The sequence below is a fragment of the Cibotium barometz genome, chromosome 58, assembly GCF_041138505.1.
Source record: "Cibotium barometz isolate CiBa-2024 chromosome 58, ASM4113850v1, whole genome shotgun sequence".
NCBI classification, from domain to species: Eukaryota; Viridiplantae; Streptophyta; class Polypodiopsida; order Cyatheales; family Cibotiaceae; genus Cibotium; species Cibotium barometz.
The window spans coordinates 21,473,440-21,545,528 of NC_141103.1; the positions used below are offsets into that span (position 1 = coordinate 21,473,440).

At 40.3% G+C, this 72,089-nt stretch overlaps 1 protein-coding gene, 1 long non-coding RNA gene and 3 pseudogenes across 2 annotated transcripts; 1 reads left to right on the forward strand and 4 right to left on the reverse strand.

Annotated features, from left to right (window-relative positions):
• Positions 1–6,109: 6,109 nt before the first annotated feature.
• Positions 6,110–6,670, reverse strand: LOC147606021 (uncharacterized). Its single transcript, XR_015265024.1, has 2 exons — positions 6,484–6,670; positions 6,110–6,368 (listed from the first exon to the last, which is right to left on the reverse strand). It is a non-coding gene; the product is annotated as an uncharacterized LOC147606021 (long non-coding RNA).
• Positions 6,671–6,680: 10 nt separating this feature from the next.
• On the reverse strand, positions 6,681–7,913 carry LOC147606022 (short-chain dehydrogenase TIC 32, chloroplastic-like; annotated as a pseudogene).
• Positions 7,914–28,017: 20,104 nt separating this feature from the next.
• Positions 28,018–30,763, reverse strand: LOC147606023 (uncharacterized). The gene is made up of 6 exons (XM_086792888.1): positions 30,052–30,763; positions 29,630–29,908; positions 29,180–29,477; positions 28,651–28,720; positions 28,483–28,560; positions 28,018–28,374 (listed from the first exon to the last, which is right to left on the reverse strand). The coding sequence occupies exons 1-6, from the start codon at positions 30,761–30,763 to the stop codon at positions 28,018–28,020; spliced, it is 1,794 nt and encodes a 597-aa protein (XP_086649014.1).
• Positions 30,764–32,384: 1,621 nt separating this feature from the next.
• LOC147606024 (uncharacterized) lies at positions 32,385–33,362 on the reverse strand (annotated as a pseudogene).
• Positions 33,363–42,947: 9,585 nt separating this feature from the next.
• On the forward strand, positions 42,948–47,405 carry LOC147606025 (short-chain dehydrogenase TIC 32, chloroplastic-like; annotated as a pseudogene).
• The last annotated feature ends 24,684 nt before the right edge of the window (positions 47,406–72,089 follow it).

Genomic DNA, 72,089 nt, shown 5'->3' on the forward strand with positions numbered 1-72,089 from the left:
TGCTACATTACCACTTAAAATCTACTACTAAACTAAGGTTTCAACCATTCTTTTAGTGAGAGTTCACATGGTTGAAATATATCACATATGTTACAATATTACTCTTGTTTGTAAATGGATTTTATTTCCTTATATTTTGGAGTGTGGCCTTAAATATGGTTTCACCTAGACTGGCTTGACACAACAATCGTGCTTCAAACAACAAGACAAAGCATCTATATACGCACACACAGAAGCGTTTACTCAACTAAAAAAAAACTTACGGGCGCATCTATTTCCACGTCTATTAGCACGTCTCTAGACTTGCGTCTAAAGGCGCGTTTAAAAGGTAGCAAACAGCCACGCCTTTATATGCGCTTATATATGCGCATATAGACATGCATATAGACGCGCAAATAGACGGTCAGGGAGAAATTTAAAAAACAGACACATGCGCTTTTAGACGTGCTTGTATAGGCGCATATAGACGCTTATTTAGACGTGCAAATAGACGGTCGGGAGGGATTTAAAAAACATACAGACACATGTATAGATGCATTTATACACGCAAACTAGATGCAGAGTAGACGCGTTTATAGATGCTCAAATAGACGCATCTTGAATAGACAAACGCGTATATAGACGCGTTACAGAATGTTTTTTAAATTTTGTGTGCTTTAACAGAATGCTGTGTATGTTGTGTATGCTATGTAGTTACAGGAATCCCATTTCCACATTGTGTAATTTAATTCTTACAGCTAATCGCATTTTACTCTTGCAACAAGCATGTCTATAGCCGACATTAATTACAATTCCAAATAAAACATTACAACTCCGAAATGTTTAGTTACAAGGCATTAATTGATAGCTCAAAAAGTGCTTGTATGTACATATAGCACGAAGCTAAGCCACGTCCTGTGGCTTCAAGTACCAAAAATAGGAGGAGTGTATATACAAGAAGCACGAAGCCAAGCCAGTGGCTAAGTACAAAAAAGAGTAGCTAGCACTACTCCTCGCTCCCTTCTGTGCTCCCTTCTCTGCCTCCTTCTTCCTCGTCTTCTTCCTCATCTTCTTGTGCAGGGTCCTGTAAACAAGGGACAACATATATCAATGTATGAAAAATCAAATCTTTATTTATAATATAGATATTATTTAATTACTTTCAAATACCTCAAGAGACTCTCCAGTAGCCCGGATATACTGCTCCTCAGTAATCAACCCGTGATTATAGAAGTGCCTCCATGTATCTCCTCTGCGATGGTAGCGGTGGTAGGCTGTCTCGACAGGAGTAGGGTACCTGCCCACGCTATCAAGCTACAAGATGACACAATTTGCGGAGGGGTCAGCACAAAGAAATAACCTCCTTATAAATTACATAAACAATATAATTTGAGATGGATACTTACAAACTGGGCCTCCCATGATTCAACACCCCCTGCTCCAAAATGCACGCTTCCATATCGCTACATTTGGATCCTTTGTGCCTCCACGTGCTTTAGACTGGGCTCCTCCTTCGCTGACTTCATTGCTTTCTTCCACTCATGCTTGTGAGCGGTGTGGGGTGGGCCCCTTGGTGGTTGACCTCCTTGGAGCCTGGCAAGCTCCGCTAGTGCATGCCTCTTAAGTGAAGATCTTTTATTGCTAAGTATCGAAACAATCTTTGACTTGGCCCATTTATTTGTGAACTGAACATTGGGGGGGGTTTGGATACCTAGCCATGAAGAACATAAAACTATCCTAGCTCATCTAGGCTTGGAAAGATGAAGGCCAGCTCACAATGAGGAGGTAAGACAAATGGGTCAACTCTCACCCAAGAATTTGGAGGTATCAACCATGTAAAAACCATTAGGTCTCCTTTTAATTGTCACATTGTGGCCATCATACTACATTTGGTACCATTTAGTCTTTAGGTGTACCGGATTAAAGGACCTATAACCAACTTGAATAAAATCTTCCAAGACACCCACATAGCTGATTTTTCCATCAAGAGGATTCATATCCAAAGATCTTGATTGACTTTTTTGTTAAAATGATGTAACAATTCTTGAATCCATGGTACGTGGCCATACGCTACTATGATATCTCGCCTATTAGAAAATGTTGTTAGTTAGATTATGAGAACAATACTCACAAAGACAATACAATGCAATGTAAGAAATAGCTTGAATAATGATCTACCAGGTAATCACATACACAAGCTATCTCAAACTCATCACAAGAAATCAGTTGCCCCTCATAGTAGATAGTAAATGTTATGGAATCCACTCAAGTACGGATGGCATGCTAGTTGCTTGAGTTATATGCAAGATGTCCAAGGATAAAGGATCCACATCATTCCACATATTCAAACAATGCTTAGATGTGAATCCATTGCATATTTAATGACTTAGAATCGGAACACTAGATTCATAAATGATGTTTTGCGGGTGCCACCGATCCTCCAACACCACGTAGGCATATTGAAGAGAAGTGGTTGGGCTTTGGGGAGGAATAGCCTCATCACATTCACCTTAGACTAGCAATGGATGGAGTGAATCCATTTCTCTTATGAAGTTCATCATGAGTACATAGCACATTTGCCTAGTCAACTATAACCTTCCACCATGGTTAGGGATAAAGAAGGGGCACCTTTTACTTTCCTAATAGTTCCAGGGAAGTACAAGGGGAAGAACATGTACCTCGAGTTGGCTCCACTAGTTGATGACCTATGTATGTTATGGGAAGATGTCCAGGTTCATGATTCATCCAAGAAGTTTGGAGCTCACCCTGAGGGTAGTATCACAATGGGATGGCTTGTTCAAGAATCTTTTATATACATAATAGCATATCTTAGTACGTCCGACCCAAATATGCTAGGACTATGGACATAGGAAAAGGATGATCGACTCGTTGAGCCTCAAGGTCAAGGCCTTAAAAGAATAATGGATATGGCATTACAAGAGAAGATCCATAAATTCTGCATCTTAAACTCTCGTGTTATATGTAGAAATGGATCGAGACATATAAACTAGCAAAGAGAAAAAGAGACTCGGATTGTTTAAATTTTAGAAAGAGTCAAACAACCCGATTATTGCCATGCCCAAAGTCGCTTGCTCAACTTCTAGAATTTTATTCTAGTAGATGGCTTAAGTAAACCATATGACAAGAAAAACACAGTGGTGAGGTTATAAGCAAAGATGGTAAGGAGCTTACATATGGTTGTGATTACCATGTAAGTGAGTTCTTACATATACACAAGAAACCATAAGACATAGTCTTGTATAAGTTTTCCTTTTTCATACAATTTCGTGATCTTCTTTTACTTACAATATTGCAAATTTGGTGCACTTTGGTCATGGAGTCGTCACTTTTGAGTGGACCGAATAGATAAGAAGAGAAAAAAATTTTATTGTGATGTAAGGCTAGTTTCATGCGAGAAAATAGTTCAAGTGCAAATGAAGAAAATAGTTCAAGTGCAAGTGACCTGAAGAGTGAAGTTCGCATGCTTGATTACTCTGGAACAATATAAGCCATCATCAAGGTTGGGTTCAAAGATTTTCTTGGTTCATTTTTTATGCGAAGAAACTGTGCACAGACATAAGAGTGGATTTGTTCAAGTAGACATCATAAAGATATGGACATACCAAAGGCACACATTTGTACTACTAGAGAATTGTGAGTAGGTTATCTTTAAGGTAGACCTTAGAGATCATAGGTGGTTGTTCGTAATACAAATTGATTATCAATAAATAAATATTTGAAGATATGTCTTTAAGGTAGACCCTAGAGATCATAGGTGGTTGTTTGTAATACAAATTGATTAGCAATAAACAAATATTTGAAGATATGAAAATACCTGATTAAGTACAGGTTGAGGAACCCACTCAAGAAGCACAAGAAACATATAATAATCCAGTTGAACAACTAGAAGAAGGGTCAAATCAAGGTATAGTAATTGAACAACTAAAACTTTAACCAGAAGTAAACATAATGGGTAATCTAGAATTCAAAGAAGAAATAGAAGAACAACTTTCAATACAACCATCTCCAATGGCCAAACAGAGAAGAGAACGATACAGATAAACTACCTTCTATTCCTACAACAAACGAGGCTCCACTCATTGATGAAGATGTAGATGGAGAGGTATTTATAGAAATAGATGTATTTGGAGCCATGGATTTAGCTGAGGATAAGAGAGTCGATGATGAGCTATAACATCATATTTCTTTTTTATTTGACAAGTAATATATATTTTTGTCACAGTTTTCTTGTTTGGGACCATTAATGCAAGCTTTGGCAGACACTTGTCATAATTTCTTGTAAATATTACTACATATGTCCTTGTATTTGGCACTATTAGTGTAAGATTTTGCAAACAAATATTGAAATGTACCCTTAATCTGTTCCATGATACATGCACAAAATTTCTCAAATTTACAGAAATATTACATCACACTTCAGAGAAAGAAGAGATTTTCAATAAACCATAATCGTTTTTTTTTCTAATTCTTACAATCCAAAATCACATAATAATCACCAATACATATACTAAAAATCAGAGAGGATATCACCAACAAAAAGATCTAGCCAATCTAGGGCTTTTCTCCGATGCCCATCCAACCAACCTCCATGCTGGATATCGCAGCTATCCCAGGTATGCCTCTTTCAAGATCTTGTCCTCTCTGGGTTCTACCACATGGCTCCTAGAGGGCATAAATCTTATTCTTCGTCTAGCGTTCCGTGTCTAATGATGGCCGATCCAAATCTCAAAATCTCTCTCTCTCTCTCTCTCTCTCTCTCTCTCTAGCTCGCACAGAAATCACCTCAAGGCTCTGGAATAACAACCCAAAAAAAAGCCCACGAGAATTAGTAGATTATCATGCATAAAAACGATAAAGATAGAAATACTGCTAAAAACATGATCTTTAACCAAAATAGAGATGATCTGGAAAGTGGTGTCGGATTCGTTTTGTTGCGAATACCGACCAAACTATGTGGAATCTCCGAATGGTTTGAACACGGAATTTGTTCCTCTTGTGATGATCTAACTTTCTTTAAAACTTCTCTCTAGAAAATAAAGGTATATAGACCCTCATGCAAAACCGTTACTAAAAATTAAGGGTGAATTTGGTGTGCGGGCCTTGTTTCAGGCGCTCGTTGCGGCTATATTTACTATGTAAACCCCCATATGAGTTTCCTTCAGTCTAAACTACTCACTATGAACCTCTTATACATTGTCTAGCATGGTTAAGTATAGAATAGAAATCACTTACAAATAACATCACAAATCAGGCATAAAAAGCCCCAAAATTGACCAAAATTCGACATCTCTAAAATTACTCAATTTGTGACCAAAATCAATCTTTTATGTCATCTAAGTATTTTCCACTTTTCAACATTAAATGTAGATTCTGAAAATCACCAAGTCAAAAGGGCCCAAAAAAATACGTACACATGAGTACGCTACAGATATTGTCATATTAATTTCTTATAGATATTGCTGTATATATCTTTGCATTTGTTTGAAAAGTAACTAAAAACAATTGATTAAGACTATGAGAACTAAAAACACTTGAATTTTTTTCAATCTTTGCATTTGTTTGAAAAGTAAGTAAAAACAATTGATTAAGATTATGAGAACTTAAAACACTTGAATTTTTTTCAAAAATCACACCAAACAAAAAAGAAAAAAGAAAAAAATATGCTTTTCAACCGCATCTTTATCTTCATGTATACAGACGTTATCATTGAGGCGAATTTCGATGCTCTTTTTTATCATCCACAATGGTCTACATAAAGTTTTGTTTGAGTGACATGGAATTAATCTAGTAGTGATCCTCTCCACACGAGACCGAAGACTCATGCTTGGGCTGTATATACTTCTTGAGACAATTTTATCGTTTGCAATTGCTCCCTCTTTTATACTCATCTACCATTTCCATCGAAGATTTCAATATGTACTCAACATTTTCTCCTAGACGCTTTGCAGACTGTCAATTGTCGTCAAAATAGAGTACCTATAAGTATTTTGTAGGTTTAAAAAAAAGTATGTAGATCTAGATTGATTCATTACACTATAAATGATCACAAGGTATTGACATACTTATTGCAATTCATTACGTGGAAATCGGGGCAACATACACTACTATAAGGTGTTAAAAATGTAATGCATAGTATTTATTCTTAAGAGGAAACAAACTAATGATGAGACATGGCAAATATATGTTGGTCGAAATCTCTAGCACACTTCCAATGATGTAACCTTCACACTGAAGTCCCAAAGGTCCTTGGCAAGTTTTGAATCATTTGAGATCTTGCTTGGCTCGGCCTCTTGACAGTTGTCAAAGTACTTTCCAGTTTTAGTGTTGATAGAAGGATGAAGAGCAAGAAGGCATTGAGTAGTAGCACCCTGTGTGAGAAAGCCGCACACCAAATGATCATCATTACTCTCTGACGCCTCTCTTTTTTTCTCACGCACACAAGCACAACTTCTTTCACTCAAGTCAAGATTGATTTTTACTAACCTGGGAGATAGATTTCCTAAATATGGGTGTGCTTTTCTCAATATCCTTAATGATTTGTTGCACTGCACATTCAAGTCCAGAAGTATCAATGAGCTGCAATTGAAACTGGCTTAAGGATCCATAATTAGAAAAGGTAAGTAAGGAAAGTGTATAGGTAGTGACATGTTTCTTGGGGGACGTAGGTGGTGAGGTTTGTACTAAGAATGGCTCGCGTTAGCGACCACATTGACTCCCTCTTCCTGTAGCATCCAAGAGCGTTTATTATAACCATGTATAAGAGATATTGGTGCTCACTGCTGGGCATAAAAAGTGTGAAGGTAATAGAAACCTGGAATCTCCTGGCGAGTTCCTTTGCATGGAGAATGTTGGCGAGCTTGGATTGTCCGTAAGCACACCAAGGATCGTAGCTGTGTTGTGGCATGGAAAGAGATCATAATAAGATAGATGGGATGGCAGCTTAGCGGCTACCCATCAGTCTATACAGATTTATAATTGATACATTTACCTTGACCTGTTGGTAAGCTGATCGAAGCGGATGCCGCCGGGATAGGAGAATACAGCGTGGCCCACGGATGACACGTTCACGACCCTGCCTTGAATGCCAGTGCCGCTGGCCGCCCTCCTCAGATCGTCCAGCAGAAGGCTCGTCAAGAGGAAAGGGCCTGTTTCCAAAAATTTATTTAGCTTTGGGTTATTGCTACTAGTGGCCTGTTTTAGTTGATCAGCTTATAACTAACCCGCTTACCAATGTGATTAGTGGCGAACTGCATCTCGAAGCCATCTGCTGAGAGCTTGAAAGGGCAAGCCATGATGCCGGCATTGTTGCTGTTAATTATACATCGCGTGTTGATTAATTATTAGCATTAAGTGATCGAACCAGATCAGCTATGATTGCTGCAGTCACAGAAAAGGTAATATTATTACATGAGGATGTTGAGGGGTAGCTTCAAAGCCTTGAAGTTTTGGCAGAAGGTGCGGACGGAGGCTATGGAGCTGAGTTTAAGTTGCAGCACGTGCAGCCGCGCGTGTGGAATCTCCTGCAGGATGACCTCCTTCACCCGCTCTCCCGTGCCGACATTTCTCACGGTGAGCACCACACATGAGCCCCACGAAGCGCCAGTACCCGCGCCGTCTCTGCCCCAATTCCGCTCGATGCACCTGTAAGAAACTAAGCATAGAGTCAATGAATCGTTTTCCGGCTTACTTCATTGTAAGAACTTGTATAACCTGTGACAATGGCCGTCCTGTCGGACGCGTTGATTTCGTCGGTAATCGCCTCTGCCGTGGAGAAGCAGCTGAAGGCTGTGGCGTCGTTAGTGATCGGCACTGCCATGCCAGCAACTAGTACTCTTGTTGTAGTATATTAAACACACAGAGCGAGGAGGAAGGGAGAGAGAGAGAGAGAGAGAGGGGAGGGTTGCAGTTATCGACAGTAGCTGCGATTCGTGAGTCGCTGGCCGACCTTCCTCGTTTTTGTAAGTCCTCTCCTCGATGTCATGCATGGCATTGTTGTCGATGCTCATGCATGACATGGCAACACTCAAGAATGTATGCATGTAAATTGGGCTAATGAAGAATGTTGTGATGTGAGTATTGTGCTTGAGGATGATATGTGGGAAGTTGCTAGCCTTGATGAATAGGAGCCAGAGATAGACATAGATGCAAATATGGTTGAGAGTGTAACTAAGGCCTATTTACGTGTTGCTGGAATGCTAAAGGCAAAGTCCATGGATGACAAGGATTCTAAACCAGTTGAGTTGCATGGGCATATGTGCCATGCTTTAAGAAATACCTTTTCTCCATATCATTTGCTCCACAACCCACCACTCTTTTCTAAAAGCATGAAAACCAACCTTAAATACTTATGTACATGAAATGCACATTATGGCAATAAAAGAGAATGAGTAATATTAATACCATTAATTCTACCAAAGAACAATGAGATACCTTTTGATCGTGCATGAGAAAGATCAATATTGCACTCCTTATGGATAGATTACAACACACACCATACTTGTTTTAGAGAAAGAAGAGATTTTCAATAAACCATAATCGTTTTTTTTTCTAATTTTGACAATCCAAAATCACATATTAATCACTAATACATATACTCAAAATCAGAGAGAGAATCACCAACAAAAAGATCTAGCCAATCTAGGGCTTTTCTCCGACACCCATCCATCCAACCTCCACGGTGGATGTCGCGGTCGACTATCCCACGTATGCCTCTTTCTAGATCTTGTCCTCTCTCAGTTCTACCACATGGCTCCCAGAGGGCAAAAATCTTATTCTCCATATCATGTTTGGTACATATTTCACATGGTTAGTCCCACACATGCTTGAGTGCAAGGTCTTGATGGAGGTTTTGCCTACGAAAAATTGCTTGTGTGCCAAAACCAAATGAGGGTATGAAGTGAAGGCAGGGCGAAAAAAATGCAAGCCACGCATATGCTCATGCATCAAAACATAGTGGAAGGGCGGAAAAAAAATGCAACAGTGGCATCCTGCGAGGAAAGCTAGCTGGCTAGTGTGAACCCAGAATCTCCAGTTAGATAGTGCCTTCTCCATTGGGCTATAGGATCATGAGCAAATGGCTAGGATCTATAGTGAGAAAGGTAACATCTGACAAGTGAATCAATCGACGGGTCATGGATAGAATGAGAGAAGCAAAAGTGGAAGGATGGGATGACTTGAAAACCCGACTTGAAAACCCTTAGAAGACTACCCAACTCCTTAACTCCCAAACACTTAAGGTCTTGCACTATTTCCCAAGGATCAATGTCAAAGGAATGGGTATCTACCAAGGCACAATCAAAATTTTGGGTAAAGGAACCAGAAAGGGCCATCAAAGCTAGGAAATCTGCAACACGATTTTCATGTGACCAAGCAAAAAGGTCAAGGAAAAAGAGGTGAAATGGGTGAAGAGGTCATGGGCTAAAAGACTATAGTAGTGCATCAAAGGGTGAAGGGTGCGGGCTTGGCCATGAAACTGGTGGACCACGAGTTGTGAATCTCCAAAGATATGAACATGAGATGCTCTCAAAAGAAGTAGTGCTCTCAAACCAATCAAAAGTGCTTGATATTCAGCAATGTTGTTGCTCAAATGATCTCCCAAAGAAAGAACTCCCAAAAGAATAGCATTCCCTTCAAGTGGATATATGACAATGCCACAACTACCAAGTTTGTCCTTGCCCCTACATGCTCCATCAAAGTATAGACTCCAGAAAGGAGTGGTAGATTCAACATCAAAGTATAGACTCCAGACAGGCGTGGTAGATTCAACATCATCTGCAACTCATAACAGAAAAGTCAATGCAATCACATCCAATAGGGCTTAATTTTATCAGAATTGGTTTTGGTAGAGAACCATGTCCCATCCATTTCTACAAGCTGGACTTTATTGCGAGGATAAACCTCAACAATGCAATAAGGACCCGACCATAAATGGCTTAACTTCCCAGGGAAAAGCTCATGACATGCATCATAGAGAAGAACCAATTGCCCTTTCTCAAAAGAATAGGTTTTAGCTTTCTTATCATGTTGCTTAGTTTGACTTTTCTTAGCAACCTCTTGATGTAGATAGGCTCTCAATCTCCACTCATCTAGGGGTTGTTGCAAGATCAGGGTGTCCAGTTTTATCCAGTTTATGCTGGACTGGGACAATGCTTGGAGAGCAAATTTTGGGGGGCAAGGTACTTAAAATGAGATCAAGCAAATAATAGACAATACGCTTGCCCTTAAATTAACCCAATATAGCTTAAATTAATATAAATTAGTCTAATTAATTAAAATTAATCAAAAATATGATGAAATGATAAACAAATGATCTTTCCATACTTAGAGTGATCCAATTTATTTTTCCATAGATGCACCATTACAAGTACACTAGTCTCTATAGGTTTTAGATGATTCACATCAAAAATGTAATTTTACTAATTAGATTATTAATATTTACAGGCCTTCTGATAGTCTGGAAGAATTTTGAAAGAGAGATTATTAAAAATCCAACCATTGGATTTGTAATTTTTACTAACCACCACATTCTACTAATGTCTCAGTATCTACCCACTCTTTTGATCTACAAGATTGAGGATCTTAAGTGGTAGCTATTGTGGGTACAAAAAGTGGCGTATATTATAACACTTAAAAGACCTTGAAATATTTAAAGAAAATAAGCAAATATCTTAAAATTTTCTCAAAAAATCAAGTTAAGCTCCATATTATGTGAAGATCTAAGGTACAAAGTGAGAATCTCATATGAGTTTATATGTAAAAGATATTATCATTTTATGGAATCAATTCAAATTTGGGACAGGGTGTATACATTGACTTTGTACCTAAGAAAATGACTTTTGACTATCTAATGCTTAATCAAATTATGCAATTATATTTCCAACTTTGAATATGATGTTCCAACAAAAGAACTTGAAACGAAATTCCTTCATTTACTAGGAGAGATTAGCCATTAAAGGTAAACAAATGCCTGTTTTTTTACTGTTTACAAGGTGCCTGAGTGGACAAAACTGGGCACCCTGATCTTGCAACCACCCCTAGATGCTCCAAAGTGCCCAATCTCTCTTGCAAACTCACCTCCAAAGGTAGTGTGTGCTCTTGCAAAAACCTCAAACTTGCCAACTCATGCTCAATAGGTAACACACATTCTTGCCCATAAACTAAAGAGAAAGGAGTGAACCCCGTGGCTTCCTTGAAAGTAGTGTTATAAGCCCAAATAGCTGCTGGCAACTTCTCATCCCAATCCCTTTTATGAGTGTCCACAATTTTTCTAAGGATAGTGACCAAAGTTTTGTTTGTGCTCTCAACTTGCCCATTAGTAGAAGGTTTGTAGGGGGTGGTTTTATCATGACGAATATTGAAATAAGTAGTGAGTTCCTCAATGACATCATTAAGAAAATGGGTTCCCCTATCAGAAACTAACTCAGCAGGTGCCCCAAAACGACAAATGATATGCTCAGTCAAAAATGTAGCAGAAGTGCGTGCATCATCTTTCCTCATAGCTCTAGCCTCACTCCACTTAAGTAATCCATAGCAACAATGATATAAGATTTCCCATGCCTGGAAGTTGGTGTAATAGGGCCCACATAGTCAATCCCCCACTTCTCGAAAGGAAGGGCAACTAGAATAGGATTATTAGGGCGCAAACGATTCTCAAGGCGGGTGGCTCTCTGGCAAACATCACATCTTTTACACCACTCAAATGAATCTTTAAAAACAGATGGCCACCAATACCCAGCCCTCAAAATTTTCAATGCAGTGAGTTTCCCAGTGAAATGACCTCCACATGCACTATCATGACACTCTTTCAAATCTCTTCTTCGCGGCTTTGCTCATGTCAGAAGGAAACTCAAGTGTGGACAAATAATGAGCAATTTGGTCATACCACTCATGTGCATACTCAATGCGAAACAACTCAGGGGCAGGTGCAATAGGCTCATCTTTGCATGGGATTACATCAGCTAAGCAATCCACTAATTTTTGCAATGCAGGAGGTTTAGATTTAAGCTCAAAGGCCTGCAACTCAACAATCCATCGTATAATACGCTCAGCGCTCTAACTTATTCAATAAAAGGTGCAATGAATCTTTAGAGACATAGATGATGGTGTGTTGGGTAGCCATATATGTGCAAAACTTCCTAGCACTCTCAGCAATAGCTAGACAAGCTCTCTCAACCCATGTGTAGCGTGTTTCAGCATCTTTAAGCTTGCGGCTATAATATGCAATAGGGTGCATTTTTTTATCATAAAGTTGTGCAATGCAAGCGGATATTACCAAATGAGAACAAGAAGAAAATAAATGAAAAGGATTGGATGCATCAGGTGGTTTGAGGATAGGGGCGGTAGTGAATGCACTTTTAAGAGAAGAGAAAGAATTATGTTGAGGTTCTCCCCAAATGAACTTGTGCTCAACTCGCAGAAGTGTATTCAATGGTAAAATAAGATGTGCCATTTCTTTAATGAAGCGGCTATAGTGTTTAGCGGCTCCAAGAAAACCCCTTACTTGATGCACGGTAGTGGGTGGCAAAAATGCAATAATAGCCTCAACTTTTTGGGGATCCATAGAAATGCCATGCTTGCTAATGAGGTGACCCAACAAAATGCCATAAGTGACCCCAAACACACACTTTTTGCATTCAAAGCTATTGATTTTTCACGGCACTTGTGAAAGTCATACCTAAGGGCTGCACAACAAGTTTATCATGCGTGGTCCCAATCCCCAAATCATCCATGAAGATCTTTAAGAAATCGTTCAAATCATCACGAAAGGATTCATGCTTATAGCGCTGATATGACGCACCCGTGTTGCAAAGCCCAAACGGCATGACATAATATGCATATGTGCCAAATATAGTGGTGAAAGTGGTTTTGAGCTTATCCTCATCAGCGATAGCCATTTGATTGTACCCAGAAAAGAAATCCAAGAAAGCATATATCTCCCTCCCCGCCAAAGAGTCAAGGATTTGGTCAATAAAAGGCAAAGGGTAGTAGTCCTTAATGGTAGCTTTGTTAAGCTGCTTATAATCAACACATATGCAAAGCTGCTTAATCTTTTTAGGGACTACAACAATAGGAGACACCCATTCAGTGTTATTGACAAGAAAAATCAAAACAGCTTCTAAAAGCTCTTTAATTTCCATGTAAACCCCCTCTCTATAATGCTCAGGCAATTTGCGTTGACGTTGGCATACAGGTGTAGTGTCCGGTTTAAGAGGAATGCGGTGCACAACAAGCTCGGGTGGTGGAAAACCTCTCAACTCGATGTAATCCCATGCAAAGATGTCCTGATACTCCTGACATAAAGCAATAATCTCCTCCCTCAATGGTGGATCTAAAGAAGTTCCCAAAAGCACAACTTTCTCATCCCTCTTTATAGGAACTCTCACAGTATCCTCCTCTCTGGCCAAAGGTGGAGTCTCCTCATCCTCATCAAAGGTAATCTCAATAGAATCAGGGTAAATGCAATAGGAACTCGGTGTACATGAAGAAATAGAATTTCGGTCATCATCCCCATCACTCTCAACATCAGTAGTAACCCCAGGGCTCACGATAGAAGAAGGGTAAGCAGGAAGAACCACTCGGGAAGATCCTCTACCAAAAAGCAACCGCCCTCTAGGAATGTCAATAACACAATCAGTCTTCCATATCCAAGGTCACCCTAAAAGAAGCTAGAACTGGCCAGGTCCTGGACTAAGCTGCAAAACATAACAATCAATTTCCACCATACGCCCACAGTGACAGTGATGACTGGCAAACCCTGGATGAAACCCTCAGCTCTTAGTGGTCGATGATCACCCATACGCAAACTAGTAGCAGGAACTCCATTGAAAGATAACCCCAGTTTAGAAAAGGTAGAATAACTCAAAACATTGACGCCTGATCCTCCATCAACAATAGCATGTGGAATCACTAACTGGTGGATCATGCACTCGACTCGAGGACACTCACGCTCAGCAAGAAGGGAATCCACTTTCTAAACAAAAGGAAGATTAGGACCCACTCCCTGGGAAGAACTCAAAGCTCTGTAGTACCTCCTCAAAAGGGCTCGACTAGAAGGAGAAGTGAGAAGGTATTGTGGAAGGGACATGGTGATCTCTACTCGATTAAGAGCAGAAACAAGGTCAAAAGAAAGAATGGGGGAAAACAACTTACTTGGAGTAGGGCGTGGACGAGTGTGGTGAAGTCGAGGTAAAGGGTTGGCAACAAGAACGGCGACATGGTGAGCTCTACTCGATTAAGAGCAGAAACAAGGTCAAAAGAAAGAATGGGGGAAAACAACTTACTTGGAGTAGGGCGTGGACGAGTGTGGTGAAGTCGAGGTAAAGGGTTGGCAACAGGAACAGCGACATGGGTGGGTGGGTGGGTAGCAACAACAGGTTCGGGATCTCCCTCCTTATCAACAACCTTCTCTTTTCCCTTTCGTGTGATGGCTCGCACAGGTGATGAATCTAACTCAATCATATTAATCGAAGGGTTCTCAGTGGTGGTAGGTGGTGCACTAGACAAAGCAACTGCTGGAGAACTAGGAGACCCCCTCTGAAGAAGTGACCGACTAGGGCCTGGGGGTTTCTCGGCACCAATTCGATGATTAATGGGGTCGGGGGGTGGCAAAGTGGTGCTCCTATTCATCAAATGGTGCATCTTAGTGTAACACATATCCTCTGTGTGCCCCCTACCCAAACATTTCTCATGTGTAAATAACAGTGGGGCAATCTTTGGAAAGATGGCGGATACATGACAAGCTCGACACACCACGTTGGTGGGATTAGGCTCAGGGTGACGTGCAGATAACAAGTTTTGTTGGCACTTTAGAAAATTCACATCAAGAGTTATAGCCTTCACATTTTCATTAAGTTGGTTCATGTAATTTGTCATCATGTTTTTCGAATCCCCAATACTAGATGCGGTGCTTTCATACCCATCCCCAATACTTGATGCGGTGCTTGCAAAGTGCCAAAGATTGGCAAGATAGCTTGAGAGAGAGTGACCGAGCTAAGAGATACCATAAAAGGGAGAAAGCCAAGCAACACCTACTTCATTCTAGCCCCACTAGCACTTTTCCATTACAAAGTTCACCTCCTTCGCCATCATCAGGGGGGAGTTCACCTGGAATCGTAATTTCTATACCAGTTCCAATGATGGCTCAACCATCACTTCCTCCTCCATTCGCCATTCAATCATCTTTGGTTTTGCCACCAAATTTGGCCCGTTCCTGATGCACCCCTCATTCCATTCCCCACATTCTATGGGACGCCGTTGGAGGATCTCACCACTCATCTAAACAATTTCAAAATTGCTTGTTTGACCTCACACATCATTGAGGAAGGGCATGTGATGAATTACTTTAGCACTACACTCAAAGGTGAGGCCTCAAATTGGTTTGCCAAGCAACAACCAAACTCCATCCCAAACTTTGCCGATTTTGAGCAAAAATTCTTGGGCCGCAAACCTCCAAACTTCTTTGCATTTTTTGAGCAATTATGCTCATTCAAGCAAAATCACCCGCATGAGATCGTGGAACAAGCAGCCACGAGGTTTAGGAACTTTGTTGGTCATTACACTCCCGTTTTTAACATCGACCCGCTCACCATCATGGACTTGTTTCTACGAGGCATACACCCTAGCATCCGAATTTTGGTTAGAGCTCAAGCCCCAAATGACTTGAATACGGCCATCACTTTTGCCATTAATGTGGAGAGCTCTTATCGATGTGTTTATGAGCCACAACACGCCACGACTCCATCTCCCTCGTATTATCCATGGCTAGCACCACATACTCCCGTTTTGCCCTCCCCGCAACAACCTTGGCCAACCTCATCGTATGTGCCTCAACTTCAACCAACTCAACCATTCCAATTCCCACCCATTGTACCACCCCACCTTCAAATGACCTCACCACCTCTTTTGCCTTTAGCACCCCCACCTTCTTCTAGTGTTGTGGCTCCCCTAACCTCTTCACAAAATCATGTTCCTGCCCCTCATGCTCCATCACTGTATGTGACACCCTGATTCTACTTCTATCACTCCACCACCAGCACATCACACGGGGGGGATGGGTATGCTACACGTCCAGAGCATGCTGACAATTCTGCTTCCGCCTCACGTACCCACTCCATATCAAAAGACTCTCCATGTTGGATACAAATGTTGTGTAGCACAAGACAAGCCGCAACAAGATCTGGGACATGACGTAGACTCATGTCATATCTTTTTAGCAAGATGCGAAACCTTGCCTTGAGCATACCAAACGCTCTCTCAACATGCATCCTTGTGCTCGATTGAATGAAATTCCAATGGTACTTTAGACGTGTCAACCCTTCCTTGCATTCTTTGAAAGGCACTAACATGTATGGCCGTGCGGGGTAAGCACAGTCGCCAACCAAACAATAGTTACCCAGCTCGCCCCTTGCACATGCTTGACCTATATCACTTCTGGAGAAGTTCAAGGAGTCATGCGCTGATCCGGCCCAACCGACATCATAATTCCATACTGAGCAATTGGCGGCTACTGTTAGTTGTAGCAAAATAGAGTGGAACCCTTTCCGATTGAAGTAGTCAACATGGTTGTCTCGGGGTGCAATGATGGGGATGTGAGAACCATCTATCGCACCAACGACGCAGGGAATTCCCCTAAGTGCCTCAAACTCTCGTGCTAAAGTTGCAAGCCGAGATCTTGAAGGCCATCTTATGTACATATTCCGGAGACCCGATTTCACAATTGCCTTGGAAAATACAAGGATTATTTCACAACATGTGCTCTTAGCGCAACCATAGGTGTCACCAAGGCCCAAGAGTCCATCTCCTGTAGCAAGTCTGCTTAGAGAAATGGCTACCCTATCTTGAATAGACACAGGCACACGGAAGTTTGTGGTTTTCTTTTGCATGAATGGTGCTAGACTCCCACAAAGGTAATGAAAGGTTTCTTTGCTAACCCTAAGACGTCGCTTGAACATGCTAGCACTATAAGCACTTAGGAGATAGCATTTTACAAAGCCTTGAGGCCGTGGATATGCCCACGCTTGTCTGTGTTCATGACCCCTCCTACGGTTCGCAATCTTCCTCAACCTCACAGATCGTGCCATGCATTCGGTAACATGCAACCAAGTCTGTACTATGCACTCATCATTGTGCATGCTTGGTTCTTTAAGCAATTCATAGATCGCTATAGAACACAACCACGCACAATAGAGTGCAATGTCTTTGGACATGCCCATTGTCACCTGCAAATCCAAAACAAGTTGATACATATTCAATTCTCAGCTTATATGGCTTCTTAGGAGCTTAGAAACATTCATAAATCCATACAACGCATAGGAACAAAGCAACGTCGAGATCCCAAACTTTATAAACTCATACAAGAATAATAACAAGAATTTCCTCCGCCAAGGCTACTTGTTGCCCCCCCTTCCTTCCTTAAGGAATTCACTCATTGTGGCATGCAATCCTGCCAATATCTTCATTCGCTCCCTCTCCAAGGCAACATTTTGGCTAGAGGTCTCCTTGAGATGGTCCAATAGATGTTTCCCAGTATCGGCCATTGTGGCCAAAGATTCCTCATATTTGGGAGTCACTCGACGACTTGAGGACATGGGTGCTTGTAGCTTCTCGTCATCTAGTGCTATAGTTACTTCATCCTTGTCACCGCCGAGGAAAGTAGCATCATCCATTGTTGATGAAGAAGCATGGCTAAGAGGAGTGACCGTGGCTCTATCGTGGTAATACTCATCCACCACATCGAACCATTTACATGTGTGTCTCCTGTCATTGCCAGATACCGAGTTGTGAGCTTTGTCCACTCTATATTTTGCTAGCACCGCTTGCCACTTCTTGCGACAACTTTCACTATCCTTATCGAAATCAGGGTATTGTGGCCACCTTTGCCCACAAGTTGACCCCTTGTTTCCCAGGATTGTTGAACTCCTCACTCATGCCCCCCCTGACATGAATGAGTTGGTCAACCCAAAAGTCTTGCCACTTGCTTTTCTTATTGTTGTTGTCGTCATCTTCCCCCAAGTCCACCACCACCTTCTTTTTGGAGTTCCTGGGTTTCTTTGGCGCAGGTTGGGTCTCTGGCAAAATCTCCTCATCGCTAGGCTCCTTCCTCATGCCACGAACTTGCTTTGGTTGAGAAGATAAAGGGGGGTTATTGAGCGAGTTGGGTGATGGTTGGCTTCCTCGGGAATTGGGAATGGAACCCATGTTTGGGATACCTAGGGGGGATGATCGATTAGGAGGTTGCGCTACCATAGGTGAATGGGGGGGGCGAAACATGAAGGGAGAGTTTGGAGAAAAGGAAGGACAATTGAGCATGGCTTGGAAGCCATGAGGTGGCACATGAAAAGGAGGATGGGGAAATGAATAGAAATTAGAGTGCGGGAGAGAAGTTTGGGAGAAAATAGGATCATCGTCGCCTCTTTGTTGTGATGAATCAAAATCATGGCTCGTGTTGGAATCCATAGTACCTACATCAAACACAAAGAGAATATTAGCACCACATAAATTAAAAACACATAGATAAGTCATGATAATGGAAATGCGGTTTGTGAGGGGTCACCTTATGCGCTCGCTTCACGTTGCCTCCCGCGCTTTTCGCACACCCCTAAAAGAAAACCATAAGCACACAATGTCAAAGGCATGGCAAGTGTACCACAAAAACATTAAAAGAAAGGTAAATGGGTGGATAAAAAGAAAGCATGATTGAAGTGCATGCAAAAGCACCTTGGAGAATGGAACTTGTGAAGCTTATGTTTGTTCTCTGTTCTCTGGAAATTCTAGAGGGTACAAAATCTCACCCTAAACCCTTTAATTTATAGGAAATTGAAGGGTGTGAGGGGGGGGAGGGGGGGGTTTGTACGTTGGAAATTGGAACGTTGGGAATTGGGACGTTAGAAATTTGGATGTTGGGAATTGGGACGTTGGGAAAGGTGGGCTCCTCCTGCAAAAAAATCGAGGTGGAGGGTGGAACATGGTTTGGGCGAGGGGGGGGTCGGCACAACATCAGCAGCGTTCTTCCTCTACGTGGCAAGGGGGGGGTGGATTTCCACCGCCCAATATGAACCAGAGGTGCCATGGGGCACTCAATGATTGGAGCGCAGGCTGGCGGCAGCTTGGCTGCCGCCTTATCTGAACACGACCTAATTCTTATAAGGCACTGTCGTGGATGATGTCATGCATGAAATCATCACCCATAAACCCGTTACTGTACAGCGCTAGAATTTGAAAGTTACAATACTCTTCCAAAGGGGTCAAAACCTTCACAAGAAGGGTGAAAACACAATTACCCTTCAAAAGAAAGGAAGGGTGAAAACATAATTTCTATTCGAAAGAAAGGAAGGGTTTTGAGAAATTTAGTTATATGCCTTTCCAATCTCTTCATAAAGAAAAACTAGTTTAAAAAAAGTCCTTCAAATAAAAAATAGGGGTGCCTTTCAAATACTAGGCATGAGCCCATAACCCGTTTCAAAACTTCTAGGCCTTGGTCATGCATGACATCATCCCATGGACCACAAAAATTCGGCAAAAATTTGAATAACACTTGTGTACTCTACAGTTATAGATTTTGGGTGGTTATCGTCAAATTTTTTAAAACTACCTTTGATATTTGGAGGTGGAGGTTTTTCACCATTTGGTTGAGAACTTTTTTTTTGGTGGTTTTACTCCTAGACGTGCGATTGCCTGTGAAGTATATTGGTGGCATTTCTTGGTCAAAGGTACAATAGTACTGCTAGCCGCCGCGATACTTCACCGTAAGAATGCCTTTTTTTCTAGTCAACATAAGAGTCTGCGTTTGATGACTAAAGAGCTTGTACTATTTTTAGAGAAGTTACTATTCTTTCTAAACACAACTGTAAAGTCTTGCAGTTCAGAGTCTCCTAGGAGTTGTTTGTGTTTGTGACAACTACAAGGTAGTCCTTGGGTTCAAATTTTGTAGCCATTATATCGTGCCTTGGGGGGTTCATGTGCCTATTATGTGCTTCATGATGTAAGAGGGTGTGAGGATATTGCTACATCTACACATCAAGTATTTTTGACAACAGGTCTTGTCTACCTCATTCTAGGATAATGAATTGGTAACAACAATGCACAATTTGTCTCCTTAAAGCTATGTCACTCCGGATTGAAGGACTTGAATTGCTGACGTATATTCAAAGCATGGCCTCCCTTTGCATGGTTTTGGTATCTCACACTGGATCGGAGGACTTGGACTGATGTATCTTCAAAGCATGGTCTCCCCAACATAGCGACTCTAATGGAAAGGCAAGAGGCAACCACATAAATGCTAGGTAGCACTTAAGAAGATGATGTCATGCATGAAATCATCGCCCATAAGCCCGTAACCCATTTGAAAACTTTTAGGCCTTGGTCATGCATGACATCATCCTATGGACCACAAAAATCCGGCAAAAATTTGAACAATACTTGCATACTCTACAGTTATAGATTTTGGGTGGTTATGGTTAAATTTTCTAAAACTACCTTTGATATTTGGAGGTGGAGGTTTTTCACCATTTGGTAGAGAACTTTTTTTGGATGGTTTTTCTCCTAGACGTGCGATTGCTTGCTGTGAAGTATATTATATTAGGTGGCATTTCTTGGTCAAAGGTATAGTAGTACTGCTAGCTGCGTTTCTTCACCATAAGAATGCCTTTTTGCCTAGTCAACATAAGAGTCTGCATTTGATGACTAAAGAGCTTGTACTCTTTTTAGAGAAGTTACTATTTTTTCTAACCACAACCGTAAAGTCTTGCAGTTCACAATCTCCTAGGAGTGGTTTGTGTTTGTGACAACTAAAAGGTAGGCCTTGGGTTCAAATTTTAGAGCCATTATATCGTGCCTTGGGGGGTTCATCTGCCTATTATGCGCTTCATGATGTAAGAGGGTGTGAGGATATTGCTACATCCACACATCAAGTATTTTTTATGACATGTCTTGTCTACCTTGTTCTAGGATAATGAATTGGTAACAATAATTCACAATTTGGCTCCTCAAAGCTATGTCACTCCAGATTGAAGGACTTGGACTGCTGACGTATCTTCAAAGCATGGCCTCCCTTTGCATGGTTATGGTATTTCACACTTGGTCAGAGGACTTGGACTGATGTATCTTCAATGCATGGTCTCCCCGACATAGCGACGCTAATGGAAAGGCCAAACCTGGACGCACTCACAAGCACAAAGTTACCCAAGAGAAGAGAGCTCATCTTTCACATGTCATTCAGAACTTGGTTGCTTATCTACCTTCTCGTAGAAGAGGCAACCACATAAATGCTAGCTAGCACTTGAGAGATCCCCCCCAATGTTACCACAAGAGTTGTCTATGTAGAGCTTGGTACTCCCTCCCTCGCTGTTGCAAGACCATGCTTCCCATTGTGCAAAAACAATAGCCCTCTCTCTCTCTGTGTCTCTCTCTCTTGCTCACACACTCTCACTAGCAAGTCATGGCAAGACCAAGAGGGCAAGAGGGCTAAGTGGACAAAACGATGGGGTTGAGAGCTTAAAAAGCACAAGGAGTAAGAGCACACAGGCAATCAGCACTCAAGTGAATGCACCTTTCTCATTAGAGATATTCACTTATATACAAGGGAGTTATAAATTTGGGCAACTACACCTAATAAGTAATAGGGCACCCACTTATTATCTAACCTTATCTAGGCTACTCTAAGCACACATTGGGTGAATGGCAGCTCTTTTAATTGGCTCAGTTATCCCTAGAGTACGTCATTAAGCATAATTATCCGAAATGCAATTATTGGGATTAGTTATTAATTCCCACGTGGGTGGACAACACATAAGTGAGGGGGTAGACAAGGATCTTTGAGATGGTGCCTATGGTGTGCGTTCATCCTTTAGTGACCTTCCATTTCTTTTGCATGCTCTTGGTTCCTTGTTGTAAATGGCTCGTCTTTACTCATGACTAGTGTACACATTCTTTGCATGTGTGTACATTGATGCATGTCGGTTATCCGTGTTAATATTGAGAAAACATTCCCCCCTCCCGATTCTAGATGCATCCTCTCGAGCCTAAGTAATGGATTTTTGTTTGGCAAGGCTTGAGTGGAAATTGGTTTGAGAGGCTTTTGATGGTAAAGTTATGAAACGTCTGTGTTGGGGAAAGGCAAGGCAATGATGTGTGTATGGATAGTCCAAGTTGAGGGTAGAGATGATGCCAGTGTTAATGCATGTGCATAGCTGAAAATAAGCAAAGGTGCTTAATGCATGTTCTTAAATTGTGCAAGCACCTACTGTGTTGTCGAGGTTGGCTTTGTATATCACATGGGCAAGTAGCCATGGGTTCACTTTTGGCTAGCCCATACACATGCTTTTCTTAGCCTACATAGCGCTTTGAGAGTCTCCAACAAAGACATGCTAACTACATGCTCTTTATACAAATCTACTGCTTATATGGCTTGACTTCTACATGCATTTATAAAAATAATTTTTCCAAGTGGATAAAAGAACTGACACATGTAGACTCTATATGTCTATGGAGACTGACCTACATAGCTCTTGTCTCTCATGTGTCGGATTGGGACTCATAATGGGGCCACATCATAGGTGGAATCTCCTGCAAGATGACCTCCTTCGCCCGCTCTCCCGCGCCGACATTTCTCACGGCAAGCACCACCTGAGCCCCACGAAGCGCCAGTACCCGTGCCGTGTCTGCCCCAATTCCGCTCGATGCACGTGCACCATATTAAGCATCTAGAAACTAAGCATAGAGACAATGAATCATTTTCCGGCTTACTTCATTGTAAGAACTTATATAACCTGTGACAATGGCCGTCCTGTCGGACGCGTCGATTCCATCGGTAACCGCCTCTGTCGTGGAGAAGCAGCTGAAGGCTGTGGCGTTGTTAGTGATCGGCGCTGCCATGCCAGCAACTAGTACTCTTGTGGTAGTATATCAGAAACACAGAGAGAGGAGAAAGGGAGAGAGAGAGAGAGGGAGGGGAGGGTTGCAGTTATCGACAGTAGCTGCGATTCGTGAGTCGCTGGCCGCGACCTTCCTCGTTTTTGTAAGTCCTCTCCTTGATGTCATGCATGACATCATAATGCGTTGTTGTTGATGCTCATGCATGACATCACATGAGAATCCTAGTCTCTAGACAAGCAACTTAGGAGAGGAAAGAAAAAAGAAATCCTGGATTTCTAAAAAATAAGAGAAAGAAGATAGACTTTGGGGGTTTCTTTCCCACACACCTAGATGCATTGGGGCTCACAATTAATTGCCATTACCAAGTCATTTGCTCATTGACTGAGTTCTATATATATATATATATATATATAATTCATTAGAAATCAAATTGCCTACCCCTTCACATACACACACATATTATCTTAAGAGATTCGATTTTTGAATTTCAACTAGTGGAGGGGAGGTGATGAGTGCCTTGGGGAGAAAGAACATTGAAAGCACCTCTTTTCAATCACAAGGCCTTTTGTCAATTTGAATTTTGAATTTGAAGAAGTGGAAAAAGAGAATGTTTGTTTGGGGAAGATGATTAGATTACATGGCTAAATTTGGTAGAGGTAACTTTTTTATTTATTTTACTTATATATATATATTTATATAAAAACCACACATAATAGATATGCAGACACTATACATACACACATACATATCTATAATATACATGCGCACACACATACATATATATATACACACACACACACACACACACACACATATGTGCACACACACAAATACACACATACACGTGCACAAATACACACACACACTACCCTAGGGGCATGGAGACACACACACACAAGCACTACCCTAGGGACAAGGGCACACACACACACACAAATACACACATGCATCACATAGTATGTGAGGGGTGGGGGTGCACGCACACACACTAATACACACACATGCGCACACACACACAAACACATAGACACACACACAAATATGAACATATACACACACACGCACATGTACACATGCACATGCACACACGTACACACATAGACACTAATACACACACACATATACGTGCACACACACAAATACATGCACGCACACATACACACACACACACACACAAGCACTACCCTAGGGACAGGGGGCACACACACACACACACACAAGTACTACCCTAGGGGCAAGGGACACACACACACACAAATACACACATGTGTACACATGCACACACCTTGCTCGAGGGGCGGTGTGCCTACACACACACAAACACATTCATATATAGACAGACACAAGCACTACCCTAGGGGCAGTGGAACACACACAAAAATACACACATGTACACAGAGTACTCGAGGGGCGAGGCTACACACACACACATATACACACACACACACACACATACACATGCACACGCACACGTACACACACTAATATACACACAAACACACACACACACAAATTCACACACACACACACGCACAAGCACTACCTTAGGGATAGGGCACACACACACACACACAAATACACACATGTACACAAAGTACCCGAGGGGCATACGCACACACACACATGCACTCACAAACACTAATATACTCACACACACACACACACACACAATACACACATGCACACACAGTACCCGAGGGGCGAGGATGCACACACACACACACATGCATGTGCACACACACAAATATGCACATACACTCACACACGCACACACACTATCCTAGGGGCAAGGGGGCACACACATACACAAATAGGCACACACACACACACACACACACACACACACACACAAATATGCACACGCACATACACATGCCAACATATTACACACAAACACACACGCAACCCTAGGGGTAGGGGGACAAGAGCAACACACACATCCACATGCACACACATTACCCTAGGGGAAAGAGAGAGGGGTTTTGTGGTTGGGGGGGGGAGATCTGGGAGGGAGGGAAGCACAAGGTTGGGAAGAGAGTGGGGAAGCGGGGGGCATACATACATACATATATACACACATACATACATACATACACACACACACACATACATATATACATACACTCACACACACATACATATATACATACACTCACACACACCCACGTACACATACATATATATACAGAGACATATATACATATATGTATATGTACATGTCTTTATATATATATATATATATATAAAGACATGTGTACATATATATATATATATATATGTACATGTCTTTATATATATATATATATATACATACATATGTATATGTACATGTGTTTATATATATATATATATATATATATACATACATATGTATATGTATATGTATATCTATTAGATATTATCCATGTGGACAACTTTTTGCAACATGGCACAAGGAGAGGAGAGAAAAGAGAAATCTTGGATTTCTAAAAAATAAGAGAAAAAAGGAGAAAGGAGAAAGGAGAAGAGAAGATAGTCTTTGGGGGGTTTCTTTCCCACATGCCTAGATGCATTAGGGTTCAAAATTAACCGTCACCATCAAGTCATTTTCTCATTAAATGAGTTATGTGTGTGTGTGTGTGTGTGTAGTACATTGAAAAATAAAATTTCCACCCCTCAACACACACACACACACAAAATTTCCACCCCTCAACACACACACACACATAAAATTTCCACCCCTCAACACACACACACACATATTATCTTAAGAGATTCAAAGTTTGAATTTCAATGAGTGGAGGGGAGGTGATGAGTGCCTTGGGGAGAGAGAACATTTAAAGCACCTCTTTTCAATCACAAGGCCTTTTGTGAATTTAAATTTTGAATTTGAAGAAGTGAAAAAAGAGAATGCATTCAAATGCTTTGTTTGGGGAAGATGATTAGATTACATGCGTAGATTTTGGCTAAAGGTAAATTTTATATTTATTTTACTTATATATATATATATTTATATAAAAACCACACATAATAGATATGCACACACTATACATATGGATATATTTAGGTTAAAGGTAACTTTTATATTTATTTTACTTATATATATATATTTATATAAAAACCACACATAATAGATATGCACACACTATACATACACACACACACACATACATTGTGAGGTTGCTGGGTGATGGCCTTTATAACACCACCAACAAACACACAAGCAGAAAACGTAAAGGGATCAAAACTAGGGGACACTAAGATCCCAGCTCCAAGGCACCAATCGATTTTGCACGTGTCCTCAGCTCTCCAACCCACACCTTTAGACATCTATACACACTCCAATCAGACTCAATTGACTCCTCTAGATGTCTTTACAGGTTAACACTAACCTTCTATACCTCTATTTTTCCACCTTTATAGCCTAGGTCACCTCCTCTGACAAACAAATAACCAGAATCTTCCCCAGCTGACACATAGCTAACTTTAAACCGAATCAGATGGTTGATGCTGACCCTAGTCCAAAATGAGTCCTCCAAGATCTCCTATTATCCTCCAATATCACCGTTAACAAGATAAAGTAAGGGCTACAATCATTTATCTATCTTATCCCATTCTATTACATTTTATTCATGGACAACTTTTTTGCAACGTGGTACAAGGAGAGGAGAGAAAAGAGAAATCGTGGATTTCTAAAAAAGAAGAAAAGGATAAGAGAAGATAGACTTTGGGGGTTTCTTTCCCACATGCCTAGATGCATTGGGGCTCACAATTAATAAGTCATTTTCTCATTGAATGAGTTATATATATATATATATATATATATATATATATATATATTTCATTAGAAATCAAATTGCCTAACCCTTTACATACACACACATATTATGTTAAGAGATTCGTTGTTTGAATTTCAACTGGTGGAGGGGAGGTGATGAGTGCCTTGGGAGAGAGAACATTGAAAGCACCTCTTTTCAATCACAAGGCCTTTTGTCAATTTGAATTTTTTATTTGAAGAAGTGGAAAAAAAGAATGCTTTGTTTGGGGAAGATGATTAGATTACATGGCTAAATTTGGCATAGAGGTAACTTTTGTATTTATTTTACATATATATATATATATATATATATATATATATATATAAACCACACATAATAGATATGCACACACTATACATACACACACATACATATCTATAATATACATGCGCACACACATACACACACACACACACACATACACACACACTTACATACACACACACACACATACATACACACACACACACACACACATATGTGCACACACACAAATACACACATACACATGCACAAATACACACACACTACCCTTGGGGCATGGGGCACACACACACACACAAGCACTGTCCTAGGGACAAGGGCACACACACATACACACATGCATCACATAGTACGTGAGGGGCGGGGGTTATGCACACACACAAACACATAGACACACACACAAATATGAACATATATACACACACGCAAACACATAGACACACACACAAATATGAACATATATACACACACGCACATGTACACATGCACATGCACACACGTACACATAGACACTAATACACACACACATACGTTGAGAGAAAGAAAACGAGAGAGTATCTACTGCCTCTATAGTATATTTCTCCTCACACACCTTGAGTTGTATACACACACCCAGATAGAAAAAACTTATGATTACCTTCTTGGAACATACAACAAAAGTCCTCCTAGATGACAACCACATCGCAATCATCCCAAGCCGACACCTTCCTTGCAAAGCTCATCTCGAGTAGATGTCCGTAGAACTCTCATATGCATAAAACGGAGTTCGGTAGGGGAAGATACGAGCCATTGAAGGTAGGTAGGTTTTCTAAAATGCCCAGCTCTCGAACATGATATAGCCCCCTTATGAACATAGGTAACCACAAACGTATGTACATAGGCAAACCATAAGCCATACGTACAAGGCCACAAAACTGGCGCTTATTCCAGCCACAACAACACCCATATGTACAGTGGCAAAAATAGCATCTAGTAAAAACAAAGGCCTGTTGGGGGGTGGCTAGCTGAACCATATAAAAATCCACACATATTTGCCCCCCCAACTAGCATGGAACACTTTCAAGTGTTCCATGCATGCACTGTAGTATCACATAATCCTCGTGACATAAGGCTTGAGTCTAATACCATTGACTCGAGCCTTATGTAACTTTCCATCAAGATCCATCAATTGATAATAACTGCCATTGTCAAACACCTCTTGAATAACATACGGACCCTCCCATCTCACTTTGAACTTGGTTTGAAAAGTTGAATCCAAAGCACTGTTATACCTCATAACCAACATACCTTTCTGCAGCCCTTTCTCCTTAATCTTTTCATTAAACATGTGAGGTCTTCTCTGACCCAACCGCTCATAGAAGCCAATAGCACTTTCTCTATCCAATAACAAGGTGTGCATAGAAATGAATCTTTCCTTGACACGTTCATCCTCAGCTATACCATGCTACAAAACAAATTCCAAAGATGGTAGCATTACATTGACTGGGAGCACACACTCTTCACCATATACCAAATGGAAAGGAGTATAACTTATAGTAGATTTTTGGGTCACCCTGCATGCCCATAATGCCCTGTCCAAATACGTATCCCAGTCTTTGGGACGCTCTTCCACAAGCTTGAATAACATTTTCTGCAACACCCCATTAAAAGCTTCCACTAGGCCATTACATTGGGGGTGGTAGGGAGTAGAGAACCTGTGTTTGATCTCCAATTTTTTGACCAGATCTTTCATTAGATCATTTCTCAACTCCCTGCCCTGATCACTTACAAGCTCTAGAGGCACTCCAAACCTGCAACATAAGTGATTAAATACAAAATCCCCAATATCCTTTGAAGAAGCACCCTGACTAGCTTTTGCTTTTGACCACCTGGTCATATAATCAACCGCACTAAATATGTAATGTTTCCCATTCCCTGTACCTGGTAGGGGTCCTATTACATCTAAACCCCACTTTTCAAAGGGTCCATAACTCACTATGTGCCTCATTGGTTCTGGCATCAATGTTTTTTTCTAAAACAATTGACACTCATGGCAGCTTCTACACCAATGCACAATATCTCTATTCATGTTGGGCCACATAAGCTGCGCATTTAAAACTTTTCTTCTCGTAATTTCGACCCCAAAATGTCCACCACATCCTTCTTCATGACATGCTTTCAAACAAGTAGCAATCTCATCAAAATGAAGAACTCTCCGAATAACGCCATCCACCCCTTTGTGAAACAAATGCTCACCAATCAACACATACCGCAAAGCCCTCTTAGTGATTGCATGCCTTTGCCTGGAATTCAACTCCCTTCTTGCAGAGCTAGTTTGCAATACATGTTCCTCCTCATGAAGGGATTCCCTCCCAAAATACTTCGGCTCTAGCACTTGCAAAGCATGCAAATCCCTCATAAAAACACCCTCTTCTAGTTCATGGGCTCTCACATTTTTGTCTCTAGGTACATGCCAAATCTGAAAGGCTATAAACGACTTCAATAGCTTCCGCACCTTGAAGAACCAACCTTTCATACCTTCTTTGTTTACCTTCCATGTACCCTGACCTGCCTTATGATCAACATTGCATCACCTTTAATCAATAGCTTCTTAACCTGTCTTCTCACACATTCTTCCAAGCCCAAATATAAACTAGCATATTCTGCCTCATTATTAGACTTTACATTCACTTCTTGGCTGCCAAACCAAGTTTCCACACCTTCTTTGTTCACAAAAACAAAACCAATTGCTGCTTTACCAATTCTTCTCTTAAAAGCCCCATCAAAGTACAAAGTGCCTTCCACATCCTGTAATTCCTCATGCATAGCAGAAGTAGGCACAATCTTTCTTTCCAACTCTTTCTTTGTGCTATTTTTGACATTGATTTCTTTAAAAGTAAGCATGTCAGCCATGTTGGCACGCACATTTTCTTCCTTAACAAAATTAATGTCAAACTGCTGCAACTCAAGTATCCACTTCTGAAGCTTGGGGCTATCACCTGGATATTTTAGAGCATGAGGCAATAAAGAACATGATGTTAATGTTGGAACTATATATAGATGTGCTCTATATATAGTTCCAACACTATATATAGAGCACATCTATATATAGTTCCAACAGTTAAGACCACAAAAGGTTTACTAATAAGGTAGGACTTCAGTCTCTTTGTTGCATAGACCAAGGTCCATACTAACTGTTCTACTTCATGCCAAGTCTGCCCAACAGTTGACATTGTCTTACTTACATAGTAAACCGGTCTCATATAAGATTGCTTCTTGCCCTTTTGCATCAATACTACCCTAATAGCATGCTTTCCAACACTCAAACTCAAATAGAAGGTTTCATCCCAGCATGGAGGCATCATTGTGGGCAAAATAGAGAGTTTTTCCTTCACATTTTCAAAGGCTTCCTGTTCTTTTTCTGTCCACACCAAAGGGTCTTTTTGCATTGCCTTTTGTAAAGGGTGCACATACTCTGCCAGCATACAAAAAGACCTTGATAAGTACCTGAGCTTTTGCACAAAACTCATAAGTTCCTTAGTGTTCTTGGGACTCTCCATCATGAGAAGGCATTTAACTTTAGCTGGATCTGGAGAAATTCCATTTTCACTGATTTCATGCCCCAAGAGGACCACTCTAGCCCTTGCAATCTTACATTTTGTCAGATTTAGTTGACCCCCATCTTCATCAATCTTTTTAAAAACCTTGTTAAGCTTTTCTACATGTAACAACCTGTCACTATGCACACAGAAGTCGTCCATGAAAACCTTTACAAAGCTTCCTAGATAAGGTCCCAAGGTTGTATCCATCCAGCCTTCAAAGCTTGCATAAGCATTCACTAAGCCAAAGGGCATGACCCTGAGAAGCAATATATACCCCATGGGGTAATGAAGGCAGTCTTCTTTTGATCTTGTTCAGCTATCATAATTTGGTAATAACCACTGAAACCGTCACAAACTCAAAATCTTTCATCACCTGCAACCTTATCTAGAATCTTATCCTGGAATGGAAGCGGGTAATGGTGTCTCTTAGTGGCAACATTCAAAGGTTTATAATCAACGCACACCCTCCATTTATTACCCTTTTTGGGCACAATAACCACTGGTGATATCCATTCCGCATCATCGACCCGATATATAAAACTTGCTTTTAAGAGCTTATTGACTTCTGTTTCCAACACCTGTTTTTGAATCACGCTAAGTCTCCTCATCTTTTGAACCACTGGTTTGGCACCTTCCTTGAGTTTTATGAATGACCCTGTTTGTCCCTCTCATCTGAGTGTGTTCTTTGGCAAACAATTTTGGATACCTGTTAAACAAGGCTTCATAAGCATCTCTTTCCTGATCAGTTAAATCACTAGCCAACATTGCCATCAACTCTTCTTTAGGCACATTTGGCACATCATCAACCATATAAGGGTCACCTGTCTGCTTTTTCTTCATCATCCAAAGATATTTGCATAGCACACACATCCACATCAAGGTCAAGAAGACTTTGATCGTAAATGTTATCATCATCATAGGAAGAAGAACTACTGGAATCATCATCATAGGTATCCTGTGAAGAAGATGGCAATTTAAGTTCCATGTCTGGCTTCTCATCAATCTCGAGTACCTTACCGTTCCTCATATCATACCTGATCCGTTTATTCTTGGGCCTATCCACAAAAAGATCGATACATCCCCTGTACCAATCCTGTCGAGATCTCATGGCAATCAACCAAGGCCTCCCCAAAATGATAGGATATGCTCCAAGCTTCGCAGGCATAATATGAATATCCATAGTGGCTCGCTGCCCCAACACATTTAATTCCAAATCATGTATAACACCCAGACATTTAACCCGACTACTATTTGCCATCCTCACACTGAAAAGAGACCTGCCAGTGAGTTCTAGCCCCAACAAATGCATAGTCTCCTCAGTCATCACACACACCTGTGCTCCACCATCCATATAGGCCTTGCCTACTCTTCTTCCATGCACCCAAGCATCTATAACAGGTAACACATCAGTGACTTTGTGAAGCTGCACTACATGTGCTTCTGGCTTCTTCACCTTGACTTGCTTCAGGCTAGCAAGTTTGTGCCAATGTCTTCTCACACTTGGACTCAAGTTTAAGAGCTGGCCATAGGTAATATCTGCTTTCTTCTTCTTTAGGTCTTCTAAAAGGCTATAAGCAGGTTTCCCTTCTCCTAGCTGGAAGTTGTCCATGGTGACCTTCCTTCTTCTCCTCTTTGCTTTAGCTTCACCTTGTTTACTCGACTCTCCTATTTCCATCGGTGCTTTCCCTTTATCCATGTCTTTTCTAGTCTTCATTCTTGACTTTTCTTCCCTACAGGCCTCTTCAGTTTCTGACTTTTGTGCTCTTTTCCTTTTGTATGCCAACACATCGGCCTCATCCTCCTCATCACCTTTTTCAACAGCTTCCAATATCCCAACAGCAAACTGTGGTGGTGCCTGGGCTTGATTTTGGCCCTACTGCTGCTGCTGCTGTGCTTGCCCTTGAGGTACCTGTACATTGACATTGCCCTCTCTCACATTACTTCTTTGCCTCGGGGCTATGGGATATATACCACCTGGCTCTCTTCTTGGTAAGGGACATTGGGGAGAATAATGACCCCTCTCTCCACAATTGTAACATTGGACATTTTCATTACGAGGTGTTGGGGCTCGCTCTCCTTGAGGACGCCTCACCTGCTGCTGTTGTTGAATTGCTTGCATAGCAATATTAAGGCTTCCAATTTGGTCTGTTAACCTCTGTATTTCCTGTTGAAGGGTCTCTTGACCTTGAGTAGGATCAGCTACTTTTGGAGCTTCCACATGAAGCTCTCTTTCACGATGCACATCCATAGGTAGAGGCTTTACTAATTCTCCAAAGGGCACAAGAGATCCGCCATAATGGAAAGAAACATCCCTTTCTTTACTCAGCATTTCTTGCTTCCTTATCTTCTTTCTCCACTGCTCCTTGGCTATCCTCACAGCCTCTTCATACGTTCCTGGATCCTTGAGCTCTACCTTGTCTTTAATGCTCTTATGTAAAAGACACACAAACCTGTCCTTCTTCAAGAAACCAAGAGGTACTTGATTCTCTTCTAGGCCTCTTAAGATTCTCCTCTAGCAAGCTTCAAACCTGTTTATGTGTTCATTGATATCTCGGTCTTCTCCTTGCTGCAATCTACTTAATTCCTTCCATAGTTCCTCGGGAGCATCAGCTTTTTCAAATCTTCCTCTTAATGCTTCGCAGAGTTGAGCCTAATTACCTTTTTGCGCCTCGGTGAGCGTATCTTCGTACCATACTCGAGCCTCACCCTCCATTAGCAAGCTCACAAGACGTAATTTGAATCCATCATCATCTCTATTACTCTTTAGAGCGGTCAACTCGACATGTCGTATGAATTTGTCCACATCTTCGCCTTTTCCGCCCTTGAAAACCTCAAACGCCTCGCCAGCCATAGGCCTTGAGTTGATCTACAAGCGATTATCACCCTGTAGACCTCTTAGTTGAAGCTACCTTCCAATCCTCGGTGGGGGCACCAAAAAGGATGAGAGAAAGAAAACGGGAGAGTATCTACTGCCTCTATAGTATATTTCTCCTCACACACCTTGAGATGTATACACACACCCAGACAGAAAAAACTTATGATTACCCCCTTGGAACATCCAACAAAAGTCCTCTTAGATGACAACCACATCGCAATCATCCCAAGCCGACACCTTCCTTGCGAAGCTCATCTTGAGTAGATGTCCGTAGAACTCTCATATGCATAAAACAGAGTTCGGTAGGGGAAGATACGAGCCGTTGAAGGTAGGTAGGTTTTCTAAAATGCCCAGCTCTCGGACATCATATAGCCCCCTTATGAACATAGGTAACCACAAACGTATGTACATAGGCAAACCATAAACCATATGTACAAGGCCACAAAACTGGCGCTTATTCCAGCCACAACAACACCCATATGTACAGTGGCAAAAATAGCATCTAGTAAAAACAAAGACCTGTTGGGGGTGGCTGGCTGCACCATATAAAAATCCACACAACGTGCACACACAAATACACACATGCGCGCACACACACACACAAGCACTACCCTAGGGACAAGGAGCACACACACACACACACACACACACACAATGTTACATACTTCCGAAATTAACCAAGTTATGATTGAAGATAATCCTAAGTTTTGGATGCTACAAATTTCAGTAAAATGAATTCTAGCAGGTTTTTCAGTGGTTTTCAGAAGTAAAGATTCTAAGCGAAAAAATTAAGTGAAAATTCAAGATTAAGTTTTCAATTCGTTAGTATACTCAAAGGAAGTGTTTGTGTAGATGGACATGCAAATCAAAATTTGATAAAAAAGTAAATCGTGGCCTATTTTTGGAGTCGACTTTTATATACAACTAATCCTGGCGATTCCATCACATGCATTCTGGTGATTTTAAGTACCCACATGAACTAGTATCCGTGAAGTTATACCTGTTGCAAATTGCAGCCCTAACAGTAGATCTGAGAGGCTTGCCAACTCTACAAACAGCTCTTCCACAACTTCTGGAGAGTAGACATGGATTCTCAATCAAGCAAGACATCAGAAAATATATCAAGGAAGTACACAAAAACTCTTTCTATTATTTTACTTCAATTTCTTTTGAGATTAAATAAATAAATCGATAAGCGTGTATATGAGAGAATTTGAGTCGATGTATGACATGCTTAATCATTGCAACAACGATGGGTGAACACTGCGAGAAGAGGAGAGGGGGGGTTTCTCGCCCCAAGAGCTATTGTTGATTGCCTTAGTCTGACTCATAGTATAAAAATTTTTGGAGTTAAAGAATTAGAAGATAGAATATTTGACTAGTTTGTGACTAGATTTTAGGTATAACCTTCATTAGGGGCTGTTTTGCGAAGCATTTATCTTTCCATGTGTTTAGAATCAAGTTTTGACATAAAGACAAAAGTTTTAGATGACAAAAAAAACTCTACTAGAGTATATGAGATACTCGAAAGTCAAATCTGTTTCGTTTTTGAGTTATTCGAGTGCAAAGTGGGACACTTTGCTGTTTTTGACAGTTTTATGGTGAAAACACAACTTTGGCTGTTTCGAATACTCTCAAAGAGACCTTAGAACTCATTTTTAGAGGGAACCATCACTAAGACGTGCTTTATAGAGCATTAGAAATCCTAAAACTCTATAATTTTAACTTTTCTCTAATTCCAAATAGATTGGAAGATATTACTCTCCCAAAGAGACCAGTTATTAGGCTTTGCCTTACAAGATTGACTATCTTTTCTATATAGACCAGATGGTCTATCGCTTAAGCATAGTTAAGACCTAGCTATAGTGACTAGAGATGATCTCGCTCATTAGAACATGATAATTGATTATGTTTAAAACAAGGATTCCCATGTGACTTAAAAGATAAAGAGAAGCTAAAGACTATTTAAATTAAAATCTTGTTTTATACTTGAAATTGATTGTGATTGATTTGAATATGCATGCCTTGAAAGATTATGGACTAGAGATGAGTGTGAGATGATATGTATGAGTTATGATTGCTTTGTTTTGAGAGAAATGATTGATATGCATGTGTATGACTAATTGATATGCATGTGTATGATGAGACTCGACATGAGATTTTGAGATTCGGACCGGCCGTCCTTAGACAGGGAACGCCGGACAGATAATGAGATTTATACCCTCTAGGAGTCATGTGGTAAAGGACGAGATTCAAAAAGAGGCATACTCGGGATAGCCGCGATGTCCAATGTGGAGGTTGTGTGGACGGGCATCGGAGAAAGCCCTAGATTGGCTGGATTTTGGTCATTATTATGACTAACCATGTTGTCGAGCATGGTGATGATGATAGAATCTTGAGATAGACAGATTGATTGAGATGCTATGCTATATTTGATAGAGATTTATATCATGTGAATGTTTGTTTGAGATTACATGATTCTTTGCTTATGTGATAAGAACTTGGATATGGCATGCCAACTTGTTTGCTATTTGAGAAGGTTGATTTGATTGTATTGCTATGTAGAAATAGTAGGATTAAGTGAGTTTAATATTTTCTTAGATTAAGTTGTACGATTAACATATGGTTAGATTTAGGATCGTCACACATAAGTACTACCCTAGGGGCAAGGGGCACACACACACACGTGTACACATGCACACACCTTACCCGAATATCAAAGGTAGTTTTACAAAATTTAACCTCCACCTCCAAATATCAAAGGTAGTTTTAAAAAATTTGACCATAACCTCCCAAAATCTGTAACTGCAGAGTATGCAAGTATTGTTCAAATTTATGCCGGATTTTTGTGATCCATGGGATGATGTCACGGATGATCAAGGCCCAGAAGTTTTGAAACAACCAGTTATGGGATTATGGGTGATGATTTCATGCATGACATCATCCACGACAGTGCCTTATAAGAATTAGACAACGGTCCAGCCTGCTACTTACAAATCTCCGTGGATACCTTTTACAACCATCGGTGCTTATACTAGCGCAACAGTACTCTTGTAATAATTGCCATGGCAGCATCGATAATTAACGACGCCACGGCCTTCAAATCCTCCATGGGAGGGATGTGACCAAGGGAATCGACACCTCGGACAGGACAGCCATCGTGTGACAGGTTATACGTTAATTAGTTCATGTAATAAAGATTGATTAATTAGATTAATTTATAACGCAGCTCTCTCTCCCTCTTCTCTCCATCTTTCTTGCTTGTATTTTGCATAAATTTATTCCAGGATGGTGTTTAGGGATGAAATAAAACTCCCAGAACTTCCCCATGTTACATTGGTGTATCAGAGCTTTAGACTGATACTAAGATATTGCTGCTGCCCATGTCCCACCCACCCTTACTGCGTCACGCATGGATGAAATGGTCCTCCATATCTTGATCTTTTGGTGGTGTGGTGACCAGGCAACATTTTATTATCATCAAGTTCAACAAGGCTAAACATTCATGGTGTCCCAAATGAGGGTAGAGAGTCCAAGGAGAGTAACTGAAGACATCGAAGAAGTTCCTAGGAGGTTGGTTGGTGGTGTTCTAAAGACCGAAGGGGTATGGCAGTGTTGTGCGACTTGGGGCATACTATGAAAGGATTTGAGGTGACGGTTCCAAGGGAGGAGGATCCTCCAAGGGTGGAGTGAGAGTGCTAGACTCAATAGTCAGTAAACAGAAGACCACATAAAGTGTTCAAGGGTTAGGGCATGAAGGGCTAGGGGACAAAATGGATCAGATGCATAGATCTTCATATCATATTTAGAGTTGATTTGGAGACCCAGTAAGGTTTTCTGGAAGGGAACAATGACAAGTTTTGCAGTCTAGGAAGAGAAAAAATAGAAGTATGAATGCCATCATCAAGTTTAGTAGAGGGGAATGTCATGTGCAAGACATTTGCGTGCTCATTCCCAAGGTTGATCCTTGAAGGGCACAACATCTTCTCATATGGAGTATATTGATTTTTAACCTTCATTTTGTTGAGAGAGGGAGAGAGACGAGACAAGAGACACCACATACGCTCCACAAGAATGAATCATATTAGTCTCACAAGTCACATACATATAGGCAAGACCTAGAGTGAGTTAGGGCTAGATATATATAGCTCCAACACCCCCACTCAAATAAAGGTCTCCAGCTACTACGAGTAAAAAAACCCTTGGGAGCACAAGGGAAAAACCCGAGCTCCTACATATAAATGTATAATGCCACCTTAAAGTCCATTGCAATGTGCTTCTATATACAAAGTACAAAGAATAAATGTGCTTCTATATACAAAGTACAAAGAATAAATGTGCATGATGTGAAGTAATGTGTGAAGTGTCCTAAAGTCTATAGGCTATGTACAAGTCTAGACAAAATTGACATGACGTGAGATGTGCTAATCTCCAAAAAGAGAGGCCGCCCCCCGCAACTCCAAGTTTTGATGATCGCAAAAGTGTGAACCAAGTTTCATGGAGTCCTTTGGTGAGAATGTCTAAAATCATTTGATCAGTTGGACAATGTTCTACCATTATTGCTCCTTTCCTTACTTCATGTCAAACATAGTGATAATGAACTGCAATATGCTTGGACTTGCTATGTTGCACGTAGTCCTTGGCTAGACTAATAGCACTTTGGTTGTCACATAATTGTCGAAGCCAAACCAATTCACGAGCTGCTAAATATGCAGCCACATATTCAGACTCTGTAGTAGAAATTGCAATATAGCGTTGTTTCTTGCTAGCCCAAGATACCAAACAGCCATTGATAAAGAAACAATTACCACCACTGGTGGATCGCATGGACAAGTTAGAGCTTGCCCAATCAGCATCATCTGAATAACCTGTAGTAGTCTCCTTTGAAATTGTAGGATGAACATCAATAGACTTATCTCCAATATCCATCAAAAGAGTGTTATCATCATGCAAATAATTGTCCAAAAGTAGAAAAGGAAAAGAAGTGAGTAATGTTTTTGTATCATCAGCATCATCTGTGGACCACGAACCTCCCATCAATTGCTGAATATAGCATCTCAACTAACAATTGCCTTTTGAGAACCTCGGGGGGGTCACTCTATGTAGAATATCCCTATCGCGTGCGTTCAAGGCCTATATTTTAAATCCCTTATCTGTGAATTTTTTAATCCATATAATATCCCCTTTTCTTTATAAATCTGTAATTTTTTTTGAAAAAAATTTAAATCATACCCTTATGTAAATATATTTCTATAAGTTTCATAAATTAAAAATATGCTTCTGTTGAACTCACGTGATATTCACATTTTTTTGTGAGTGACCCTCCCGAGTTGAGAACTTGGATCGTAAAATTTGTAACCCTTTGAGTTGTCAATAACCAATAAAAATAACCTTCAAACCTAAAGGTTCTAGCTTGTGTCGTGTCTCTTTTGGGACATGAATATAACAATACACCCAAAGACTTTGAAATGTGCAACAAAGTTTGGCCTATCCAAGCTATGATTGGAATCTTACCAGAACAGGTGCAGTAGTTGGAAGATGATTTTGAACAAAAACAGCTGTCACTACTGCTTCTGCCCAAAAAGAGCAAGATAATCCAAAATGAATAAGCATGCATCTGATTGCATTCAAAATTGTACGATTCTTTTGCTCCTGTAACTCCATTCTGTTGGGGAGAATATGGAATGGTATACTCATGGTGGATGCCATGGTTGATGCAATGATTATGAAATAAGTTGATAATATATTCACCACCATTATCACTTCGAATAATTTTTACAATTCGACCAGTGTGATTCTCCACAGATATTTGGTACCTCTAATGTGTCCAATGCTTCTGATTTATGTCGTATAGAAAAAAGACATTTGTATACCGTGAATAGTCATCAATAAAAGTAATGAAGTAACGGTAGCAAGACTTGGATGCAGGAAAGGGTCCACAAATATCAGTATGAATGAGATCCAAAAGATTATTTGAATGAATATTTGTAGACAAGCCTTGTCATGACGAATCTAGTGTGCATGATCAATTTTCCACTGTTCAAAAATAGGATCTTCGGTAATAATAACATCATTTTGAATTGGATCAATAGGTTGAGGAGGGCATGCAAGAATACCAAGAACAATATCTGCTAATTCGTCTCCTTCCAAAATTAATAGCATCTTGTATTTCCAACCGAGAAATCCTTGGCCTTGGAAAAGAGGAACAGAACGCTACCCAGAAGGAAATCCGTTAACAAGTATGGTTTTGCCATGTCGGGTTGTGAGAATACGTACAAGATAAGATTGTAGAACTTGCAGACCATGTACGAGATATGAGAAACGTAGCCAAAATAGGCACACACCATATGACGAGTATAAAGTGATCGTGTAAAGAATAGAACGTGAACCAAAATTAGAGCTAAAAGTGGAGACCCATGTCTCATGCACGTAAGCAAACTTAGAGGTCCATAAAAGATGAAAATAATAATCAAAAAAAGCATCGCGTTAAGAAAAAGCACCGCATTATGATGCAACTTACACGACGGCAAGTTTTGTATCTAATTGTAGCTTGTATTAGCAAGCATCCATCTGAAGCTTTCACGGAAAGCTTTGACAATCAAATCCTACTTACGACTCAGAGACAACTACCTGTTTACTCTCACAAAGAACCTATTTTACTCTTTTAGATGCAGTTTGCTTGAACTGTCCTAACTTTTGACTCAGAATTCTGATTGACAAACCGTTTTAATAAGATTCACCACCATTGTACCATCTACGCACCAATACCTAGTTTTGGTTTTTTAAGGATGTGATTGAGAAACAATTCTAATTACAACAAGTGGAGCTATAAAATCATGTAGGCAACATATAATCAAAGAACCAATCAACCCTACACAAAACTGTTACCAAAGATCAATCTTGTAAGACATGAAATCGTAATCATAAATTGAAAAAGGATGTAGATGTTTCCCTTATAATTAGAATCGCTCTGATACCATGTTGAGAGAGGAGAGAGACGAGAGAAGAGACACCACATACGCTCCACAAGAATGAATCATATTAGTCACAAGTCACATATATATAGGCAAGACCTAGAGTGAGTTAGGGCTAGCTATATATAGCTCCAACACATTTTGTCTAGAATTTTACGAAAGGCCATTGGTCATTGTAATTGTCATTGTCTAGAATTTTGTCATTGTTTGGTCATTGTCATTTATATTTTTGGTCACTATGTCTTGTCGTGTTCAAAAATCAAATATCTTTGAGTTTATTTGAAATAAGTGTTACATACCATGTCATGATTTGTTTAGCTTTTATGGCATGTATATTAGATGGTGGAAGTAAAATTTCAATACAAGTTATGCTTTGCATAAGACTATGGCATGCTTTGTTGTCACTTCTCTTCTTACTTCTCTTCTTTGCATAAGACTATGGCATGCTTTGTTGTCACTTCTCTTCTTACTTTGGTGGCGCTTGTATTATTCATTTCTATTGTGTGTTTACACTAACATGATTCCACATGGATCACAGGTTCCAAATTATGATATTACGGAGCATGTGCCCATATTATGGAGGATCTGCTCATATATTCATTTGTATTGTGTGTTTTCCCTTTCATGATTCCACATGGATCACAGGTTCCAAATTATGATATTATGGAGGATGTGCCCATATATCGCTAGGGTCATCTCAGTTGTTGGTAGAGTTTATGAGGATTCTACAAACTTGGGATCCTAGTAATTTTCAAAGGTTAAGAGAGCAATATACCTCTTAGGTAGAGTAACCTGATGATGAGCAACATAATGATGATGGCATGAATGAATTTCTTGATGATCCCTGTGAAAGATATCTATGAGATGAAGAGCTCAAAAACATCTATGAGGGTTCCTCTTGACATGATTAAGTGCAACCTTGCTCATCCTTAACCTCCAATCTCACTCGTCTTGACATGATTAAGTACTCTCATCAACTACACCTTGCCACCATTCATGTCCATAAAGAAGGAGAAGTTAATATTATTTTTACTAATTTCACGTATGTGAAAAAGTAAATTGATGCCTAAATTTCATCCGCTTAATCTCTTGAAAGATGTAATTGATAAAACACATGAATATAGGAAAATGCGAAGTGGAAGACATCAACATGTACCTGGCACTGCTCATCAAAGATCTACAAACAACAACTATGAAAAAATATAAAGGTGATTTTTGACATGTCCAAGTCTACAGGTGAATAAAGCTTTGAGCTTCATGGCATTCTAGCTTGGACTATCAAGACTATCCTACCTATGGCTTTTCATCATTGTTTGAATTTGAGAGTACTCTCTGGAACTCCAATTTCACCAAGACATCAAATTTTTTTTGTAGGTCTATCAACCAAGGGTTATAAGGCATCTCTGCCATGTAGTGATTGGCTATGATCCAAAATATAGAAGATATCTTTGCCATGTAGTGATTGGCTGCGATCCAAATATAGAAGATATCTCAACAAAAATATATATCTTCAACATAGACGATTTCTTCCCATATTACACATGTTGGAAATCTAGAACACAAGTAAGACATTTCAATGGTAGGGTTGATAAAGGACCTTTTCTAGTACAAATTATTCCTATGGGACTGATATAGAGAGTGGACAATTGGGCCTCTTATAGATCCAGACGTAGAGCTTACAAGAGACAAGGAAGAGGAAGATTATCCTAAAGCTAGAGGGGAAAAATCAATAGCACCTTATATTTCATGCCGGTATAGTTTGGAGTATTAGAAAGATTTGAAGATTACTCATCTTCTTGACCAGATGCCCATTTTCAAAAATGTTTCACACTCTCTCTCGAAACACCTTGTGGGATTGAAATATTCAGAGGCTGCAAGAGCACACTTAAAGGAATAGAACTCTAAACCATCTTTATGGCCTTTTAACATTGAGATAGGAAAGAGTACTTATACCTTCATGGGTGCTTACAAAGCAAGATATAATGAACACAATCAATAAGAGGATGAGATTATTACATACACCTATGGGCTATGATGCATCGTTTTGTGAAACATGTTTACTATGGATGATACATACACCTACATGCTATGACGCATCAATGTGAAACAGGTGTACTATGGATGATACTACTATTTCTATTTTAAAGATGCACGATTGGCATAACTTCCTAAAGGTAGGCTATGTTTCTAACTATCCTTCTTGACATTTTATCATTAACATGTTGTTGATGTCAAAAATTCATATGTGTAGAACGTCTTGCCACTTGTCATTGATGGATGTTTGATCGAGGGCACTAGAGAAGTCATATAGCATTTGGGATCACTTGCAAGGTATTGATCCTTCAATTGAAATTAACTAGGGTACTTGTTTCCAATTGACTGGACTCGCTTATTTTTTTGATGGTCCATGGCTAGACGGATCACGTGAAAAGAAATAGACATTCTCTCAATATCAGCTAGAAAATTGCAGTGCATAGAGCTCCTTTGCTTGATGGAGAGAGAATTGCCTACATCATTTTGACATCCAAGTCCATGTGCTTATCCATCTTATTGAGGAGATAGAGCTTGCTAGAGTTTTAATTATACGATGGATTCTTTAAGTCAGAAAATACATGGGAGTCTTGAAGGGATTTGTGCATCAAAGGGCAAGGTCAGAAGGATCTATGGTAGAGGGATGGTAGCATCATGAGTGGATGTACTATCTCTTTGAGTACTTGTAGCGTGTGGATGATGAGGCTCCTCGTGCTTGGACGGCAGATGAATCAATCAAGTTATCAAAAGGGATTCCCACTACATCTCTCTTTTGTGACGAGCGAGAGAGTTTGAGTACTTTCATGCTCTATAATTCAAAATGCATGTAGAAAAGGATCAAGGAGCATGATAAAGAATGGCAACAAAATATGCGAAGGAGGAGCCAAGAGGAGACAAGTGACTTCCACCATGCCAATGGAATGGATACAAGATCGAGTGACAAAGGTGCAAACGAATTTCATGAAGTCACGCGTGAGGAGTTGGAGCTAAGTCTCAGGTGTGACAAGGAGGTCAAATATCACATGACTATCTTTTATTGTTAACATTACATGTGTATGCTTTTGTGATGTTTACATGCTCTACCTTTGTATTTTTAGGTTCGGATGTATAGCAATTTTCTTCTGTAACTATTTGTTCCCTTCAACAGTCTTGATCAGTGTTTCATACACTGAGCAGAACCAAGGTGTGAACGGAAATTTCCCACAAAAGAAAGCTGAAGCATTTACTTGCAATGTTTAGCTCTAGAAGGGGACAACTACAATAGATGAGCAGTATGGGATTTTATTTATCGAAGTGAGATAATGCTTTTAAGTTAGTGGGTTCACATATCTTTAATGAAGGCAACATATTTAATATTTTGGGCCAGTTCAGCTACATTTGGCGAAAAGGAGAAAAGAATGGGCTATATAAGGCTGGTTGACTCCATCTTAAGAGGGATGAGGCTAAATGAGTAGAAGGGCCAGAAGGGTTAGTAGTCGTGCAACTCTTTCTCTCCTACAACGCTGGCCATACAGTTGGTAGGCTTGCTAATTTGATACTGTTTGGGGCTGATTTATGGATTGTTTTTACACAGTTTTCAGGGTTGTTTTTTCTTTGTATCTGAAAAGAGACCTGGTCATGATCCTTGCTGTTGTTTTGTGGAAAAATCTGGTGCTATATGCACCGCAGCTTGATTAATTATAAAAGCTCGTATCTAAATAAAGACGTTCCTATGGGGGCCTGTAGTTCCGGCTCAATGCGGTGTTATTATATTGTTTATGGCTCTTCCACTGTGTTTTCATTAGTCTATTGTTTTAGGTCCCCATTTTTGGTGACAGCTTCCAACTCGCTTATGGTCAAGCCAAAAAGTGCCCACGCTTGTTGTTGGTTTTCATCTATGTTAGCCGGCAAGCATGTAGGCTTGTCGAATTGGCCATAAGCGAGCTGGAAGCATGAAATATGCATCCCACTTGCAAATCGTCAACAAGCAGTAAGTAGGCGATCTAGAGAGGCCAAGAAAGGCTGCTTTGGAGCAGTCTAGCCACCATCTGAGATATCTGCATTTTGGGGTAGTTACAGAGGTATGCACTTCTATGTTTTCATATCAGAAAGGGAGGGCTAAAGTGAAGAAAGACCAAGGACTTGGAAGAGGTAGCAAGGAAGCGGGTCAAGCAAACCATTTTCAACAATGAAGCTCCTTTGCTTGGGCTGTGAATTGGGGCTGATTTCAGGGCAGTAGTTTACATTATAGGTGCTTTCCGCCTTGACGATAAGCAAGTTGGAAGAGTAAAATACGGATCCAACTAGCTCATGGTCAAGCCGGAAAGCACCTATGCTTGCCAGCTAATATAGATTGACTACATTGTGAGTTTACTCAAGGCAAACGGTATTTCCCTACTCACATAAGTTTTTTAAATGAATAAAATGCTACAATAAATATAAGAGCGAGTTCCCACATAACACATGAGATGCACATGATTCTAACATACATTAATAAACAAAGAATATGCATCACCGTGCATTATCTCACCGATGCCTCATCAGAAGCATCATCTCTTCAAGCAAGACCCTGTGGCTCCACCCCCTCCCAAACACGTTCTATAGTTGGGCGATGAAATAAATTTTTTAATCTCGTCCTGGTACTTGCATTTGAAAGAAGAAAATTCCTAGTAAAATATCATGCTATTTAAGAAATGGTAATTATTTGAAATGAATACATGCAATCAAATTGAAACTTACGCCCACATCTTGTGGATTATCGAAAAGTAAAGGTCTACGTGGTATCTCATCTCGCAATGAAAAATGATGCCTCCATGAGTGGAAATGACACACCCCTCCCTGCCAATGGTACACTACACACCCACATCACCAATACAAGTGTAGGGTGCTACAAGTGCGGTGGTGGGTCATGTGGCGCATCAAGTGGTATTCGTGTGGCTGCATGCGGAGGACTAGGCTCATCACTCCTACAATAAAATATAAAATTGGTTATTAGACATTCACATAACATGCAAAGTCAAGATTCATACCTCCATCGATGATGCCGCATTTCAATAGTTGGATCAATGTGGGTAATGACGCCAAGCCCCTGTTTATCTTGTATCTGGACGTCTCTTGAACAACCCTCTCAAGGGGATTCTGGCTAGGTGGATGTGTGCAAGTATTGTTATAGTGGCCTCCAGCGCTACAACACTCAAGGCAACGTACTCTCCCATGTCCTCCTGAATCTCCTCTCTCGATATGCCGAGAGTGTGCAAAATCGTGTTGATGGCTATCAAGAGGCTCGCCTGTCTCGTGGATGCCTATAGGAATAAAAGAAGGAGGTTTCAATCAATATTTCATTCTATGTTAGCTAGTAAGCATATAGGCTTGGTGGATTGGCCATAAGTGATAAAATTCATCTGACAAACTCTCATGCACACACACACACACACACATAAGAGCATACATTAACAAAAAGGTACGTATTGAGTTTCTATCAGAGGTCCAAGTAATTTTTTTATGAACAAAGGTCTTGGGAGTCTCTTAGAGAGGAACAATGCATTAAGACATATTAACAAGTTTGAGCGATATATGTTCTCACATGCACCTTGCACTACTATGTGACACACTGGCTGTACATCAGTGCTACATTTATCTCTAGGATTTGAAACCTTTTTAGGAATATTGCACGTGCTGCAACTAGAACTTAGCTCCATAGCCTCTGTCTGCACCTTCTGCCAAAACTTCAAGGCTTTGAAGCTACCCCTCAACATCCTCATGTAATAATATTACCTTTTCTGTGACTGCAGCAATCATAGCTGATCTGGTTTGATCAATTAATGCTAATAATTAATCAACACGCGATGTATAATTAACAGCAACAATGACGGCATCATGGCTTGCCCTTTCAAGATCCCAGCAGATGGCTTCGAGATGCAGTTCGCCACTAATCACATTGGTAAGCGGGTTAGTTATAAGCTGATCAACTAAAACAGGCCACTATAGTAGCTCTAATCCAAAGTGAAATAAAATTTTGGAAACAGGCCCTTTTCTCTTGACGAGCCTTCTGCTGGATGGTCTGAGGAGGGCGGCCAGTGGCACTAGCATTCAAGGCAGGGTCGTGAAAACATGTCATCCGTGGGCCACGCTGTATTCTCCTATCCCGGCGGCATCCGCTAAGATCAACTTACCAACAAGTCAAGGTAAATGTATCAATTATAAATCTGTATAGACTAATGGGTAGCTGCTAAGCTGCCATCCCATCTATCTAATTATGATCTCTTTCCATGCCACAACACAGCTACGATCCTTGGTGTGCTTACGGACAATCCAAGCTCGCCAACATTCTCCATGCAAAGGAACTCGCCAGGAGATTCCAGGTTTCTATTACCTTCACACATTTTATGCCCAGCTGAGCACCAATATCTCTAATACATGGTTATAATAAACGCTCTTGGATGCTACAGGAAGAGGGAGTCAATGTGGTCCCTAACGCTGTTCACCCTGGAACCATTCTTAGTACAAACCTCGCCACCTACGTCCCCCAAGAAACATGTCACTACCTATTATACACTTTCCTTGCCTTTTATAATTATGGATCCTTAAGCTAGTTTCAATTACAGCTCATTGATACTTCTGGACTCTTGAATGTGCAGTGCAACAAATGATTAAGGATGTTGAGAAAAGCACACCCATATTTAGGAAATCTATCTCCCAGGTTAGTAAAAATCAATCTTGACTTGAGTGAAAGAAGTTGTGCTTGTGTGCGTGAGAAAAAAAGAGAGGGGTTAGAGAGTAATGATCATTTGGTGTGCGGCTTTCTCACACAGGGTGCTGCTACTCAATGCCTTCTTGCTCTTCATCCTTCTATCAACACTAAAACTGGAAAGTACTTTGACAACTGTCAAGAGGCCGAGCCAAGCAAGATCGCAAATGATTCAAAACTTGCCAAGGACCTTTGGGACTTCAGTGTAAAGGTTACATCATTGGAAGTGTGCTAGAGATTTCGACCAACATATATTTGCTCATTAGTTTGTTTCCTCTTAAGAATAAATACTATAAATACTATGCATTATATTTTTAACACCTTATAGTAGTGTATGTTGCCCCGATTTCCATGTAATGAATTGCAATAAGTATGTCAATACCTTGTGATCATTTATGGTGTAATGAATCAATCTAGATCTACATACTTTTCTTTTAAACCTACAAAATACTTATAGGTACTCTATTTTGATGACAATTGACAGTCTACAAAGGGTCTAGGAGAAAATGTTGAGTACAAATTGAAATCTTTGATGGAAATGGTAGACGAGTATAAAAGAGGGAACAATTAATTGCAAACGATAAAATTTTCTCATACAGCCCAAGCATGAGTCTTCAGTCTCGTGGCAAGGATCACTAGTAGTTTAATTCCATGTCACTCAAACAAAACTTTACGTAGACCATTGTGGATGATAAAAAAGAGCATCAAAATTTGCATCGATATACAGGAAGATAAAGATGTTCAAAAGCATATTTTATTTATTTTTGTTTTTTGTTTAATGTGAATTTTGAAAAAACCTCAAGTGTTTTTAGTTCTCATAGTCTTAATCAACTATTTTTAGTGACTTTTCAAACAAATGCAAAGATATATGTAGCAATATTTGTAAGAAATTAATATGACAATATTTGTAATGTTCTCATGTGTACGTATTTTTTTGGACTATTTGACTTGGTGATTTTTAGCATCTACATTTAATATTGAAAAGTGGGAAATACTTAGAGGACATAAAAGATTAATTTTGGTCACAAATAGAGATGTCGTTTTGTGCTGTCATTTGTAAGTGATTTCCATACCATAACTAACCATGTTAGATAATGTATAAGAGGGTCACAGTGGGTAGTTTAGATTAAAGGAAACTTGTAAGGGGCTTTACATAGTAAACATAGATGTAACGAGCGCTAAAATAGGGTCTGAATACCAAATTGACCTTTAATTTTCAATAACGATTTCGTAGATAACTTTATTTGTTATAGAAAAGAATAAAAGAAAGAATATCATAATACGATGAACAAAGTCCTTGTTTGGACCATTCAGATATTCCTCATAGTTTGGTTGGTATTCGTGAAATGAATCTAACACCACTTTCCATGTATTAGCTCTATTTTGGTTAAAGAACATGTTTTTAGAAAAGATTGTTATCTTTATCTTTTTTGTGTATGGTAATCCAACTAATTTTCGAGGGCTATTTTTAAGGCTATCTTTTTAGAGCCTTGATGTGATTTTGTATAGGAAGAGAGATTTTTGAGATTCAGGCCAGCCAATATTATTTACCCACCTGGACTAAAGCCCTCTGGGAGCCTTGTGGTAGAACCTAGAGAGAACAAGATCAAGAAGGAGGCATACTCGAGATAGTTGCGACATCTACTATGGAGGTTGGGTGGATGGGCATCGGCGGAGAAAGCCCTAGATTTACTGGATTTTTTATCGGTGAATATCTCTAGATTTACGTAATTGTATTAACAATTATTATTATTTTTGGATTGATCAAAATTAGAAACGATTATGGTTATTGGATAAATCTCTTCTTTCTCATGAATTCTGATGTGATTTTTAAATATTTAAGAAATATTGTTAATTTTTATGATTAATTAAATTGAATAGAATATGGGGTATGTTTCACCATTAAGTGGCACCATGAACAAGATCATGAATCCATATCAAAAGCCTCAACTTCTCATGACGGACTTCATTGAAATGATGTGTGTATGGATAGTCCAAGTTGAGGGCAGAGATGATGTCACTGTTAATGCATGTGCATAGCTGAAAAAAAGCAAAGGTGCTTAATGCATGTTCTTAAATTGTGCAAGCACTTTCTTGCTTATATACAACACAAAACCTAAATAACATGTGGTGCAAGAAAGAGTTGAGTGCTGGGGAGGGCTTTTGATGTTCAGGTTCGAAGTATGGAGCAAAGTGCTTGCATGTTAGTGTACAATGCTGCATGGATGGAGTAGAACTTTGAGAGAAATTTACATGATAGATGCCCCCTCTTCCATACAAATAATCTGTGACTCAAAAAATGACATATAGTTGGAAATGTTGAGTATACCGAGTAAAAGAGAAACGAGCCACTTCCTCTTTTTGTTAGAGTTGCTGAGCTATTCTTCATGTCTTTTTCCAAAAATGACCCTGTCAATGTCAACTAGTTAGATACAAGGTATTCTTTAGGCTTGAGCATTAACTTTTGTAATCCCTCTCACTAAAGAAGTTGATCCTTTTGTTTGATTTTGTGCTATGGATTTTATCTACAGAGTTGACTTTCGAAGATGATGATAGGCTTTACCTTTTAGTAGCTTGGTTAGAGTTGTTTCTTTCAAGATTGGATCTAATTGTTTGAAAATCCCATTTCCCATTTTGCAAGATTAAAAAAAGAGGGGTACAGTAAACCCTTTCAAGCTTTTGTCAAAACCCCCTCATGTGATATATCATTCGAAAGATCTTAAAGAGTAGGTTCTAAGTTTTCATTCTCCAAAAACTTTGGAATCAGTATGCTCAAAATACACCAAAAAGTAAATTGAAAAGAAAATTCCCAAAGTAATGGGATTTTCCCAAACTCCCTAATATGGTCTTTATGCCTTGATCACCAACTTTAGTTACATATTTCTTCATTTCTGGTGAATTATAGCTCCTCTTTGGGCTGTTTCAACATCTTTTTGTGCTTTGTTTGCTATTTTGAGGTGCATTATCTTGGACCTTGACTACAAGGTTGAAGTTGAGAGACTGAGAAGGCTCTGTATGTTTGCGATTAAAGGTGAATCAGCAAAATTGGAGATTAAAGATTTGGAGGAGAAGGCATGTGCATAGCTTGTATTGTTTTTGACAAGGGTTGTGTGATTGTAATTCATCATCAAGAACAATCACACCATTGAGGAGCTAGAAGGCCGTGAGGAATTCGGGCTTTCACGTTAGTGATTAAAATCTTGGAGAGGGCCACATGATTTTTCTTTTTATTATCTTCCCTTTGTTGTTTTGAGTGTTCTTGTGTAAGACTTTCGTGCATGGGCCTCAACAATTTAGAGTGTATGATGCATTCTCACTATGTAATGTAGTACCCTACTCATGAAGAATGCAAATGTATCATGCAGTGCAAGAAACTCAATGAGGGTCCATGAGCTATCATTGACGATGTATCTATCTTAGATGTTTAGTCCATGAGTGAGGTGTGCTTGCACAAGTTGGAGTAGGCAAAGCAACGGAGATTTTATGGCCAACGGTGGTGGTGAAGCAGCTTCACACCACTTTATTGTGTACTATGGAAGTACTCATCTAGGATCTCTTGTCTTTCAAGACCATGATAGTTTCTAGCAACAACGAAGCACAAAATGTTTATCATAGTTAAGAGTGAGTCATTACCATTTGGTGTGAAAATCATCGACACGCAAAGAGTAGTTTGATCAGTTCTAAAGTCATTCTCATGATGTGATGTTATTTCAAGAAATCCTTAATCTTCATGACACTTACGTTGTCGTGACGTGTGCGGTACAGCCAGGAAAGTACGAGACTTCTAGCTGTGAGAGTTGGTGCCAAACTTAACAAGGAAACTCACATTCAAAATTTCCCAAAAGGCATAGGACAAATCCATCCTTGAATTCGTGTTCCAATTGTTTATCCCTTTCCAAGCATAGATTCACTGGCTTCTTCTTCCAAAACTTTCCAGCTAATCACATGAAAGCATAACATAACCTTTAAGTATTTCCAACATACATGTGTCCCTTTTCATTCCATACATCCACTGTCACCATTCCCAACATCTCATAATGTTCTTTATCACCTGAAAACCTGTTTATAAATTTCAACAACTCACAAGTACAAGACAATATATGGCATATCTATAACATGTTCTCATGGTTTTAAGAAATTTCGAAGCTTGCACTCTGGTTCCATTAGGGTAGAAACAATTCAGATATCCAGTGCCTTAATATCACAACTCCTCGCATCCAGACATTCATGACTTACAAAACCTCTAAGGTTCGAAAGGTCTTATGATTTACAAAACCTCTAAGGTTTGAAAGGTCTTATGATTTACAAAACCTCTAAGGTTTGAAAGGTAGTCAAATAAATAAATTAAAGAAAAACACGACTTATCTGAAAACATTATTGTGAATCACTCCTGGATTTTTGCTATTTCCCACTCAATCCTTTTGCTGCAGACAGCGCACAGCCGGCGCGAAGCTGGTTTTTGTGAATTTGATAAAAGCATATCAATAGATAGTAGCAACTCTGCTCTCTATTTCAAGCCCCAACACGCCATAAACAGTCGCTGACTGTATGAAACCAAACGCACTGGTCGAACACGCTTCTGTCACCTGGTTTTTTTTTTCTGCAGACTTCTTCTGATAAATCGCGCCCCAATTCTCAAGTTTTTTCTCTCATTCCCGTGAGGAAGTCGGCGCCATCCACCTTTTGCAGCTAAAAATACGTTTTTTCCCATTTTTCATTTCCACGCTGCGCCTACTATTTCCTTTTTCCTTTATTTTGGAGTGTTGACCTTTTTCCTTTATTTTGGAGTGTTGACCATATATATATATATATATAATCAAACTCCTTTTCACCATAACCTTGCTAAGGATTTTTCTCACGCCTCATCAAAAGAAGCTCCATTTGGCATCCTTATTGCACATATGATCTTGCCATGTAAAGCATACGATCAAGAACCCAACCATTATGTACCATAAAGTCCTCTGTCTCAGTGCTAATATCAACTCAACCATGATAGGCACAGCTTATGAGCAATTCACCATCTTATGGAATCAATAAAGCAGTCGAACCACAAGCATAATCCAGTCCTATCAAGGCACAAGGTATCTGCTAGCTCCGAAATTCTCCATAAGCATAAAAAAAAATCCTCCACAATTCACACCACACTGTCAAGGGCTTCGAAACCTGGCTCAGCCTCAGCTCATCTTATTGAACCTTATCTACAATATGAACATATATACTTAGGCATCATATAATGACTCGTCATGGCACATAACCTCATGTGTATTTGATGGCCTCACATGCACGGTTTCACATCATAGACGTGCCATGGCACGACATCCACCCCCTCTAAACCTGCACATCCTCTGGTATGTGCCAAATCATCATCAAGGTCCACATATAACTGGATGTCGTCTTCATCTTCTGCAGTTCCAGGAAGATCATCCTCTTCCTCTTCAACCATATCCATACCACCACTGTCAAGCCTCTCATCCTGAATCTCTTGTGAATCAAAAGGATATTTATCATGCCTTCTTTTAAATATCTTGATTCTTTTGCCAGCCACAAGATTCTTTATTTCTGTTCCATCAAGCTCACACAGAGTATACGTGGCATTTCCATGCACATGCTTGACAATGTAAGGGCCAAACCATCTTTTTGCAAATTTTCTTTGAACAGTGAATTGGTTGTCAAGGCTACTGTCATACATTAGAACCCAATCACCTTCTTCAATAGGTTTTGGCCGGAGTCTGTGTCTACTATCAAATCTTTCTTTATTTTTCAGCCTTGCATCTTTCAAGCGAGCTTTAACAAGCTCTACATCTTCAGGCCTCCTCTCCAACTGTCTTATTCGCAATGCAAGGAGGTCATCTCTGCTCAATCCTTCCACCCAGGGCAATACATTCCAAGTTAGAATTACTTCTTCAACTGGCATCACTGGCTTCTGACCATACATCAATTCTGCAGGCATGTATCCTGTCACTGAGCTATGAGTTGTACGGTCAGCCCACAAGGCATATGGTAGCAGCTTTGGCCACTCTCTCATTCTTTCTCTACATGCCTTAGCCAAAGCTTTAATGATTGGAGGATGTACTCGCTCACTTTTTCCATTGCCCTCAGGATTGTAAGCACATGTTACGGATAGTTTGATACCAATTCTAGAAAAGAATTCCCTTGCTTCTTCAACATCTAGCTCACCCCTATCGGCTGTTATTTTCCCAACACAACCATATCGGCAGATCACATCTTCCAAGAGAAATTTGCATACTGTTTCCGTACTCTTTGTTCTAAGAGCACGCCCTTCTACCTGATTTGTCAAATCTTCTCTTGCAAGTGCTATATACCGCATCTGCCAAATTCCCAAAGGCATTGTAACTAGATCCACTACCCATTTGTAGTGCATGGCAGGTGGGTAGGTTGGTTGCAAGCCATCACGATGCCGCACATTTGAGTACATTTGGCATACTATGCATGTTTCCACATATTGGGAAATATCCTTGTACATTCCTCTCCACCAATATTTTTCCTTTATTTTGGTAAAGGTGGCCCACACACTTCTATGCCCAGCCCAGAGACTCTCATGGAATTCTTTCACAAGCTTTCCTTGAGTCTCTTTATCACATATGACTCTCTGTGGCATAGCATTCCTCTGCTTAGGATGCTTCCAGAGATACCCATCCTTTAGGAAATAACCATATGCTTTTCTGCGGATCCTCTTAAATTTTGAGTCAGACCAATTTTCTTGCCTTGTCAGAGTACTCAAATATTGACCAATAAGCAACCAATCTCCTTCATATATTTCCTCAATAAAAGACTCAAGTGCATTTGATAGGCAAATATGATCCCTTTTGGCATATGCTGTAGTATAGAACTTTGTACCCACATCATCAATGTCACTAATCATCTCTTTCTCATCTTCATACCTGGCTCTTGATAGCATATCTGCACTGGATTATCTTTTCCCACAATATGCTCAAACTCAGGATTTAGTGACTTGATATAAGCAATCCACCTAAGCATAGCAATATCTGGAGTGGTACAACTTGCTATCATCCCAAGAAGTGGCAAGCAATCAGTTTCCACAAGTACAGATGCCCCAATAAGATATTCTTTTTCACATTTTAGAGCAGTGACTATCCCCCATAATTCTCTCTTGATCTGTGGATACTTTCGTTGCCGAAAGCTTAATACCTTTGCTCCAAATCTAATTACATACCTATGATCATCCTCATCATCTTGCCCTACTGCCCATCCTATCCCAGTAGGACTAGTATCAACTGTAACAATCATAGGCCTGCCACACTCATAATCTGCCTTTCTCAAAATGGGTGATGATTGGAGCAAATATTTCAGCTTCCGCATAGCTTTAATATGTACTGCACTCCACAAAAATTTTTGATTTTTCCTCAAAAGTTGATAAAGAGGATCTGCTACATGTGCATAATGTGGGATCCAAATAACATAAAAGACACATGCTCCAAGAAATCTCCTCAGCTCTGTAACATTAATGCATGTTTCTTTCATTCTTTGTATTGCATCTATCTTGGCTGGACAAGGACGGCGTCCACTAGTACTACAAAGATGTCCCACTATTAGCACTTCACCAACCCCAAACACTGATTTCAGCCCAGATAAAGTAAGATTCACTTCTTCAAGCCTGGATAGAATCATGTGACAATCCTTTATATGATTTGCCACAAACTTGCGGCACCCTTTTGAATCCAAATCCTCATCTTTGTCTTTCTCATCATCACAGCCCTTTATTGGCACATCATCCAAAAATGGCATAGTTTTTTGTGGTATGAAGTCTCGTAAGACTTTATTCATTCCATTCATCATATGTGCCACTGAGTTGGTGGCTCCCTGTGGTAAGGTACACATCCTTACTAATCCCAAAGGAGTTCTCATTGTGGTCAAGTCCCTGCTTTGTATATCCAGCTGGAACTGATCATATCCCGAATACAGATCACCCATAGAGTATATAGCTTTCCCTGCAAATGCTTCTGCAAACTCATCCACAACTGCTCCCACATTCCTGATTGTGACTTTGTTTACAGGTTGCATGTCTTGAATAAAGCGCAACGTCCCATTTTTCTTTGGTACAGTAAACCATCTGTTGGAATATGGGGCACATGAAGGCTCCAAGATTCCCATCCTAATCTTTTCCTTTAGTAATTCCATCAACTTTGGCAAGAGAGCCTTTGGTACTGGAATTGGCCGCAGGTTCCAGGGCACATGTGGAACAGTAAAGATCACCATTGGTGCTGTTACACTTGGATCAACACAGCCTATCTCATGCGGCTGAAAAGCAAAGGCTTTCCCATGTTTTACAAGCATCTCCTCAAAGCATTCCCTTTCAACTGGCAACAGAAAATCCTTCTCACCAATCTTCAGCTCTTTTAGAGTTTCTTGAGTAAATTTATGCCCAATTTTCTTCGGATCTCTAAGATTTGGTTGCATAGAAGCTTCATCTATCTTCTCCTTGCTTCCTGGTGGCAAGGGCAAGGCAACTGGTTTCACCTTCTTTGCAACCGTTTTGTACTTTGTATCAACATGAGCATCCATCTCACAATTCATGTTTTTACATTCCACCCCCTCAAATTCCTGGATTATATCATACATCTCCACAGATGACACCTCTATCATTTCATTTCCACCCTGTAAGCATGCTCTTCCCATATCAAAAAGCACATCCATAGTATCTACAAATGACACCTCATCAAGCACCCCTGAAATAAACTCATTCTTCCCCAAAAGACCACACTGCTCAAAACTTTTTTGTTCATTTTGTATATGTTTTTGCATACCACGCTTCAAATCCTTGCTTTTTACAAAAACCAGTGACCCATAGCTGGAGAATCCCTGAAAATTTGCTGAAAAGCTATTTACATTGATTGAGTCCTGCGAGAACTCATTTCCCCTTATACCATTGGAATCCCGCTTTACAATGGCACCTGGCCAAAATCCCTCATCTCCCTGTAATTCATGAACTCTCTGTTTATCTTTGGGAGTGACTGTGCCCGAAGAGACTCACGATTCCTTTCATGATTAATGCAAACTGTCAAAAACTGAACAGCTTTTTTGCCATCTTTACTCCTTATTCTTGCATATGCTGAACCATCATCCAAAACCTTTGTTTCCATCCTTACAGCTGTAATGTAGGGTTGCCCAAGGATAAGGGGATACGATGACATCTCTTGAACAAAGAAATTCTGATCATCCTTCACATCCCCTATAGTTACCCTTACATTTGGACATGCTGCATAAAGCTCTCCAGATGAGTTATTAGCTGCTTTAATCATCCACCCATGATCCACATCCATTGGCCACTTACATTTGTTGTAGAGATTTTTAGCCATAAGATTTATTTCAGACCCATGATCAATTAGAGCGACATATGGCTCTTCCAAATCACCTATCTTGACAAGGGTTTCAGTGGTTGCTCTTGCCCAATGGCTCCTGGAGTAATGACTTTTTGTAAGAACTTCTTTTTCATCATCCTCTTCCACAAAGCGCACTTGTCGTGCCCCATCAGCAGAGTGATTACATTCCACCACATTTTCTCTCTCTTCCTTTTTCTGTACCTGTACTCCATGAGTCTTGGAAGTGCTTGCCTCCCCTTGTGATGGAATAGAATCAATTATGGACTGCCTTTTTCTTCGTATAATATCAATTATCTCATCATGAAATTCTTTCTTTGCAATCCCCAAGACTTCCCCTAGTGTGAATTCCACCCTGCTGTTTAGAATCCTTTCTTCAAGTACCTTTTTCAGATCTGTTGCAACTTCAATATCAGATTGAAGCTTGTAGAGTGGACTTTTCCCTTTACCCTTCTCCTTCATTTTTGCTGGCACTTCTTCCATTGAAACATCCTGTGGAGGTCTGCTATGCTGTGGAGGCATATGTGATGGCCCAGGATCCTTCTTTTCACTTCCACGTGTAACTCTTTTTGATGTCCCTCCTTCCTCATTTTCCCTTTTACGCTTCTCCTCTACCTGTGCCTCATTATTTTGGCATTTGGCAATATAGGCATGAATGGATAAAGAATCCACAGGCTCCTCCCAGCAAGTCTCAAGTCGTATACAATCACCTGCCTCATGCAAAGCTTGCTTTGACACTTTCTTTGACGCAATTAATTCCATTGTTGATGGCCAAAAATCCTCATTCTCATAATCCTCATCATTCTCAAATCCCTGCTTTAATTGACCAACCTTTAATCCATAGGTTACTGCCTCAACCATAGAAATGGCATGACTAGCAGCCATATCCTCTACCAGCTTTTTCATCCCTCCTTTTCCAAAGTTTGTACTCAATGGAAGACCAGTCTCTGTAAGATGGATTTTCCCATCTTTTAAAAACACAAGTTGATTTTTAAGGGCTTCTTTATAGCTAGCACAATCTTTCTTTGCATGCTCTGGGTCATCACACCATATGCATCTATATGTAAACCCTTCTTTGCTTTGAGGCCTTTGCATAGAAGCCTGCCCCAATGGTAGACCTTTTTCTTCAATCCTGGACATCTTCAATTTTAAGTCACGCATACCCTTGAAAAGCTCATCCATCGGTCCATCTATCTTTGGAATTCTAGCAGCTGGTTTGGATAGATTCTCAGGGGTGACAGTAGTTATGGGGGTTGCAGAGCCCATCACCATTTTATCCCTCCTCCGCTGCCGCTTTGCTAACATAGTAACTGCATCCTCAACATCATTCCAATCACTCTTTAATCCCTGTTCTGTATCCTTATCCTCAAGGAGGATTTCCAATTTCTCCTGGAGATCTTTCCCAGCTGCTTGTAAGAAGAGCTCTGTCTTTTCTCTGTCCAAAGTTGCACGTTCTATCCTTGACAACTGGGCATAACGCTTCTCAAACTCTCTGAGCAATTTTGTGTGGCAGAAATTCCCATTTTAGATTTTGTGACCCATTCCAAGAAAGTTCGTTTGGTCACTCGCTCAGAATCCTCCATAAAATATTCATCCTTTAAAGCAAGCTTGAACTCTTCCCAATTTCTGCCACCATGTGCTGTCTGCAATCCTTTTATGCGCTCTCTTATTTTAGGAACACATACCAGCTCGAAACTTCGAACCATGTCCTCCTCAGTCACCCTGTTTAGCTCCATCTCTTTTATATAATTGCGCAGGTACTTTGTAATGTCCTTCCCATCAAATTGATCCATCTTTTTCACAATTGATTGTAATGCTTTGATCGTACAAATTTATCCTCTTTCAGCAGCTTGTTGTTGTTGCATGTACATGGTAGACATCTGAAACATCTGCATAACTCCAGGGTCAAAATAAACCCCCTGACCCTCAGAATTCTCAGCCATAGCTTCCCTGTATATTTCACCACACTCTCACCCCAGCGGTTTCACGTCGGGTTCACCAAAAAGCTGTCGTGACGTGTGCGGTACAGCCAGGAAAGTACGAGACTTCTAGTTGTGAGAGTTGGTGCCAAACTTAACAAGGAAACTCACATTCAAAATTTCCCAAAAGGCATAGGACAAATCCATCCTTGAATTCGTGCTCCAATTGTTTATCCCTTTCCAAGCATAGATTCAGTGGCTTCTTCTTCCAAAACTTTCCAGCTAATCACATGAAAGCATAACATAACCTTTAAGTATTTCCAACATACATGTGTCCCTTTTCATTCCATACATCCACTGTCACCATTCCCAACATCTCATAATGTTCTTTATCACCTGAAAACCTGTTTATAAATTTCAACAACTCACAAGTACAAGACAATATATGGCATATCTATAACATGTTCTCATGGTTTTAAGAAATTTCGAAGCTTACACTCTGGTTCCATTAGGGTAGAAACAATTCAGATATCCAGTGCCTTAATATCACAACTCCTCGCATCCAGACATTCATGACTTACAAAACCTCTAAGGTTCGAAAGGTCTTATGATTTACAAAACCTCTAAGGTTTGAAAGGTCTTATGATTTACAAAACCTCTAAGGTTTGAAAGGTAGTCAAATAAATAAATTAAAGAAAAACACGACTTATCTGAAAACATTATTGGGAATCACTCCTGGATTTTTGCTATTTCCCACTCAATCCTTTTGCTGCAGACAGCGCACAGCCGGCGCGAAGCTGGTTTTTGTGAATTTGATAAAAGCATATCAATAGATAGTAGCAACTCTGCTCTCTATTTCAAGCCCCAACACGCCATAAACACGCTGACTGTATGAAACCAAATGCACTGGTCGAACATGCTTCTGTCACCTGGTTTTTTTTTCTGCTGACTAACTGCTTTAACCCTGTATGCAGCCCCTTTTGATAGCCAACTAGTGTATGCACCTTCCTATGTGTTGTCAGGGCTTGCTTTCACAAGCTTGCTTTCACAACAACCATGGATTCAGTTTTGGCTAGCCCATACAATGATATTTTTGGGGATTGAAGATTTTGTTTTTCTTTACAAGGTCCACAATTGCAACTTCATAGGAAATTGTTGTAGACTATGTCTATAAGCGCATCTATAAGAGTGTCTAATTTCAAAGAAGCTAGACGTGCTCATAGACACATTTATAGAGGCTTGTATAGATGCAGCCGTAACTTACGCATCTATAAAAGCGTCTAATTTCAAAGGAACTAGACGTGCTTATAGACACATTTATCCATGACAGACCTCGGGGAAGCGAGCCTCTTGATAGCCATCAAGAGGATTTTGCACACTCTCTCGGCATAGGCATATCGAGAGAGGAGATTCAGGAGGACATGGCAGAGTATGTTGCCTTGAGTGTTGGAGCATTGGAGGCCACTATACAATACTTGCACACATCCACCCAGCCAGAATCCCCTTGCAAGGGTTCTTCAAGAGACGCCCAGATACAAGATACACATGGGCTTGGCATCATTACCCACATTGATCCAATTGTTCAAATGAGGCATCGTTGATGGAGGTATGAAGCTTGACTTTGCATGTTATGTGAATTTCCAATAATCAATTTTATATTTTCTTGTAGGAGTGATGAGCCTAGTCCTCCGCATGTGGCCACACGAACACCACTTGATGCTCCACATGACTCACCATCGCCTATAGCACTCTACACTTGTATTGGTGATGTGGGTGTGTAGTGTACCATTGACAGGGAGGGGTGTGTCATTTCCACTCATGGAGGCATCGTTTTTCATTTCCAAATGAGATACCACGCAGACCTTTACTTTTCGATAATCCACAAGATGTGGGCATAAGTTTCAATTTGATTGCATGTATTCATTTCAAATAATTACAATTTCTTACATAGCATGATATTTTATCTAGGAATTGTTTTCTTTCAAATGTAAGTACTAGGATGAGATTTAAAAAAAGTATTTCATCGTCCAACTAGAGAACGCGTTTGGGGAGGGGGTGGAGCCACAAGGTCTTGCTTCAAGAGATGGCACTTCTGATGAGGCATCAGTGAGATAATGCATGGTGATGCATATTCTTTGTTTAATAGTGTATGTTGGAATCATGTGCATCTCATGTGTTATGTGGGAACTCGCGCTTATATTTATTATAGCATTTTATTCATTTGAAAAACTCATGTGAGTAGGGAAATACTGTTTGCCTTGAGTAAATCTCACAATGTAGTCAATCTATATTAGCTGGCAAGCAAAGGTGCTTTCTAGCTTGACCATGAGCTAATTGGATGCATATTTTAGGCTTCCAACTTGCTTATGGTCAAAGCCAGAAAGCACCTATGATGGAAACAGCCCTAAAATTAGTCCCAATTTACAGCCCAAGCAAAGGAGCTTCATCGTTGAAAATGGTGTGCTTGACCCGCTTCGTACCTCTTCCAAGTCCTTGGTCTTTCTTCACTTTAGCCCTCCCTTTCTGATATGAAAACATAGAAGTGCATACCTCTGTAACTACCCCAAAATGTAGATATCTCAGATGTTGTGGCTAGACTGCTCCAAAGGAGCCTTTCTTGGCCTCTCTAGATCGCCTACTTACTGTGCTTGTTGACGATTTGCAAGTGGGATGCATATTTTATTCTTTCAACTCACTTATGGTGGCCAATCCAAAAAGCCTACATGCTTGCTGGCTAACATAGATGAAAACCAACAACAAGCATGGGCACTTTTTGGCTTGACCATAAGCAAGTTGGAAGTTGGCACCAAAAATGGGGACCCAAAACAATGTACTAATGCTTCAAATACGAGACAGAGAATGATAAAACATAGTGGAAGAGCTGTAAACAATATAATAACACTGCACTAAGCCAGAACAACTAGCCCCCCATAGGATCGTCTTTATTTTAGATATAAGCATTTATAATTAACCACGTTGTGGTGCATATAGCACCAGATTTTCCACAAAACAATAGCAAGGATCATGACTAGGTCTCTTTTCAGATAGAAAGGCAAAACTACCCTGAAAACTGTGTAAAAATAGTCCATAAATCAGCCCCAAACAATATCAAATTAGAAAGCCTACCAATTGTATGGCCAGTGCTATAGGAGAGAAAGATTTCCATGAATGCTAATCCTTCTTGCCCTTCTACTCATTTAGCCCCATTGCCCTTAAGATGAAGTCAACTAGCCTTCTATATCCCATGCTTTTCTCCTTTTTTCTAAATGTAGCTGAACTTGCCCAAAATATAAACTGTATGCTTTTCCCAAGCTTGTTACAAGTTTCATGTAGGTGCCTCTGATGCAACAATAGAGGAATCTTGAGTAAGACAGCAATCATTGATCTATTTTAAGTCAAAGATGTTGTCCATATGCCCACACATTGCTATATGCCCCAACCTAAAAATACAAAGGTAGAGCATGTAAACATCATAAAAGCATACACACGTAATGTTAATAATAAAAGATAGTCATGTGATATTTAACCTCCTTATCACACCTGAGACTTAGTTCCAACTCCTCACACGTGACTTTATGAAATTATTTTTGCGCCTTTCTCACTCAATATTGTATCCATGCCATTGGCATGGTGGAAGTCACTTGTCTCCTCTTGGCTCCTCTTTGCATATTTTGTTATTCTTTATCATGCTCCTTGATCCATTTCTACATGCATTTTGAATTATAGAGCATGAAAATACTCAAACTCTCTCGCTCGTCACAAAAGAGAGATGTAGTGGGAATCCTTTTTGATAACTTGATTGATTCATCTGCCATCCAAGCACGAGGCCCCTCATCATCCACATGCTACAAGTACTCAAAGAGATAGTACATCCACTCATGTTGCTAGCATCCCTCTACCATAGATCCTTTCAACCTTGCCCTTTGATGCACAAATCCCTTCAAGACTCCCATGTATCTTCTGACTTAAAAACTCCATCGTATGCTTAAAACTCCAGCAAGTTTTATCTCCTCAATAAGATGGATAAGCACATGGACTTGGATGTCAAAATGATGTAGGCAATTCTCTCTCCATCAAGCAAAGGAGCTCTATGCACTCCAATTTTCTAGTTGTTATGGAGAGAATGTCTATTTCTTTTCACGTGATCCACCTTGTCATGGACCATCACAAAAATAAGCGATTCCAGTCAATTGAACAAGTACCCTAGTTAATTTCAATTGAAGGATCAATACCTTGCAAGTGATCCCAAATGGTATATGACTTCTTGAGTGCCCTTGATCAAACATCAATCAATGATAAGTGCAAGACGTGCTACACATATGACCAATGGCAATGACAAAATTCTAGACAATGATAATTACAATGACCAATGGCCTTTCACAAACATCTAGACAAAATTAAGGTTAAAAATAAATCTACTCCATATGAGGAGCGACTGTGCCCTTCAAGGATCAACCCTAGGAATGAGCATGCAAATGTCTTGCACATGACATTCCCCTCTACTAAACTTGATGATGGCACTCATACATCTGTTTTTTTTCTCTTCATGGACTCTAAATTTTATCATTGTTCCCTTCTATGGCAACCTTGCTGGGTCTCCAAATGGACTCCACATATGATATGAAGATCTATGCATCTGTTCCATTTTGTCCCCTAGCCCTTCATGCCCTACCCCTTGAATACTTTATGTTGTCTTTTGTTACTGACTATTGTGTTTGGCACTCTCACTCCACCCTTGGAGGATCATCATCCCTTAGAACCATCACCTGAAAGCCTTTCCTAGTATGCCTCAAGTGGCACAAGACTGCCATACCTCTTCGGTATTATAGAACACCACCAACAAACCTCCTAGATAAGAACTTCTTCCATGTCTTCTGTTACTAGTGATTCTATGGACCAAGTGCAAGTCTCTTCCTTGATCTGGCCTTGTGACTTTCGGGTTCAATCGGATCAGTTGGTTAGTTAAGACTTTGACTCATTAGATCAATTCTCCCGTTGGATGATTTTCCTAGTGTGGAATTGCCCGTGCCTTCCGGGTGAGGGAAGTTTTTTCGGGTTCGGGTTTGGTTTTGAAGGAACCATCGAGCTAGTCTCTTGTCTGGACATTCGTGGGTGAGGCCCCTAGTGTGGATCCCTACCCCTAGTGTGGATCCCTACCCCACGCGAGAGGCTAACGTTGCTTTTGCCGTGCCAGCGCCCTCGAAGGTTTCTGAAAAGCTAAGAAGGAAAAATGAATTCAAACTCACGTATTGTTTTTCTTAAAATTAAAGCAATGTGATGAGCTATGGTGGATCAAATGCTAGAATCAACATCATTAACAAAGAGATTAGATGATAATGAAGACATAATTAGTGATAGCTTAATGTAGGCATGGATAATCAAAAACCAACAAATTTGGTAGCTTAATGTAGGCATGGATAATCAAAAACCAACAAATTCTCATTAGGCCAATGCCTCAATTTATAGAGTTTGCATCCAAGCATCCAATCCCACCACTGATTTCTCCTTGATTCACTCCACCTCTTTTGCTTGATTCTCTCCACCTCTCCCAGAATATCTCCACACCTCCTAAATCTCCTCATGCTACCCTTTATTCTCTCCCAGTAGATACTTCTCACCTTTTCACAGGTTCTCTCACATTTACAAATTCTCTTTTACAGTCTCTAGCCAAGGGCTTGTTCCCGCGCACACACCCTATTCACTTGTATATTTTAACACCTCCCCTCAAGTGAATACTCCTAGCACACCTGGACCCTATACCAAGTTTCCCTTTTACTTGATAGTCCGGGACCAGTGCCTCAAGTCCCTAAACTCATAGTCCTTTGACACTCTCTCTCTCTATGTGTCCAAGGCTACTACAAGTGCCCGTGACCTTGACTAAAGTGCTCACACATACATCTACCACATGGCCTACATTATCAGTGGCTCAGAGGTGGTTTTACTCTATTGGGGTAGGCTACATTGGGTTGTGGGGTTTCTCTCTCTCTCTCTCTCTCTCTCTCTCTCTCTCTGAGATTTTCACATGGCTCCTCACTTCTTGGAGCCTCACATCTTCTCTTGTCTTCAGTCTTCTTGTCATGGTGGCAGCTTCTCTTCATGCATCCATGTCTTCCTCTTCTTTCAGTCTTCTTATTGTGGTAGCTTCTCTTCACACGTCCATATATTCCTCTTCTTATTGTGGCAGCTTCTCTTCACACGTCCATATATTCCTTCAATGCTTCCTTTAGCTCTTCTTCTCGGTGTGGATCTTCCTCTTGGAAAGAGATGTTCTTCTTCTTTCATGTGACTGGGGCCATGAGCTTGTCCGTCAGTTCTTGCTCCATGTGAGCAATATGTTTAAATGTTTTATTAACAGTTCTTTTGGGCTTTTGATGTTTATCTTGTGTCATTATGCAATGCAAACCCAAATCTATGTGGGAGGTCTCACCTCTTGACTTATTTTGGAGACAAGGGCAGTGTCTGATCCCATTTTTACACACTAATGTAATGTGCCCCCAATACATAATACGTATAGCATTCATTATTATGCACATTCCCTAATGCAACTCTGGCTGTGAATAATCTTGAATTTGATTGTGATTCACATGCATTAACCAAGGGGTGATGATTACCACAAATTTATCAACATAATTTTACCCCAAAAATTACATTAAATCAAGGGTAACCAATTTGTACGGAATGATTGGAGTATCAAACCATCTCCAAATTACAATCTGAAGTTATGGGGATATGTATTAGATACCTAATGGTTAATTTGAACCCTCAATTGCACCAAAATACAGTGACTAGCATTGATTAATCACTGATTAGCAAATTAATTCTCTGTTTTGTGTGTAAAAAATAGAGTATGCGGGGAGCCCAGATTTGAGGCCTTAGAGTTCAAATGAGCTCAAATGCTTTCAAGGCCATCAATAGCAATTAGTTTAGTAGAGGATTAAGCCAAGAAACACAAGATTTGACCAAACATTGCATGCTTAATCTCTATTTTACCAAAGTCACCTGCATATTTGATGAAGAGCTTGGATCTCACTGTAGACTTGATCAAATCAAATTCTGACTTCACCATCTTGTAGAGCACACTTGAAAACCCCTAGGTCCAAGAGGAATAAGAGCCATTGCATTTGATGAAGTAGAAATCTCAATTTCTTTAGAAAAACGGTGCTTGCAAATTTACAAAAATTTGGAGCTGTCATCATAGGCAGTTTGGTGCACTGATTTGCTTTGCTGGAGCACAGGTGAGATAGCTATGCATGCCTAGAAGGGCTTGAGCTAATGTTGCTCTTGGAGGGAGATCAAGCCCCTCCAACTGGCTGGGGGTACAGTGGGCTACTTGAAAATAACTAAAAAAGTGATTATTTCCTAATCTACTAATCCTAATTAGTTAGATAATGGGCTCATAAACTTGATGGATTCTAGGCTAGGCTCTGATATCATGTTAAAATTATAGCAATGTGATGAGCTATGGTGGATCAAATGCTAGAATCAATATCATTAACAAAGAGATTAGATGATAATTAAGATATAATTAGTGAGCAATTAACTGATAGCTTAATGTAGGCCTGGATAATCAACAACTAGCAAATTCTCATTAGGCCAATGCCTCAATTTATAGAGTTTACATCCAAGCATCCAATCGCACAGATTTCTCCTTGATTCACTCCACCTCTTTTGCTTGATTCTCTCCACGTCTCCCAAAATACTTCCACACCTCCTAAATCTCCTCATGCTACCCTCTATTCTCTCCTAGTAGATACTCCTCACCTTTTCACAGGTTTTCTCACATTTACAGATTCTCTTTTACAGCCTCTAGCGCCACCAAGGGCTTGTTCCCGCACACACCTTATTCACTTGTATATTTCGACAGTATTTTCATTCCTTAAGCTTCATTAACGAAGACTTTTAATTGATGAATTTGGTTTTATAGATTCCATGTTTATTTGGTATTTCTGATCTCACCCATTCACAGGATATGACTGCTTTCGCCTTCGAGCATATTGTCTCTTTCGCTATACGACTCCAAGGAGCCGATCTAGACTCGCAAACCATTTTGAGGATTTATATTTCCCAGACCCAGCGGAGAGACGGTAGCATAAGAGGCACGCAGGGCAATATGTCCGACCAGCGCATGATGCTGAGGGAGAATATCTCGTTGGGCATGGTCGTGATGACGCTAAAAGTGATTCATGGTGTTATTCTGTATCACCCAACGCCTCGAGATTTTAGACTTTCCTGCCATATCTATAGACTTATTAGCTGCTTTATTCCATAGCAGTGAGGGAACATTTGTATATCGGGGCATGCTTGTGCCCAGTATCGCAATCTTATGCATTTCCAGCAGAGGTTTTGACTTTCTGGAGACGAGATTCTCTATGTACATATTACAATCTTTATATAAATAAAGAAATATTTTGTGGAAAATTCTCTGTTATATAAGTGATTGTTTATTATATGCCCAATCAAAGAAGTAAGATCTGTTCCTTGGACTTATGTTATAGATCTCCAATAAATTCGATTATCTTGTGTAAGAAATTAATTTTTGAACCTCTTAAGTCTTAGGATCTCGTTGACAAAATCAAATAAAAAATTAATAATGTATTATTTTTGGCAGAATCATGAGGTGCACGAACCATGGCCGATAGCGAGATCCTCTCACAAATGAGGAAGAGCTTGACCCGGATGTTTGCAAGGCCCTTCATAGAACTCAGCAAACACCAGGAAGTTCTTCCAACCTTCCACCTCCAAAGAGACACCAAGGTCCCAATCAAAATCTAGAGACAGGAAGTTCCAGGAATAAGGGAAGACCTTTTCCTCAAAGCTCTTTCTCAAGAACTCCGGCTCTTTTAAGAATGCATAGGTGAGAGCTTTGAAGTGAGAACAGGTGTTTCGGTTGTCAAGGGATTGGGCACCAGCTCAAGGATTTCCCATCTCCTTCTGTGTGGGCCAAGGAAGCCAGGGTCCCAAAGTTCAGACACAGACTCCTTCGTATCAATCCAATCAGGGTCCCCTGCACCAAAAGCAGGGCAGCCCCCCAGAAGAGTGCCAGCTCAGCCTACAGCCTCCGTGCAAAGTAGTCTCTAAACTCCCTCCCATAATTGGGAAAACCAAAGAGAGAGAGTTCCACCTTAGACTACAGTAGCAACTAGAGCCATCACTATAGCTGAGAAAGTGGAGGAAGACAAAGATTAGATCTATGCCGCGATTGAGCATAAGGGAGAGAATTGTCAATTCTCAGTCCTCCAAACTCCAGCAGAGTACCAGGGTAAGCAATTCAAGCTTTTGATTGATTCAGGTAGTACTTCCCCAGCATGTCTGTGTAAGTTAGTCCTAAATAAAAAATCAGGGAAACCTATGCAGGTGGAATTGGCCAGTGGAAAGAATCTTTTCACACACCTTGAGATAGACCCTATTCAGTTTATTCTAGATGGGAACATAATAGATTGCCAGTTGAGAGTCCTATCCTTGGGAGTCTAGGATGGAATCCTTGGAATGGATTGGCTCCATAGGAATTAAGCTGACATTCATTGTCACAATGGAACCATCTCTTTCCTTGACCTTAACGGGAATAAAGTTCAAGAAACTGGAATTTTTGGATTCCCAGTTGTGCAATTAGTCAAGGCTTCTAAATTTCTAAAAGGGCTCAGAAAGAGGCAAGATGCTTATGTCATTAAGATGAGTCCGGTAGACATAAAATGCAAGGCTAAAGAACCAGAGTGGTTGAGTATGCAGATGTATTTCCTGAAGAGCTGACTGAGATGCCTCCGACTCCCGAAGTAGATCATAAGATCGAGTTAACCCCTAGAGCTCAGCAAGTAGCCCAGCATCGTGTAGACAAAATGCCAGTCCCAGAAGCCATAGAACTTAGGGAGCAATTAAGACAACAGCTGTTAGAGCAGGGATTTGTCAGACCCAATGTTTCACCTTGGGGTGCACCCATTCTCTTTCAGAAGAAGAAAGATGGAACGTTAAGACTCTGTATCGATTTGCAGAGGATTGAATCAGTTAACAATTAAAAATAAGTATCCTATCCCTAGGATTGATGAACTTCAGGATCGGTTAAGTGGAACCCAAATGTTCACAAAGATAGATCTCAAATCCGGGTACTACCAGATCAGAATCAAGGAACAAGACATCCCGAAGATAGCATTCAATACTCGCTATGGCCATTATGAGTTTAGAGTCATGCCATTTGGATTGACTAAGGCGACGTTTAATTGTCTTATGTAGGATATTCTTAGAGAATACTTGGATGATTTTGTTCTTGTCTTCTTTGATGACATCTTGGTGTACTCAAAGAATGCAGCTGATCATGAAGATCATGTGCACAAGGTCTTGGAGATCCTAAGGAAGCACCAACTCTTTGCAAAAAAGAGCAAGTGTTGCTGATCAGGTTGAATACTTGGGATTCATAGTGTCTAAAGATGGGATTTCTCTTGACCCCACAAAAATCCAAGCAGTCGTAGATTGGCTAGAACCCAAGACGGTAAAAGAAGTTAGAGGATTCCTAGGATTAACTAGATGGTATAGAATCTTTATACCCAAGTATGCTCAGATAGCATTCCCATTACAAACCTTCTCGAGAAGAGTACCCTATTTCAGTGGACTGCTATGTGTGCCTTTGATAAGTTGAAGACAGCCTTAGTAACCAACCTTGTCCTTAAATTGCCAGATTTTACCAAAACTTTTGAGGTAGTTACTGATGATAGTGGTTTCGCCTTAGGCGGTGATCCCTTGCATGAATTCGATTTTGAAATTATCAGCCAGGGAAAGGAAATGTGGTAGCAGATGTGCTCAGCAGAGAAAAGCCTCATTGCTTGTAATTACGTTGGTGTCAAATCCATTGATCAATGTAGCAAGGGAGAGAATCATGCATGATAAACTACTACCCTTCTGATGCAGGAAAGCAAGTCCTAAATATGTCAGTAGCTATTGGCATGCAGCGGGAGCTCCCAATGCATGTCAGGTTCTACCTAAGTATGCTGGTAGCTGGCATGCACCGAGAGCACTGAATGCATGTAGGTAGCTTCCAATGCGTGCCGATAAGTACCGACATGCACTGCGAGCTAGCGGCATGCACACGGAGCACCCAATGCATGCGGGGTGCTACCTAAGTATGTCGGTAATCCCAAATGCATGATGGGTGTTACCTAGGCATGGTGGTAGCTTTCAATGTATGCCAGTAGCTCCCAACATGCACCGGGAGCTCCCAATGCATGCCAGGTGCTATCTAGGTACGCTAGTAGCTAGTGGCATGCACCGAGTGCACTAAATGCATATGCTAGTAGCTTCCAATGCATGCCAATAACTACCGACATACATTGGAAGCACCCGGCATGAACTAGGGCCACCCACCAGTGCCGGGTGCCACCAAAGTATGGTGGTAGCTACCATCATGCAATGGGAGTGGGTGTTACCTACGTATGCTAGTAGGCATGCACCGAGAGCATCAAATGCATGCTGGTAGCTGATGGCATACACCAAGAGCTCCCAATGCATTGCGGGTGCTACCTAAGTATACCGGTAGCTACCGGCATGCACACCGAGAGCACGGAATGCATGCCGGGTGCTGTTAATTGGGTATTTTACCAACTTGTTGCTATAAGGAGGATCCTTCTCATCATATTGGGTTTCGACAACATGGCACAACAAACCATTGAGGTTTAGAATAATAGCCCTCCTATCATGCTCTTTGCGTAGGGGTACGCATATTAGGTCTGACAAATACCATGTCAGTATGATAACCCCCTTAGAGGGATGCACAAAGCACAACCTTGCATCAGTTTCCCGTAGACAGTCAAGACAGCACTGAACCAACTGTCTTCGTACACTCTGGATTTTCTTGGACATGTGACGTACTAATGCTCTGTGAAGAAGTCGCCTCGGCCAATTAGAATCAATCACATGACTTGGAAAAAAAATGCTTAATGATAAAGGTGGGCATGTGGGGGAAGGCATGTTACAACTACTCTTATGCAAAGATAGATTTTAAAAACAAATGTGACTATGCACACTAACATTAAAGGTGGGCATGTGGGGGAAGGCATGTTACAACTACTCTTATGCAAAGATAGATTTTAAAAACAAATGTGACTATGCACACTAACATTAAACTATATACTGTTCCAAAATGTTGACTTTAGTTGCATTACAAAATGACCCAAGATGCAAAGACTCTTTCCATTTGATTATAAAAAGACGCGACAAAATGTGCTAGCAGGTATCAGAATGTGGTGAAATTAGAATGCATTGATCTAGATCAACCACACGTGGTAGAGCTAGAATGCACTGTTCTAGCTCAACCATGTGGTAGGGCTAGAATATTTTTAAATCTAGTTCTACCATGTGATAGAGCTATATCAAAGTATTCTAGCTTGATCCCCTGGCAAAATTAGAAATAATATTTGAAGTCCAGCTCTAGCACGTGGTAGAGCTGTATCAAAATATTTTAGCTAGACCCCATGGTAGAACTAGAATGGTTTGAAGTCCAACTCAACCATGTGGTGACGTGGAAGAGCTAGAATGCATTGATCCAGCTCTATCATATGGTAGAGCTAGAACGCTTTCAAGTCTAGCTCTACCATGTCATGGAGCTAGAATGCTTTGAAGTCTAGCTCTACCATGTGGAGCTAGAATGCTTTGAAGTCTAGCTCTACCATGAGGTGGAGCTAGAAGGCATTGATCTAGCTCGACCATAGTCCAAATATGTAGGAATTAAAATCATAAGACAAAGATCAAGCTTCCATACATTTTCAAATTAGGAGGCCCCTTATAGTAGAGTGAACTCCAACATTTATAAAATTATCTGAAGAGTAATACATTTGCCACTACTTTAAAAACAGGACAAAATTTCTTGTCAATTCATGATTACAAAAAGATAAAATTCCTCCAAAAAAATACAATCCTTGTGACAAATGGCTTCTTTAAGTGAATACTCCTTGGAACAATATCCTTGAAATAAATCTGCAAGAAACCATCATAAATTAAGTTTCTTCATTGTGAATACAAAATTGTTGTATAAAATCATGTATTTGGTTATAATTATCATTTATGTTGGGTAGTACCTTAGTTATTTCTTTCCCATTGGAGAAGATTGTACTCATTTAACACCTTGTTTATGAAAGCCCTTGCATTGGCTGCCTTCAACTGCGTTGTGGTAGAACCCAATTTTCTAGCTAGAGAAATCACTTGTGGTCCCCTCATGCTAGCAATACTGACTTGTTCTTTTTCCATAATTTCTATTATCTCTTCTCTTTTGTTTTCATATTGTCTCGCTAATACCTCTTGATTGTCGACAAACTTTTGTATAATCTCTGATAGTGGTAGCCTATCAGTGTAGATGGTCTTCTGTGACCAATTTAAATTGCGCTTTCTCCAAAAATCTACCACACCTCTGTATTCATTTTCATTGGATACTGGAGGTTGTCCGTAGCCATTAGAGCCAATGATCTCACGCACATCTTCACTCTCATCAAGCTGCAATAAGTAAGGGAGCAGCTCATCAATGAGAATATTGTCGACCATCTTTTCTTCATCAAACTTTGCAGGATACATACAATTATTATTAGGAGAAGCACATCCCTTGACATATGGAGAGTCATCAATAAGAACCGTTCTACGAGCATCACAAAACATGAAGCAATTTTTGACAATGGCTTGAACATTGCCTGAACTGTTGGATTATCAGGTCTAGCTATTTT

Excerpts from the sequence above, each read along its gene's own strand:
- LOC147606023 (XM_086792888.1), bottom strand. The coding sequence starts at position 30,763 with ATGCCCTTTGGCTTAGTGAATGCTTATGCAAGCTTTGAAGGCTGGATG. Across the intron at positions 28,721-29,179 it reads ATCACTAAGAGGGCTTTGCG|GTTTGGAGTGCCTCTAGAGC; the intron begins GTATGTGTTGAT and ends CTTATGTTGCAG. Across the intron at positions 28,375-28,482 it reads GGGCATTATGGGCATGCAGG|CATGGTATAGCTGAGGATGA; the intron begins GTGACCCAAAAA and ends TTTGTTTTGTAG.